The sequence below is a fragment of the Leptonychotes weddellii genome, chromosome 1 (assembly GCF_054177405.1).
Source record: "Leptonychotes weddellii isolate Sample4059 chromosome 1, ASM5417740v2, whole genome shotgun sequence".
Lineage (NCBI taxonomy): Eukaryota > Metazoa > Chordata > Mammalia > Carnivora > Phocidae > Leptonychotes > Leptonychotes weddellii.
This window is the reverse complement of record NC_138369.1, coordinates 99,212,587-99,272,970: the sequence shown is the minus strand read 5'-3', so window position 1 is coordinate 99,272,970 and position 60,384 is coordinate 99,212,587. Positions and strand designations below refer to the sequence as shown.

The following is a 60,384-nucleotide window of genomic DNA, read 5'->3' as shown; positions in this document are numbered from 1 at the left end:
TTGCTGGAGGGGAGGGGGGTGGGAGGGATGGGGTGGCTGGGTGATGGACAATGGGGAGGGTATGTGCTATGGTGAGCGCTGTGAATTGTGTAAGACGGGTGAATCACAGACCTGTACCCCTGAAAAAAATAATACATTATATGTTAATAAAAAAAAAAGGAAAAAAAAAGTTAGTTTTCAGTGGGACCAAACTTAGGTTACTAATTCTCTGGTTAAAGAGGCCAAGGTGGTCTATGGACTCTGAGAAACAAACAGGGTTTTAGAGGGGAGGGGTGAGGGGGGATGGGTTAGGCCGGTGATGGGTATTAAGGAGGGCACGTAATGCATGGAGCACTGGGTGTTATACGAAAACAGTGGATCGTGGATCACCACATCAAAAACTAATGATGTATTGTATGGTGACTAACATAACATAATAAAATTAAAAAAAAAAAAAAAAAGAGGCCAAGGTGGTACAAATCTGCAGGCTTTTACGGGACTACAAAGCAGACCACCAAATATTCTTGGTCTCATGAGGACTCCTTGGGGTAAACAAGTAAGTGGTCACTGGGGTTTACAGACAGGATCGAAATGAAGACAAAGATAATGGCTGTCTCAGGACCTAAAGGTCCTTAGGCCACTGAAGAGAGTGGAAAAGGCCACTGAAGTTAGAGACAATCAAAGATAGGGCCCCATTTCTAGATGTAGTTTCAGGGACAGCAAAGGAGTCTCTTAATTAACATCCCTCCTCCCCCCATACCAAGGAATTACAAAGGGGAATAAACAAGACCAAAAGACCAGAGTTTGGCTGGAAGACACATGACACTTGGGGGACCAGTTATCCCCCTGGCTTTCTCCTGTGTGGGAGCGCTGTTGGCAGCAGCTAAGGATGGTGTGTGTCACCTGGAACCCACGGGTGACGTGGCAGGGGCTGTCGGCCGCCCCAGGGTGATATTTATAGAATCAGGAAGAGTTAGATTCCAGTAACAAATGGGGTAGGGACTGGAAATTAATTCCTGCTGTGATTAGAACCCATGTCTGGGGACGCCTGGGTGGCTCAGTTGGTTAAGCGACTGCCTTCGGCTCAGGTCATGATCCTGGAGTCCCGGGATCGAGTCCCGCATCGGGCTCCCTGCTCGGCGGGGAGTCTGCTTCTCCCTCTGACCCTCCCCCCTCTCATGCTCTCTCTCTATCTCATTCTCTCTCAAATAAATAAATAAAATCTTTAAAAAAAAAAAAAAAAGAACCCATGTCTGTGATTTTCCCCCACAGCTGGTATAGCCCAGGGAAACAAAGGTTACATTCATGAATAAATTAAAAGCAAGAGCTATTTCTTCTTTTTTGGAATTCCTTAATACCGACCATAGTATCTTTTGAAATCTGTAAGAAAAAATAATCTTCCCTAGGGTGGGAACAGGAAAAGCTTTATGTTCAAGTGGCAGTCCCGAGTGACTTGTTCAGAACCCTTGAAGAATGAACTGCTGAAACACTCTGCCATAGCACAAAAGCTGTTTGTCATGAGAATCATATTCTAAACAGAGGCCTTCTTTGGAGCCATAGGACTGAGTTTAGTGTTTGGTAACTCATACATCCCTATGGTTAGGAGTTGAAGATACCCTTTCTGATAATAGTTCTGTCCAAAGGGATGGCTCTGCGTAGGAATGAAGCCGCCTTTCTCTTGTTTCTTATTCGGTCTCTGGGACAAATGTCTTATGTCATAGCTCTGAGCTGCAAGCTGACAAGATCCCTTTAAGGCTTGGCTTCACCCAGCTGGGTTCTCTGAGAGTAGCCACAGGGGATGCTTGGACATACATATCACTGCTGGGTACAGTGAATTTGAAATAAGCAGGGCGCAGGTGGGATACTTGGCTGGGCACTTGTAGTTGGGGAGGAGGATGAAGAAGTCCGATCCTCATCCATCACTGAGCACTTTACACCCGGGGGGCACGGTTCCACACAAAGGCCATATCCCAGAGAATTGATTGGTAGGGATTCTCACAGGGCTGCAGGGAAACATTTTGCTCAGGACCTGTGTGAATTTTATCAGTCAGATCTGTCTATAGCCCTGGGCAGGCCTTGGGACTGCTTGATTTGGAAAGGCGCTTGAAGAGGACACAGAGACCTGGGCTGCAGGAAGGGGTAGTGACTGAGCCCCTGTCGAGGCCATTTTTCTTAGTTGTATTAATATTATTGTTTCCTGTGTAGGAACCATTAGTTACATAATCCCAAAGGATCCATCATCCTCTTCTGGAATGCCCTGGGAACACATCAGGAGGAGAAGATAGGGCTAAATAGCCCTTCACTGTTACACATTCATCCATTCAACTATTCATGCTGTTTTTCAATGAGTATTCATCGAGTGCCTAGTTAAGTGGCAAGCTCTGCGCTGGGTGCCAAGAATGACAGCAGTGAACAAGACAGACGAGGCCTCTGCCCTTGGGGAACGTTTCAATGAGATACATTCTAGATATTAAGTGTTACAAAGGAAATAAGAAAGGTTAATGCAATAGAAAGTGCTTGGAGCTTGGGGAGGGCCACCTTCACTAGGGAAGGTCTCCCTGATCGGAATGGCAGGCTGGAGCTCATGGTGTGAAAGCCTGAGGGATGAGAATTCCAGGCAATGGGACAGTCTCATGCAAAACCGCAGTGGTAGGCCTGTGTTTGACAAACAGGAAGAAGGACAGAGCTCAGAGAGTAAAAGTGGGGTGGGCTGAGATGATGAATCTAGGTAAAGTCAGAGAGGCAGGCAGAGGCAGGGTCCTGGAGGGTCTTGTTCTTCTGATGTCATCCAAGTCAGTCTTTACAAGTTCTCTTCCCTAGAGACCTTGGTTTCATCTAAAGTCCAAGAGAGCAGCAGGGTGGACAAGCTCTGCACCCTCCCCTTATGTCCCCACTTCAAACCAATATGTCTCCCTCCCTTTATCAGATTTGCACATTCAAATTCTGTTTATGATTTAGCCTCTCAAAGATTTCAAAGTTGTGGCAGATGAAAGATGGCCAGAAGTTCTTTCACGTCCCCATCAAGAGGTGGACTTTATTTACCCTGCACTTAATCGAGGCTACTCTCGTGACTGCTTTGTCCCAAGAATGTGGCAGAAGTGAAGAGCCTTTAAGATGACTGGCAGCTTCCACTTCTCCTTTGACAAGTGGGCTCTTGGGGCCTCAGCCGCCGTCGAAGAAGCCCTACCCTGCTGAAGAGACCATGTGGCAGTGAGCCAAGGGACCAGCCAAAGAGTAGGCTGGAGGCACGGACATAAGCATCCAGGTGAGCTGCTCCAGCCAGCCCCCAGCCTGGTGAGCCATCCTAGGGGACGTGAAGACACTGTCTCAGACATTCTGTCTCCAGCAGACATCATGTGGAGCAGAGACCAGTCAATCCCGCTTGTCTTCTTGTGGACCTCAGAGCTGTGTTCAAAATAAAACACTCTTTTCTTCTACATTTCCTGGTGGTTTGTTACACAGCAATAGAAAATTGAAGCAAAGGTTTAAACAGAGTTTGCAAACCACTCCACCAAGCAAAATCAATGGTCTTACAGGGACCTCAGAGAGCTTACATCTCACAGCTAGGGAGGCAGTGGAGTGCAGTGGACAGGACAAGAACTTTGGAGGAAGATGGTCTTGGGATTGGATCGTGACTTAACTTCTTTGCTTTTTCATTCCTTTTTTAAAAAAGATTTATTTATTTTAGAGAGAGGGAGTGAGCAGCGGGGAGAGGAGGAGAGACTCCACACTGAGCGTGGAGCCCAACTCATGGGGCTTGATCTCAAGATCCTGAGATCACAACCGGAGCTGAAACCCAGTCGGACACTTAACCAACTGTGCCACCTGGGCACCCAGCCCCTGCTTCTTCATTTCTAAAACGCAAATAACAATACATGTCTTGGAGACTTAAAATCTCTGTGTTAAGAACTTGGCACATAATAAGAGCTCAAAAATTGTAACTATTGCGTGGTCATTGGGACCCTTCCAATGGGGGCTATAACAGGCTGCTGGCTTGGGAAGTCTACTCAGTGTGGCCAATGCCCTGTCCCAGCCAGAGTCCATGAGAACTCAGTGTACATGGCCGCAGAAGCTGGCGGGGTAACCCAAACTCACCGGCGGACTCCCTTATATGTTAAGGCGTTATGTGGACACAGAATTTCAACACTGATTTGGTACTGAGGACGCTTTTTCCTTTTCAGTTCTCCTTCGATCCTTCTGATAAAGTCAAAACATAATTGCTACTATGGCTTTAACATCTAACACTTGCTAACCTACCTTCCTGCCTCTTTGCTTTCATTTTAGCAGAGAGCTTCATGAAACATCTAACCTTCGGTTCAGAGTATTTGGCGGGCTGCAGTATCTAAGATAACATTGTTTGAGATCATTGTTTAGTTTTCATTGTACTTAGCTTTGGGCCCATTACTAACTTCCTCCCCCCCACACACACACCTTGACATAAAGATTTCCTTGGAGATAAGGAGAAAGACTAAATCCGTTTAAAACAGAGTGAGATAAGAAACGGTGCAAGATGTGGCATGAAGGTCACAGACAGCTGACACAAAGGCCACCGCAGTGAATGTCCCCACACTCTGTGGGCCCTACTTTGGGTTGTCACCGTCAAGAAAAGCTGACAAGCCCATCACGTGGGCGTGCTCTCCCCCTTCGAGCCCCCTGAGGCCCGTGCTTGGCACAGCCCCGCTGAACCCAGAGGACTCAGCCTGGGATGGCAGGAGGGGAATGCCGGCTTCGCAGTTCCTGGTGTGCAGGCGACGGCCTCTTGGTTTCTGAGCCCTGCTGAGAGCCATGCTGGCCCATGAGCCACTGCGGCTGCCCCGGGACTCCCGCCCAGGCGGTTCTGTCGGCTCAGCTCGCTCTGACCTTCCCCGTCTGCAGCTCTCACCTCCCTAATGCGCTCAGCACTTTTCGCTGTTCTGTGATAGTCTCAAAGGGCATGGAGATGAGAGCTTTGCTGAAAATGTGCATCTTCTGCAGAAAAGGGCCGGGGAACACTTAGAGAGGAAAAGGACAAAAAGATCAAAGTGGTTTTGGAACAGAAGAGGGAAAGAGGGACTATAAAATTTGAATGAAGTGCTTGGAGAAAAGAAGCAGGAGAAGGGAGAAGGCTTTGTTCGGTATTTAGAGCTAAGAGGGAAGACAGGACAAGAACAGGGATGGAGACCTTTCAGTTAAGGGCTGCTTAAAAATGAGAAATGTTAATGTCACTCTAATCAAAGCATCAAAATCTACCACCGTGTTGGTCTTGAAGCGAATGTGATTGTAGCATTTTTGTCAGTGACAGTGTTTCTCCATGGCTCCTTTGTCCTCCCAGGTATCTGCTCTCTGGTACCTCCTTAGCCAGGCTCCGGGGCTCACAGGGTCTCAAACAGTACGCTCCTATCTCGCTAGCTCTGATCCACTGGGTGTTTCTTCGACACACTGACCACACATGGAATGTTACTGGGTCATTTATTTACTGTCATTCTCTCCCTGTTAGATGGTAACTCCACAAATGCAGGGACTGTGCCTGTCACTTTGTATCCCCAGTTCTCCTGGCATGGAGGAGGCACCCAATAGATAAGTTTTGGGAGAATAAATTCAACTAGTTAAAGTTTATGAAGCCCCTAATATGTACAAGACAATACTAGGGATCAAAGATGAGTCAGATATGAGTTTTGCCTTTGAGAAACTAATAATAATCACTAGCAGTTCTAGAGGACTTCATCCATGCTAGGCGCCTTATACATACAGTGTTATTTTATCTTTGATTACTAGGGGTGATATTTAATGTAAACATATTTAACAACAGGTATTGTAGACATGGACCTATGTAAGTACCATGAACTAGAACTCAGGGGTATTAAATAACATTGCAAAGGTCTGAGACCCAGGAAATGGCAGAGCCAGAATTTGAATGAAGGTGTGGCTGACTTCAGTGCACATTCTCCTAATCCCACCATAGGGGTTCCTATTGTCCTACTTGTAAATATGTATTGGGCACCTACTGTGTGCACAAAAAAACAAAATGATCTCCACCATCAGAGAGTTATGGGTCTCATGGGAAAGTTGAGGACTTTGGGTCCACACAGCCCCTGGCGTGGCCAGCCAGTCTCTTCTCCCTCCACCAATTTGCCTCTAGCAGGTGGTAGGGGCAAAGTCCGAACAAACAGAAAGAAGGGAGAAGGGCAGAGGGAGCAGGGGAGTGCTGGGCAAACAGGCAGCTCCGAGGATGTTTACAGAAGCCCAGAGAACAAGCAGAGAGAGGCTGGGTCCTTGGACAACTGCTGTGTTCCATACGGCCACCTCCCTGCTCACCTTTGCAGGTGACCTCCGCCCTGAAGTTGCCTGGCCTGGGGTGGCAGCAGGCAGAATTCTCCCTGAAGGTGCTTTCCCAGGCCCAGCAGCAAAATCTGGATTTCATCTCAGATGATGGCTGATACAAACAGTACCACCACACTCCAGGGCAAACTGGGACCTGAGCGGCTGGCTGACTGTTGTTAATATTTAACAACAGGTATTGTGAGACATGGACCCATGTAAGTACCACGAACTAGAACCCAGAGGTATTAAATAACGTTGCAGGGGTCTGGCGTCACATTTGCAAGTTCCTAGTTGCAGGATGGAGGATGGCCTCCTGACCCGTGTCCAACTTTACTGGAGCCGTAGGGGCAGCAGGGACAGCAATGAACTTCCAAGGGGCCCAACCCCTGAGGGTTCAGGTTGGTGTTGTGGCGGCATCTGCTGTTAATTACTATGCTAAAAGTCCTCCCAAGGCACTCCCGCACCTCTGGGCACGTCTGTAACAATCCCTGCGAATCATAGCTGTCAAACCCTTCCAGTATTAGCAGCGTTCGACTTCAGCTTCCATGGGCTTGGCTTATGGCACAGTTTTATCCTGGAGTTGCTTTTGAGAAAGTAATGATAGAATTCAACCTTGCTTCTGTCCCCTCAGTGATGTGGCACAAAACTACTCAGTAGCTTCTAGTTAACACAGGCCTGGAAATTCTAAATACCATCTGGGTAAGTGGGTAGTCAATTTCATATCTTCTGTATATGCTACAAAGAGGAGAATGTTACAAGAAAAGAATGAGATTCAGGACAGTCAGTGAACTGGGCCATGATCACATGGCTACCGAGCGGCGGGACTGGGGTTCTAACCCAGGGAATTCTGATTCCAAAGCTCATTCCACAGTGCCCTGCTGCCCTGACTGACAAGTTGCCCCTATTTATTTATTTTTATATATTGTTTAATAGTTAAGCATTTTTGAAAAGATTATTTGAGAGAGAGAGAGGGAAAGCATGACCTGGGGGAGGGGCAGAGGGAGAGAGAAAATCCCCAAGCCAACTCCCCACTGAGTGCAGAGCCCCATGTGGGGCTGGATCCCAGGACCCTGAGATCATAATGACCTGAGCCAAAATCAAGAGTCAGCCTCCTAACTGACTAAGCCACCCAGGCGCCCCAAGTTGCCCCTATTTAATCTACTACAGGAGATAGTCCATAAAAGGAGAATACTCGGTTATTTTTTTATTTTATTTTTCATTTTTTAGAGAGTTAGAGAGCACAAGCAGGGGGAGGGGCAGAGGGAGAAGGAGAAGCAGACCCCCTGCTGAGCAGGGAGCCCAATGCGATGCAGGGCTTGATTCCATAACCCTGGGATCATGACCTGAGGGGAAGGCAGACGCTTAACTGACTGAGCTACCCAGGGGCCCCAGAACACTCGGTTATTAACCTCAAGGACTAGAGACCCCCAGATGAGATCACTAGGTGAACCAAGGTAAGATAATTAAAAGGCAGTATTAAAAAGCACCGCTGTGAATGAAACAGATTTGAAATACTGCAGGCATTCAGACAAAGGGAGAGATAGAGGCATGAATGTCTGGGAATACCAGGCTTCCCAAAGCTTAGAGAGTTGAAAGAGGCCAAGAAGGATGGATAAACTGTGGAGCAAGAGGAGCAAGGAAAGTTCTACACAAGAGAGAGCACATTTGCAGGGCTTGAAAGGGGAACCAGCCTGGGGCATTCAGGGGTCACAGGGGAAAACAACGAGGCTCTGTGGAGATGAATGGGGTGGAGGTTATGGGACAGGAGGCCATGAAAGGCCTGGCTGAGGAGTTTGGACTAGACCTTGAGGCAGGGCAGAGCCATGGAAAAGGAAGGAATCAGTTGTTTGAAGAAGCAGGTCATTGGAGGAAGGTTTTGGAATGTTGAGTTTTTTTAAAGATGGAATTGGTCTCAGGCAGTTAATGGTCCAGGGATTTGACTCAGGGAAGACAAAGATCTAGAATGTCAATTTAGTAGATATCCCATGTTGCAGTTGGTCCACCTTCTTGACTAGCAGGCCCTATAATAACTTTCCATCTCTAACTTTGAATGAGAACAGTATTCACGTACTGTGTCGATTCTGTGGACTGAAAATCAAGAGGACTGTCCTCTGGCCCTTAGGTCCAAGTCACTTTCTCTGGCCTCAGTTATTTCATCTGCAAAATGACAAAGTTGGACCAGTCTCTGGTAGTCATCTGTGGTGAACATGAGCTCTTAATTTATATCCTACTTTTCATAAAGCCATTCTGTCCCCCACGCCTCCTTTGTTTCTTGGAGATTTTCTTGGGATATGTGAGCAGTTTTCCTTTCTGGGGTCTTTGGTCAGAGGGAACATAAGCCATCTGACCTACTTTTTATGGGACCTGACTGCCTGTTCTTGTGTTTTGGCCAAGGCCTCATGTCTCAAAGAATGCAGTCCTCTTCAATTGCAGTGTGTGAGGACCCTAGTAGACCCAGTGTTCACAAATCACCTCTTGGAATACACACTGAAATATCTGTGGATAAAATGATAGCACATCTGGAAAGTGGGTAAGGTATAGATGAAACCAGATTGGCCAGAACCTGATCATTATTGAAGCCGGGGGATGGTATGTGAGGTTTAATTAAACCATCCTGGCTACCTCTGTAAATCTTTAAAATGTTTCCATTAATGAAAAGTTAAGAAAAGGAAGCACACGTACTTCTTGGTTTCGTGCTGCAGCATCCAGAAAGCCAAACTGTTGAGTATCCACAAAGCAGTATCCCAAAGCGATCCTGAGACGTGGGAAAACAGTGCAGTTGGTACAACAAAATAATTTACTGTGGAGTCTCTCTGAGGACACTGGCCTCAGATGACTTGTTGACAAGAACATGTCCATTTATTGCGAGCTGTTATTTTCCTGCCTTCAGTAAGACTCTGCCTTCCACTTGTCTTTTCCTTCCCATTCCTTTGTTTGTGAGTTAACTTTCTCCCATGGGCAGAGAGAGCTGCTCTTTCAAGAACTGTAAAGAAAGGATGACAGAGCCCTCCAAAGCAGCGGTTTTCCATTTTTTTTTTTTAAACCACAACTCAGAGTAAGAAATATACTTTTTATCATCACATACAAACACAACTGACATGTAAGTTTCACAAGATAACACCCTCTACTCTGTGGGGTACATTCTGATATTTTCTGTTCTGTTCTATTCTGTTCCAATATTTTAAAAGGCTGTTGTGATCCACTAAATTGATTTCAGGATCACTAACGGGTTGCAGCCTGCAGTTAAAAAATTTTTGGTTAATGAAAAGATACATTGGGCAGGAAACTTAACATTTAAAACATCTGGCCTGGGGTTGAAGTCACAGGCAGCTGGATCTCATTTGTGTCTGACAGTGGAAAAGATCTCCACACTTTCTTTAAGTGGGTGGAAGGTCAGATCTACAATGCTAGCCAAAGATTGACTAAAGTATTAAATTTCAGGAGATGTGTTCATTGATGGGCCCATCAACAGGGAATAAGTCGTAGGCTTATGATGGGACTTTGGTTGAACTGGGCTCAGCCAGATGCCATCTTGTAGTTTTAGGGTGGTAAAAATGGGAGTAGCCCCATTATTCCCACTCCACCATGACTGTTGCAATGGCACGAGCCATACCCGTCCCGTGGAACCAGCCAGACCTGAACTGAGATGCCATCAACTCCTAATCACGTGACTTTAGACAGCACACTCACCCTCTCTGAATCTCAGCTTTTTTCTCATCAGGATGGGGATAATAATACTATTGTATTAAATGAGATAAAATGGAGCATCTAACCAGAGTCAGAGATGAGGGCAGACCTTCAACAAATGTTGTTAACCTCTTCTACTAGGACAGGGGCCGTGGAAAGTTTCCCTTGAAGACTGCTCAATCTTGTGCCCTGTGTGATGGATCTGTCACCTCTGCTTTGCCCAGAGGTTTGCTGGAGGGGAAAGAAAGACAGAACACTCATGTAGAAACTGCTATGAAGTGCCAGCTAGCCAAGAGAGAAGCCAGGCTGAGTGACCTAGGCACCATCATTCACTAGCTTTTAGGTGTCCAGTTCTTCAGGGAAACGCTATGTTCTTCTAAAACTCTTGGCTTGTGTTTCTTAAAGATATTTAGTTTCCTGGGCACCAACTCAGACCCACTGAATCATAATCATCCCAACCCAGTGTCTAGTAATTCACCAAGTCCTTTCAAATCCGCTTCTTAAATATCTCCCCAGGCCATCTCATTGTTTCCTCTTGCTGCCCCACCTGTGCACATGTCAACTGGATTCCTGGCTTCCAGTCTTGCTTGCTCCATCTGGTCTCTACTCTGCAGCCAGAGAGATGGTTTTACGATGCAAACGTGATGCAGTGAATGCAGTGCAAAACATCCACTGATTTCTCTATGCTTTTGGAACAAAGTCCAAACTCCTGACATGTCTGTTCCCAAGGCTCATCTTGACCTGGTCAACCTTTGCATCTTCTCTTTTGCTCCCCTGCCCCAGCCTCTGGACCACCGATTCTGGGACAGTGTCTCTCCTGCTATCGATGTTGGCTGATGCCCAGCACATGGCCTGGTGCAAACTAGGCACAGAATGCAAGAGCAGTTGATGAGCGCCAACGAAAACTTTTCCGTAAGATTATGGCAAGTGACCTATTTTCTGGACAAAATATCTTCCACGTCCTCTGGCGAATGGTCTCTTAAAGTCCCTGTTGTATTGTCTGCTGGTTGGTTAGAGAATAAATCAAATGTACTATAATTTCCAACATTTTATATTTTTTTCTTTTTTTTAAAAGATTTTATTTATTTATTTGTCCGAGAGAAAGAGAGAGAGCGAGCGCACAAGCGGGGGCGAAGCAGGCAGAGGGAGAAGCAGGCTCCCGCTTAGCAAGGAGCCTGATGCGGGACTCAATCCCAGGACCCTGGGATCACGACCCGAGCCAAAGGCAGACGCTAAACCGACTGAGCCACCCGGGCATCCCCAACATTTTATATTTTGGTACAGGAATAATTTCAAGGACTTTTTTTTTTGGAGAATAAATACAGTTTGGGTGCTTTTCCTATACTCCTCAAAAGACTCTAAGTGATTGCTGGTAGTTTTCTCATTGTTTCTAAAGCCTGGTCTTGCACAGACACAATGGCTGAAGATTTCCCTTAGTAGGGAGAATGTCCTGCATTACGGTTTTCACTTCCATTTAACCAGATTAAGTATTTAAGTGCTTCGTGCTCTGATTAGAGGTGTTTGTATATGAAGCGCTCCTTGAACAAAAGTTATGGGTAGTCAAACGTAATTTAATTGACTAATGTTCCATATTAAGGCAAAACCACTTCACTTAAGTAATTAGCCTGAAGTGGTTACAGTAGCAGAGTTAACAGATTTACTTTTATTTCATCGACGCCACTGGCATTAGCTAACAACAGAACTCCGGCAACATGCTGTTCCACAGAACATTCGGCTGCAGCAATCGAGGCTTCCAGGCCACGCTAGTACCGTCCAGCTACCTCCCTAAGAAGGCATCAAAGAGTCACTGGATCAAGTTTTCCCCTATGGTTTGTTCAAAAGATTGAATAGTCAAAATGGAGGAGCATCCTGGAGAGAATATGGGCAGTTTCCCTAAACATAGTGGTGCCCACTGGAACAGTCATTCACAGAATTTTCTAAATAGTGATTCCCAAGTCACTACGGATTTAGGATGCCGCGGAGTCATTGGGGTGGCAGCTACACGTGAGAGCAGCAAGCTTAGGGTTCAGGGCAGGCAAAGAAACAGTCAGTTATCAGTGAAACAGGTCACAGGAAACCTGATTTATAATGGCTTAAACAAAAGTTTCCCCCACATAACTAAATCCCCAGAAGCAGAGGGTTCAGTGGGTCAAAGATGGCATGTGGGCGCTCGGAAGCTTTCTCTTTCCAGTCTGCCATCCTGAGTAGGCTGGCTTTCTCCTCGGACTAGTCATTCCGTGGCCACACGCATCAGTATTCCATGTAACAACAAAGGGAGAGGAGGCAGGCAAGCCACTATGTCTCCCTTTGTCAAGAGAACACAAGGCTTTTCCAACCGGGCCACACAGCAGACATCTGCTTGGATCTCATTGACTGGAACTGGGTCACATGCGCCCCCACCCTGGCTCCAGGGAGGCTGCGACAGTGGGGAAGAGGACTTCTGCACTTGCCCTAAACTCAACCCTATCAGAAAAAAATTTCCCCTTTTACTCCCTCCTTTTAGTACACAAATATTTTGTAATACTCCTTTATCCAGAGAGGCAATGAATAGATCACATAACCGGTCTAGATCCATAATTTTAGAAAAATGCCCTAAATGTGACATAAAAATAAGAAATAAGAGGAAAGTAATTTATAAGAAAATGTATGCATTTCAGTGTATAATTGCCTCTGTAGGACTCCATTAGAAGACATAATGTCACAGTCAGACGTTTGCCCCTATTTTTTAAGGAATAGTTGAGAAGAAAAAAGAAAAAAAGATCAGAAGATATTCCATACAAGAAGTACAGGAAGATGAAAGAGCAGAGGTTCAAATGTGCACTAGAATAAAAATCAGTGTAAGTATAAGTAGGAACAAACCAGACTTGTTTCCATAGGATAAAAGCAAGAAAAAAAAAACCCTTAATTGTCCAGGCAAATTACAGGCTGTGGAAATGGAGACGATGAAGACTATGATATACTCTCAAGTGAGCTGAGCCTTATGGCTAAGTGCAGTGTCAAAAATAATTGTTATGACATGGGACAGCGAACTGGGGAAAGACCACAGGAAACCCATCTCCTGTCTTGAAGACTTAATGCATGTCACAATAAACACTTAGCTTTGAGGACCTAAAAACAACACAAAACAAACCAAAACAAACCCTTGGAGGCCTTGTGCTTCAATAAGCAATGAACCAGAAGATGTTCTAGAAAAAAAATCATAATCAAGGAGGCTCTGGAGAAGGTTTTTGGTACTCTTCTGGCAAGAAGATCAAAATAAAGCTGAAAAACAATAGGCAACCCCCAAATGAATAAATGTTATTATTCTCACACCATAGATTTCTTATCATTATGCTAAACCAAATAAAAAAAATTGTAATATGGGATGACAAACATGAAATTATTTTGAAAACTTGTAAGAATGCATTTAACTCGGATTTCCGTGTTTCGTGCACCTCGCCTTATTTAATCATATTCGATTCTGTTAGCAGAGACTCAAACCCCCTCACACATAAGTCCATGTGACAGCTACAATGTTGGGGTGTGGCCCTGTCAACTCACACACAAGCAGTGAGGCCCAGCGGTGATGTCATTGTCTGTAATAGGCAATAGCTCCTGGTAAATTTCAAAACAGCACGAACATAACACAGCCTAGCACAATCTTTCTTCGATTTATGCAATCGCTGTACTTCTGGAAAATTTCAGCATTGGTTAAAGCTATGAAACATGTATTTGTGTTTCCTTGTAAAATGGAGTTCGATCGGGAGGCGCAAACGATAGTTTTCTCACCTACCCGAATTTCCAGGGGGCATGAGGATGTGCAGGGCCAGTCTTCGTGCCACACACCTCTGCCACGTGTTGCAGGGCCTCCTTCAGCACCCCTGTCCCCACTGTCTGGTGCCCCTCAATCACTGTGACATTTACAGCCCCTTCCACCCTTCCCCCCCCAGCCCCACATTTCCAAAGCACCCTCTGGTGTGGTTAACCACCTTCCTGGAGTACTGGCTCAGGTGAATCACTCGTGGCCCACATTGGGTTGGACACAGTGTCTGGGTGAACGAAATCAGGGCTCTGTAGGCAAAGGGCCAGGGGGACAGACACTGGGCAGGAAACTAGCGATGTCCTATCTGCCACAGGGAGTGGAGAGGAAGCTGGAGCAGGTCCCCCCTAAAAGCCCTTCTCGTGGAACAGGAGGAGCTGGGGGGATGCCCCGTCCATGAGGAAGTCGGAGGCGGGACGAGGGGACCTGGGTAAACGGTGAAATCTCAACCCCATCAGGGCCAGAGCCCCGCACCAGCGAGAGGCTGTCCCTGGCCCTCACGCCTAGCTCGGGAGCAGACGGTGTCTCCAAATATGAAGCGGGTCCTGCTGAAGGCGGTGGGGGCTGAGGAAGGGTGAGATGCCCCCCAGGAACCTTTGACCGCACAGCAAACCCAGAGAAGGAAGTTCTGCGCCCGCCAGGGCAGCGTTGCTGCAAATCTGGCCACGGCGGTCAGGCCCCACCTACTTCCCACTTGCAAGCAGACCTCTAATCTGAAAAAGCAGAACTACCGCATCGGTTTCCTTACTCGGTCTGTGGGATTTTCACAAGGGACCCACATGGTTGCTGCTAGAATCTATCTCCTCTCCCAATACTGGACACAAAGAGACAGCCCCTCTCTATGGAGAAAAACCACCAGACATATTCAAAGCTTTTTTTTTTTTTTTTATGACAAGAGGTCCAACCTGAGAAATCAAAGCAAAAATGTACCCTTCTGAAGGTATTATGTCAAGCCCAGGAGTAGGGAACCTTAAAGCATCTCTAATTTGTGTCCTCAGGGAGTTTAAGGGCATACCGCACCCAAGACCCAGGAGCAGGTAGACACGGCAAAAGGGAGCAATGGGTGCAGGAAGACTATTTAAGACACAGTAGCCACATCTGGAAATGCATGGAGTCGGTGGACACGGCGGGTACTAAATTAGGGCAAGAAGACCAAGGAGACATTTTCTCACAGTTGAATAGAGACGAAAATGACACAGAGAAGAGAGAGACCATGATGCACAAATCCAGGAAAGCCAAATATATAGAGACTTTCCACAATGAGAAAACAGAGCAGATGCAGTGATTAAATCTGAGTGGAAAGTTACTGTTCTTTTCTTCATCATAATTTCTGCTTTGCTTTCACTTCCTTCATATGTTCACGGAATGTGCTACTTATAAACCCAGAAAACCATAAGCTACAACACGCGCACAATTCAGAAGAGAAAATCAGTGTAGAGGCCCTGTTTTCTTCCTCTCTCAGTAGAGAAAAGTCTTCTAGGGCTGGAAGGGATCTCGGGCGGACGGCTAGAAATAAGTATGATTATCATTTTCAACCGAAGGTGAGCGTTAGCTGGAAGAGAATATCATCTGCTTGTTTCCTCCAGCTTCCCGTCACATGTGGGGAAGGCCGAGCCAGATCTGCTGCCTGTGGTCTTCCTCGCAAGCAGGCTTAATCCATGTATGATTTCCCTCATCTCATTGATCGGGGTTCCCAGCAAGAGGGGAGCCAACCTTGTCATGTTGAATTCTGGGCTCCCCTTGCAGAACTGCAGCTAGGGTCTGGAGTCTGGGGCCGGGTGCTCGTGTGGCTGATGAGGGAAAGGTGGGAGGTGTGCTGCCAGGATGAGACTGTGACTTTTGTGCAGTAGAAGCTCCAGACCCACCGTCCCGGGGGAGCCCTGGCTTCAGCGGCTAGTCATCAGGTCTTCTGGCCACAAGACTGGGGCTCAGTGCAACTCTCACAGCTGAGAAAACAGCTTGAATCACTTGCTCTGCTAATGGCACGTCAGAGAAGGAAAGAGTGTCTTCCTGTAAGGACTTTCTAGTAGTTCACAATTTTCTTTTAAGTGGATTTAATGGGACATTTAATTTTCTCATGGCTATCAATGAGAACAGCATTACACACTCAAGTACTCCCTAGCACTTCCCAAATGAGCATTTGCTCTATGGAAGCCTGCCCCTTAGAGGACGCGGAGGCATTGAAATTTTTAACTGAATGACATGGACTGTTTTTTTCATACTTGGATATGAATCCAATCAGTAACGATGTCAGTCTTTCTCTTCAGCATAAGCTTTTTAGGCATATCCTAACAGGGTTGAAAACACTGGCATGTTGCAAAGCCTAACAGTCTTTATGGTGCCCTCACCCTTAGTGATAATTACTCTGGGTATAGAGTTCTGCCCATCGACTGATGACTGGATATTCAAAATGTGGCACATACGTAAAATGGAATATTAGTCGGCGGTAAAAAGAAATGAAGTACTTCTATATACTACAATATTGGTTGGAACCTTTGAAAACACGCTACATGAAAGAAGCCAGTAACAAAGGACCACATAGTGTATGATGCCATTTATATGAAATGTCAGAATAGGCAAATCTATAAAGACAGAAAGGAGGCTGCGCAGGGATGAAGGCAGCGTGAGGAGACTGGGGAGTTATGGCTAAGGGTGTGGGTTCTCTTCCCAGGCTAATGAAATGTTCTAAAACTGATTGTGGTGATGGGTGCCTAACCCTGCAAATACATTAAAAGCCATTGAATTGTACCTTTGGAATGTTTGAATTGTGTGGTATATGAATTGTATCTCAATAAAGCTTAAAAAAAAAAAAGACAACCACAGACAGTCCCTCTTTTCTGGGCATGTGCTTATACTTAGGGCCTGGCTTTTATCTCCTCTCTACGGCACTCAGATTCCTGGCTTCATGCTTCTGTCTTTGATGCTTCACCCTTGTTGTCCTGTTTGGAATCTCCTTTTTTTTTTTTTTGTTAAATTGAACCCAGCTTTTCATTTGGCTCTCAGCTCTGCTTGCTCTCTTAATTTTGGCAAATCTGCCGACCTTGGGTGAGAAACCCCACTTCCTTCTCCAGCCCCGCTGAAGAACCTCATCAGCAGGCTGCCCATGATCTTGCATAACAGAGGGGGAATTCAACAGAGATGGACCCGCACCCCTCTTCCTCAGTGGCTTTTCCTTGCACAGCAAAGGGAGCTGGGTTATTTCTCATCACTGCCACTACCTTCTGTGAGCACTGTGCTTTCTAAAGTAGCATCCCACTCGCCATTGTTCTTTCCCATTCACAGTTGTACTCACTACCATTCAGCAGTCCTGTGAAGTGGCTACAGTATCAACATCCCTGTTGTACAGAGGAGATTGAGCCCCAAGAGGTGAACTGCCTCGCTCCAAGTCACATATTGGATCACTCAACTTGGATCTGCTGATTCTAGCTCCAGTCTTCTTTCCATTGATTCAGACTCCCCAACCTGAAATCCCACTCCAGGATGAAACCTCGCACTCCAAATCAATTGGTTTCTTTGGTCTCTGCCCTTCCATTGTGTTTGCTGAGCAACTACTATGTGTTAGATGCTAAGTGCTAGAGATATACTTGAGAAAAAGACAAGGCCCCACCCCACAGACTATCAGACAAGGTGAACCTGCCTACCTCCTTATCTTTGCTCAAATAGTATCTCCACTGTGCCCAGGGCTCCTAGCCTCCATCCCCCACTAATGCCCACACCATCCATCTGGTATGACTTCCTTGTCCTCTCCACCAGGTCAATGACTACCTAACCTTGAAGACACCCCCCCAGGATAACACACTTTCCTGATAATACATAACCTCTCGGGAGCTTTCTCTGCTTTCCTTTGGTGTTACATGTAGGTTTTAAATAGAGGCAACCATGACCTGAGTGTCCCTCCCCACAGAGAGGAAAATAAATTATCCTCTGAGCCCAAAGGGGCTCCGAGCAGAGGTGTACAAGTCACCTTAAAGATACAGAGTGGCTCCCAGGTAGCCCAACTGCTGAAAACTTGATCAAATGCGCTAAATTATCTGAAGAAAGAGAGCATCAGTAAGAGGCAGTTGGTTAGCTATAGGAACTAGAGAAAGGATAATCCCCGAAACAGATGTTACTGGTGCCTATTCAAACACCATTCTGGAAAAGGAGTGCCCAGCCAGTGTGTGGTACAGGAATAACTGTGCAGACATGGTCTAATGGGCCACCCAAATTTGCTGGGACCAAGCCCTTGACTCATGCGCCTCCTGCCCTAGCTCTGAGGCCATGCTGCCAGAGATCCACCAGCAAACCTGGCCTCCCCGGCCTCTGAAGAAGAAGGGACTACTTGAGATGGCACGAACATCTGGCCCACCTAACAGTTCTAGTTCTCAGTGGAAATTAACAAATGAGCACGTGGCTTTGTCCATCAGCCTCCCGTGGCCATGAGTCTGTCTTCGGGCAAATCTGGGACCCTCCCAAGGCTGAGTATCTGACCCACCAAGGCCTAGCGCAAGTCCCCGGACCACTGTAAATAGCCAGGGAAAATGGCCAAGTGCAGCTGAGTGAGTGACAAACCCACTTTCTTCAAACCCCTCAACCTAACAACAAATGCTGGTTCGTTGACCCATTCCCCTGGGAAGAAGGCTTGGAGAAAAAAATCAAGCTTTGCCCTTGCTCTCCAAAGGCCGAAGCACCTCTGTGATTTTAGTTGCTAACGATGTTGCCATTGTTTCAGTAAAACCAAAGGATTGAGGCTATGACACTTGACAGGGCGAACCTGGGAAAGACAATCATTTGAACAAACCTGCATTACCAGATATATTTAGTCACAACCATATTTGGTGGGCAATGTCTGTACTTGTCATTATTTGATGTGATTTTCTTTTTTTTAAATTTTTTTTCTTAAGATTTTATTTATTTATTTGAGAGAGAGAGAATGAGAGAGAGAGCATGAGAGGGGGGAGGGCCAGAGGCAGAAGCAGACTCCCTGCTGAGCAGGGAGCCCGATGCAGGACTCCATCCGGGGACTCCAGGATCATGACTTGAGCCGAAGGCAGTCGCTTAACCAACTGAGCCACCCAGGTGCCCCTTGATGTGATTTTCAAAAACTTACCTCCCTGCATCCATTTTAAAGCTCCAACTTCTAGAACTTCAACAAGAGGCCACCTGCAGAGATGGACTATCCCAGCAGAAGTCCCTGTTTTGCTGCCAGAGGGCTTACTTACACAGGGGTAGGATAAAGTTGTTTTGTTTTTAAATGGGGGCTTTTATGCTCCTTTAGCTACATTTTATTACTTATTTGACCTTGTATGCTTTGTACACGTTCATTTAAACTGTGAAACCTCGATTATTCGAAGGAAAAATACCTATTTCAGTCCACGGTCACCTTGAACAATAAATTGGCCTTTTGATGACAGCTCTGTGCAGATGCAGAAAAGCATACTGTTGTGGCTGAGAGCTAATGATAAATAATGAGTTACTTACATTAAGGTCTCTTCCAATTAAAGAAAGAAGAATCACATTTGGTAACACAATCATACAAGGGGTATCTATGTTTTCAGGCACAGACAAAATTGGAAAGAACTGTGATGATTAAAGGAAACCTGAGAATTTTCTATACTTTATCCTGTGTTCTAGGAGGAAAACAATAGTATCAGGTTGAAGTAAATTAGCTTAATTCCGTTGTCTGGAATGTGTTCACTGGTAGACTCTTTCTTCCATTTGTTGACTAATTGAATATAGATCCCATTAAAAGGCATTGGATTCATTTTTCTTTTGAATGAAAGGAGCTCAATTTCCTATCAGAGCTGGCCTGCTGAGAATATCTAAAACACAGCTCAACGTGCTCGAAATCTGCCTTTGAAACCCCAAGGAATGCCAAGTCTCATGTGACAGATGAGGACGTACATCCACACACACCCACACACACAATAAGTTACATTCAAAAATATTTATATTATGAAATAAATTAGTTGTTAGGTCCTTACAATTATCTTATTGTGAATTAGAAACCCTCTGAACAGAAAGTCTAATTTCAGAGCTTCCTTTTTCCTTCCTAACAAGTGTCTTATGTTTATGAAGAACATGCTAAGGTTAATAAACAGCTTAAGGGATGATTGTTAGATTTCAAACAGCTGAAGATTTTGGCAAAAAAAAGTAAAAAGCAGATTGTAACAAACAAGCTGAAAAGTTAGGATTTTCATTGGGAGTATATTATCCTAGTATAAACATTGGTAAACTTGAATTTTAATCTGAAATCAAACCTTCAGGGATTACACTATCACTTGCCACTCCATGCCATTTAATCTTTTCTTTTTATATAATATTTATGTCTTAGTAAAAGAAAAGCATTGATATAGTTCCTCTATTCTCCCATGAAGGCTAAATGTATGTCTTTTTTTTTTAAACATCTGTCACAAAAAGGCCTGAGTCAGACACACAATTATTGAAGGCTCTTTCCCATGTAAAGTCCTCCTGGCTCCCCTTCAATCAAACAAATTAAAGAGTTTCTACTCCACACTGCTTCCTGGGCTCTCATGTGGTCCCACAGTCCTATTCTTTGCTTTGCTTCTGGCTGAGTCATCCAAATCAGCATACTTGGGATGAAGAATGTCTTGGTGTCATATACAGCAACTCGGTAGAGTCATGGAATTCAGCTAGGCAGGATAATACATGAGTCTGAAATGTTTCCCCCACTGTCCTGGCTCTCATCTATGGGGGAAGCCAGGCCTTTTCACCTGAGGGTTGATTGACAACTTCTGGTCCCAATCCAAAGTACTCTTCTATGCCCATGTCCCATACCTCAGTCTTGAACTCTTGCGTCTTCAGAGTTTTCCCAGCCAGAACCTTCACTTCTATCAGTTCCTGGCCTTCTGAGTTTTGTTTCTCTGAAGTCTTTGCTACCCTTTATCTCAACCTTCACAAATAAGATCTTGGGAAGAAGAAAGAATCCCCTTTGGGCTCAGAGGACTGGCTGTTGTATCCTTCCTTCCTCTCTCCTCCCCAGAAAATTTCTGGAGGATGAGAGGGTTTGGTGGGTGGGTAGAAATTCTGAAAAAGTGAAGATATTATGAAAGCTAGAGAGGCTTTTTTGGTGAACCCTTTGGAGTCTTCTTGGCAAAGGACCAAGAGAGTTGGTTATTGCATGGGGAGTTTTGGGGTGGTATCTCTGATTGGTGGCTCAGATGTGAAGGAGGCAAGAAGAGGCTCCTTAGGTCCTGGGCTCCAGGAATAAAGAGAGCCTCCTGGTTTTCTTCTTAATGGTCTCGCCCACTTCCTGAGCCTAAAGGATGGGCAAGGACCCTCGGAAAAGCCAGGCCCCGGATCTTCCTACAGGTTTTATTTTTCAGGATCCTGCACTACATGTAGTGCTGGACAGAAAGAAATCCTAAGCCGTGTAAGGGCAGAAAAAGTTTTCCCTGACCCTCTTGGGGGTTCCTGGCTGGGTCTGAAAATTAAACCGACACAGGCAGATTAACAGGAGAAAAGCATACACATTTATTTAATATAAGTTTTATGGGATACAGGAGCCTTCATAAGGAAATGAAGATTCAAAGAAACCGTTAGACCTGAGTATTTTTATGCTAGGTTTGATGAGCGAACAATCATATAAAAATATAATAAGCTAGGAGTATGAGGTAATCGTAATGAACATGAGGAAACTTAGCAAGGCCTGTTTGTGAGGATTCTTCTCAGTGCTTCCTTGTCTTTGGAGATAGGGATGCTCCTTTTTTCCCACCTCTCGTGTGAGGGTTTTATGATATGTTTCAGGGAAGAAGGGCAACAGGGGTAAGGTGTGGGGGGAGGAGGGGTGGGGTGTCAGAGTGGTCTTCCTGCTTCTGCCATTTTCTCAAACCCCTTCAGCTTAAAATATTTAATAGGCCAAGGTGCTATATTTTGGGGTAGCGTGTTCTGAACCCCAGCAGCAGTAATGGCTTACGTTGCCCAGCAGTCTGCAGAATTATCCATTCTGTTATCAATTATCAATCTTAAAGCCAGCCCCAGCTGCCTACAGCCTCCCTCAACCCCCTGAGCTCCTGAGGGGAGTTTATTTTGGACTTTTCAGTTCCATTCAATATGGGTATTAATTACTACCATTCCCACAGGGGCTGTCGGAAAACACTGTCAGCAGACCCCAAGTTCTCTGTGGCCATGGCCGTGGGAGGCTGCAGGGTGGGTGGGGCTCATCACTTCCTTCTAGCTGTTCTCGTTGGGCCATGGCCACTCGACACTCACCTAGGAGGAAACTCTTCTGATTTTCCACCTACAAAAAGCTTGACCTCATGTTTATGGGGCCCCTTCTACACCCCTAAAGTGGTCAGGGCACACATATGAGTCATCTGGGGGCACTGAGCCATGACAGCTCTTCAGCCACTTTTCTCCTCGCTGAGCAGGCGAATTAATTTTACGTTAAGCTTAATAGCATTTGTGCTTCAGTTCCTTCAGATGAATGCGTAACTGCTGAGGCACCAGAGGTACCATAGACACCGAATTCCAACGCGCAAACTTCCAAAGGATTGAGCAGAAAAGTGGTTATAGACTCTTGAACTCTTCACCCACATCAAGGATATATAAAGGACTGAAGGGAGTAGGGACAAGAGAGATACGGGGAAGTGGATTTTTGCAAAAACTATTACGGGTTCACTGGGAGTCTGATCCTAGCCAATGGGCAAGGAATGCTCTCCTCTCAAACCCAGTGCAAGGGGGCCCAGGAGAGCCAGATGGGGGTCTCAACAGTTGGGTTACAGTGATCTGGGCTCAGCTCTGGCCTGGGAAGTGAACCTCAGTGTTGAAGAGTGGGATGGCCAACAGCTCTGGTGGTAAGCAAAGGAGGGGTGTTAGGTTGGGACCAGATATCACTTGCAGACTTTGTCAGGTTAAGAGGGCATATTTCCTGTGCACCAAATGTAGGTCATAACACAAGAGAGAGCTGGCTTAGGTTTATCTTAGGTTCTATGCCAGAGATTCATGCAAGGGCCAACAGAGCTGATAGGAGGTAAAGGTCTGGCTGGATTCCTAGGGGCTGGAATCCTAGGTCAGGTACCAGTGGAATAAAATGGAACTCACCTAGGGCTACATAACTGCAAATTTGATAATCTATGGTTTCTTTGGAGGGGGGAGCAGAGCTCTCCAAAGAACCCACAAAATATCTATAAGAAAGATCATCTACTTTAAAAATCAGTCAGACTCAGAAAGCTTGGGGCCCACAGATGACAGAACCAGTCAATTCGGAACTTTCCTGTGAGCCTCAGACCCTGGAGACATCAGAAACCGCAGCAGGTGAAGTGGATGAGCAGAAATCGGCAGAGTAGGAGCAAGAGAGAAAACAGCCTCTTCCCCAAACTGAGTCTTCCTGTTGGCAGCTGGCCCTGGGCACCATATACCCAAGGGGAACAGCTCAACCATAAGCCACAGTTGGAGTTTTGAATTTTAATTTGGGCCTAGATGTAGTAAATACTGAACCTGAGACGGGATTTGTGACTTAAGAAGTGGACAGAGAAGTCATAGGACCTGCCTGACTTTTTATACAAGGGCGAGGGGAGAACTAGTGCCACTAGATAACCTTAGAGCAACGGTGATAAGGAAAATGAAGTTGCTATATGACAACATTCCAGAAGTAACATATGTTTGTGGCTTGTTGCATGTCATCAGCACCCACTTATTGAGTCACACCTAGTGCCGGGGATGCAAAGGTGAACTAACCAGTGTTCCTGACCCCGAGGAACTTTGTCTTGTCAGAGAAGTGGGCATTGCCTCTGTAATGACATTCAGAGACTCGAGTCGCTTACAACCGCCTCCACTAAGTGGTCTCTCAGACCGGGAACTCACAGAGCCTCACTCTCCCCAAAGTTCTAGGGTACACCCTAACTCAGGGAGGGGCCGCTGTGGGACGCACCGCTAGTCAGCATCACCTGCTGCGGTGGGTAACCTCACTACTTGCTGTCCCAGTGGGAGGTCACTGCCAACATGACTCCTCCCAGGTGAGGTGGAGGGATGCCTGTCACCACCCAGGCAGAGTTATTCACGTGAATGTCAGGTCTGAAAGCTGAGCAGTATCGCTATCTGGACATTGAGTTAGCTGCATGTACGGCCCTGAGAGGCAGGAATTAAAAAGAAAGATGCGTGCAAAGCCTTATAATAAAGAGGAAAGGACGGAAGAAGAGGGTGTAGTTAAGAAGATTGATCAGAAGAAAGGTGGGACACAGGCCATTGTGTCTCTGGGGCAGGGTTTTTAGAGACAAGAGTTGCAGCAGCTCAGCTGAGCTTGAGAGAGCTGAGCGGCCAGGTGGGGGAGTAGCCCACTAAAGTAAAATGAAAAGTAAATAGTCAAGGCTTTTGTCACTGACTGCCATAGTATAAGCAAGAGTATAATCCATAGAAAGCGCCAGCTCCCTAGTGATCCGTTTTCCCCATGGAACAGCGTATGAGTCTAGGGACAGGTAGATCAGTGCAGATGTGGAGTGTTGGAAGGGTCATCTCACTGCTGAGGGAGCCCCAGACAAAAGGTCTGAGCAGTTTTGTGGACCCAAGGGCCTGGGGTAAGGAGGGAAGAGTTAGGAGTGGAGAAGATCTGAGTACTGAGTCAGAGTGGAGAAAAGTATCTTTACAGTTCTCCAGTTCTTTGATAAGGAGACTTCCTAATGGAGGCGCAGGTATGCGTAAGAGCAAGGCTGGCCAGGGAGGGCCAGGGAAAGCCTTTATAGTTGCCTATGTGGGACCTGAAAAATCACACAGAGAATTTGGCCTGGAGCTGGACTCTGTCAGAGTATCCAGACAATGTCACTTCAACAAATGTTCATGGCAAAACGGCCATGGCTTCTACACAAAGAGTAAGAGACATGCTCCCGAAGGAGGAGAATTTAAACCTGAAATGCTTTCTTCTGGGGTGTCACTGGGATAATCAGTCCCTTCTTGGGTCTGGCTTTATTCAGGAAGTTGTGGGCCATCCCCAGTGTGGGGACTCAGGCAGCCAGGAAAGCCTCAGTGGAAACACGTGCCTCCCTACCCTTGACCGGTTCCCCCCCTTCCCGAGGGGCCAAAGCACTAGCGATGCCCAGAGCTCTAGAGTTGGGTTTACAGTGGGAATGCTTAACCCCAGGTGGTGCCTTAATTATAGTTAGCAAACATGAGGGTCGTTTTAACTGAATGGTCGACTCTGTGGATTTCCATGTTAGGGAGTAAGGTGGTTAAAAATGGCCCTGGAGTCAGAATGTCTGTATTTTAATCCATTAAGCTCTGCTAATAACTAGCAATGTAGCTTGGGTTCATCACACAAATTCTTCAAGCCCTAGTTTTCTCTTCTATGTAACAGACATCTCAACAGTAATGGCCTTATGTAAGTTGTTGTAGTAAATGAAATGAGGTAATGCATGTGAAGTGCTTAGCTATAATATGTGCCCAGTGGCAGTTGCAGATATGGGTTTATTCGGTTATCTTGGGGAGACGGGCAGCAGAGAGGGAACGGTTAGAGAGTGTGGGTGATGGGCATCTTCATGGATATTACTCCTGAATCTAGAAGCTCAGTTCCCAGAGACAGAAGGACCTTTCCACCATACACAAAGGGTATTGGAGAAACTTCAGGTTCCTGTCCAAATCCCTTTCAAAAGAGTGTCCTGCCCTAAGGCACTCAGGTAGAAGAACTATTTTAAATTTGAAAGGGATTGTCTTTTTTGCTTATGAATGAAGCCAGGTCCGAGAGTGCCTCATTCCAGGTGGTTTCCAGGAAGTAAACCAACTCAGTTTGGACACACCGCATTTGTTCCTATTGATAGTAGCCAAAGCTTAAATGGTTGAAGACTTGCTTAGGAGATGTCGTCCAAGAAGAAAAAGGTTTTCTTCTGCTTTTTGCAATAGTAATGCTATTCTTCACTTGGCCCATAATATTTTAAAAAATCAACTTTATTGATTTAATATAGGTGTAATTTACATACAAGAAACTGCACCTATTCAAAATGCACAGTTCAATGGAGCTAGAGGGGATTCTGCCAAGTGAAGTAGGTCAGAGAAAGACAAAGACCATACCACTTTCTCGTGAAATCTAAAAAGGAAAACAAATGAATAAACAAACAAACAAAAACCCAAATGATCCATAAATACAAAGAACAAACTGATGGTTGCCAGAGGGGAGGGAGATGGTGGGGGGATAGACAAAATGCATGAAGGGGAGAGAGAGAGATACAGGCTTCCAGCTACTTAATGAATAAGTCATGAGGATAAAAGGTACAGCATAGGGAATACAGTCAATGGTTTGTAACAGTGTCGTAGAGAATTGTCGAATCACTATGTTGTATACCTGAAACTAAGGTAACCTTGTGTGTCAGTTCTACTTCAATTAAAAAATAAACAGTGCACAGTCCAATGAGTTTTGACAGATTTGACACGCCTATAAGACTATTGCCAGAATTAAGATACAAGAATATTTCCTCACCTCCAAAGGTTTCCCTGTGCCCCTTTGCAGTCTGTCCTCTCTTCATTCCTGTGTCCAGGCAACCACTGCTTTACTGTCACTGGAGATAAGTTTGCATTGTTTAGAATTTTATATATGTGGAATTATACAGCATATACTCTTTTGTGTCTGGCTTCTTTCATTCCACATGATGATTTTGAGATCATCCTTGTAACATGTATCAGTAGCTCGTCCCTTTTTTGCCGATCCCTTGTATGAATATATCATATTTTGTTTATCCATTCACCTGTTGGGAGACATTTGGGTTCTTGACAATTTGTGGTTATTATGAATAAAACTGCTAAGAACATTTGTGTATAAATCTTTGTGCAGGCATTTGTTTTCATAAATATCTAGGAGTTGAATGACTGGGTTATAAGGTAAGAGAATGTTTCTTAAGAAACTGCTAAACTATTCCAAAACAGCTGTGCCATTTTTCATCTCCACCAGAAAGGAAAACCAGAGTCCCAGTTGTTCTACATTTTTGCCAACACTTTGGATTGTCAGTCTTTTTCATTTTAGTCATTCTAGTATATCTCAGTGTGATTTTGATTTGCATTGCCCTGATGACTAATGATGTTGAACATTTTTTCCATGTGCTTCAGCCTTTGGTATATCTTCTTTTGTGAAATGTTTGCTTGTCCATAATATTTTAAGTTAAAAATTATGCTTTGAACAGTAATGTCAAAGTATCACTGGCCACACAAAATGACAACTGAGAAATCCCTTCTCTAAATCACCAGCATGCCTTTCCTGTTTATGCTGCTTTTAGAGCCTCAACTTTAGAGTGCTGCTAATACTATTTCACTATTTCATGTTCCATATATTTTGCTGGATACTACTCATGGTCCTTTTCATATGTCTACATTGAATTCGCCTGCCTATTAATGAAATAATGTTCTGCTTTATGAATTTCACAGATGGATTGCATATCTATTCTCTTCAAATTGGGAATTTGTACAAAATGGAAGCTTTACAACCTGTGTTGCAATGAATCTGTTTAAAGTTCAGAAATTCTATAACCAGATTTTATTTTATTTTTATCTTTAAGGAGGATGATTATAGATGGGATGGAAGGAATTGAGAAAGGCAGGAAATGATTAGAGAAACATTTCCTCAGCTTGAAATTGTAATTTTATGCTCAGAGGGCCTCCTGTTAGTTCTTGGCACTGCTTTTGCTAGAGATTTGGGTGCGATTACTCACCACCATGCTCTAGAGGAAAACTCAACAGTCAAGGGTCAAGAGTAGCCAAGAAATGGGACACCGCACATTCAGCCAGACTGCTCTTTGGTGAGCAAAAGCCAACCTGAGTCCCTGAAGAGTCTGGGGTAGGGGGCAGGAAAACTGAGGGACTATTAAGGAAACACAGTCATCAAGATGGAAGAAATTGAGGGGCTTACCAAGAAGAGTTACTAAGGGAGAAAAGTTCGAGCCAAAAAAACAGTAGGAACTTGACAAATGTGGCTGAAGGGGGGCAGAATTGTTCTGCTAATGATGATGTGTAGCCAACCAAGTGTTGGCAAGATTATGCCTTCCACACAGTTCCAGATTAACATTACAGATGGGAGAGGAGTGTTTATCACAATTTTGTGTGAATAGATACAGGGCTGAGAAAATTAAGCCTGAGAAAATTAAGCAGAGGAAAAGGTAAAAGGAGTATCAGGAGAGGAGGAAAAGAACTTTCCAAACTTGTTTGGCTCTGGATTAGCCTTCCAAGGGTGCAGTGGTGATGAGTCTGGAATTCAATAGTTATACACCTTCTCTTTGGGCTGCTGGTGAGTGCTTGACTTATGGCAATCGCCTTGGGCTGCTGGTGATTCAGCGGAGCTGGTGGGCCTCTAGGGTGTTAGCCAGCCCAGCATCCAGAATTTGCTTCAGCAAACCAAACCTCCTCCAAAATATGCGGTCTGTGGGATTGTTAATTGTGTCTCCTCACCTCCACACTGAGAGGTGTACATGCATGTGCCCCTACTTCTAGATCAGTTAGACTCCTGGTCACATTGAGTGCTTGCTACTTGCCAGGAACTATTCTTTTTTTTGTTTATTTTCAGTTAAGGTGTAATTGACAAACAACATTATATTCGTTTCAGGTGTACAACATAATTCAATATTTGTATATATTCAATATTTGTATATATTGAGAAATGATCACCACAATAAGTCTAGTTAACACCCATCACCACACATAGTTAACAGATTTTTTTTCTTGTAATGAGAATTTTTAAGATTTTTTCTCTTAGCAACTTTCAAATACACAATATAGTATTATTAACTATAGTCACCATGCTGTACATTACATCCCCATGACTTATTTATGTTATAACTGGAAGTTTGTAATTTTTGACTCCCTTCACCCCATTTTGCCCACCTCCCACCTCTAGCAACCATCAGTCTGTTCCCCATAACTGTCAGCTTGGTGTCTTTGTTGTTGTTGTAAATTCCACATAAAAGTAAGATCATATAGTATTTGTCTTTCTCTGTCTAACTTATTTCACTTAGCGTAACACCCTCAAGGTCCATCCACTTTTGTTGAAAATGGCAAGATTTCATTCTTTTTTTTTTTATGGCTGAGTAGTACTCCAGTCTGTGTATATATCACACGCATATATATATCACATCTTTTCTATCCATTCATCCATCAGTGGACACTTAAGTTGCTTCCATATCTTGGCTATTATAAATAATACTGCAGTGTACATGGGGGTGCAGATATCTTTTTTTTTTTTAAAGATTTTATTTATTTATTTGACAGAGAGAGAGCAGGACAGCAGAAGCACGGGGAGTGGCAGAGGGAGAGGGAGAAGCAGGCCCCCCGCCGAGCAGGGAGCCCGACACGGGGCTCGATCCCAGGACCCTGAGACCATGACCCGAGCTGAAGGCAGACGCCCAATGACCGAGCCACCCAGGTTTTTGAGTTAGTGTTGCCTTTTTTTTTTTTTTAAGTAGGCTCTATGGCCCACATGGGGCTTGAACTCATGACCCCAAGATCAAGAGTTGCATCCTCTACCAAGAGCCGGGTACCCCTGAGTTAGCATTTTTGTTTTCTTCACCAGGAACTATTCTTAGGGCATTGCATATATTAACTCATTTAATCCTCAGAACAACTCCACAAGGCAGGTACATTTTACAGATGAGCGAACTGAGGGAAAGAGAGCTAAATGACTTGCTCAGGATCATGTAGTTAGGAAGAGGTGAAGCCAGATTTGAACTTGGGCAGTCCGGTTCACGTTGGCTGCAGGAAAGACAGGGAGAAAGGTTATTTCAGCTTTTCCAGCTTCTAAAGTAGAGACAGGCAGGAAAAGAAGGGGGTGGAAGATGTTGAATGAGTCACCTACCATGTCTGCCAAATCTGGTCAGTTTTTTTTTTTTCCCCTCTGTTATTAACTGTCTCTTCCTGCCTGTCATGGCTTCGCACATGCTTCAAACACTCCTCCAGTGTCAGACTCATTGTTTCACACACCCACATCTTTCAGAAGACTTGCAATTTCATTTTGAAATTGATTGCATTGTAGCCTTCATAGTCACCGATGTCATCTGAAAATGGCAGATACGTTGACAATCCCTGACCGCCGAGGAGAGACTGACCATAGTCTTTGATTGATAACTGGTATGGATACTAGTGTGCTCGGGGAGGGATGTTTGAAGAAGGGGTGATCTCAACAGATGGGCATCTCAAGAGCGTATTTTCTATACCATAAGATACTTGCTTTCTTACATAACCTGGTATCCCAGATTCTTTAATAACGAGTACGAAGATTGATGTAGGAAAGACGTTAGGGTTAGAAGCCAATGGCCAAGAAAGAATTCTTGAGAAGTCTTTGGTGAAAAAAGGTAGTGGTTCATTATATACTTTCAAGTTGGGGCAGGGGTTAGGGATAGCGTAAGTCTCTAAGGAATTTAGAAGCAAGGTTTCCAGGACCTTAAGGGGGCTAGCTATTGTTGGGAAATGGTCATTTATTACGGGCTAATAAAACCTGAGTCATGAGACCCTTCAGATGTATATTGGTGAGCCATATGCTTGGGGGATGATTGCCAACACATATCTTTGAGGGGGGAGGTTTAGAGATAAATGAAATATCTAAAGGAATTTTTATATGTTAAAGTAGACTTACAGGATCCTGAGGGTCAGGCTAAGATTGCCTTTTGCCCTTAGCAAAGTATTAACATCGAAGCAGTTGAGTCCCTAGAGGAAAGTCACTCTGCCTGTTTCAAGGACTTGTCAGTGGGCTGTAGGTAGTAAGGAAATTTAATAATTTTTCTTCTGCTTTTGTTTCCCACATCAGGATCCAAGAACTTGAATACAGCACCAAAGTAACCTAATCCTTTCTTTCCTCCCCAGTCCCATGTCTGCCTTAAGGAGGATATTCAGGGGCACCTGGGTGGCCCAGTCGTTAAGCGTCTGCCTTCAGCTCAGGTCAGGATCCCAGGGTCCTGGGATTGAGCCCAGCGTCAGTCTCCCTGCTCGGCGGGGAGAAGCCCAGCTTCTCCCTCTCCCACTCCCCCTGCTTGTGTTCCCTCTCTCGCTGTGTCTCTCTCTGTCAAATAAATAAATACAATCTTAAAAAAAAAAAGGGTATTCAAAGAATGTTGGGAATATTTAACAATGACGACAAGAAAACCCTGTAGGTTTGAGGCCCACTGGGCTCGCAGGCTCATCCATTCCTCAGGCCTCCAGGCTTCCCTTCTGTCCATGGCTGGCTGTGATGTCTGTCCTTAGACACAGCTCTCCTTAACCCACTGCCACTGTGGCACAGAAGCTGACCAATGTTGCCGCCCCCCTGCCGACTGACCTGGGCACAAATCCTCCACCTGTTGATGCTGGTGTCTTCCCAGCTGCTGGAGCTGCTCCCAGGGTGAAGAAGGTCTTCTTTCATGATGTTTCACAATTCATTTTTTTAGTCCTGGCATAGTGACATCAACCCTCCATCTCCTGCGACTCTCTCAAGATGATGAGACAATTTGTCTCTGGGTAGATTTGGAAGAATTTTGGGTGGGACCAGACAGCATCTAACCCTCTATTAAAAGATAATTAAAATCATCACACACACACACACAGTTCACTCTTGAACAACATTGGTTTAAACTGCATGGGTCCACTTATACACGGATTTTTTCAATAAATACAGTAGAGTACTGTACTATAAATGTATTTTCTCTTCCTTATGATTTTTCTCTACTCACTTTATTGTAAGAATAATGTAGATATATAACATACAAAATATGTGTTAATCAACTGTTATCATAAGGCTTCTGGTCAACAGTAAAGTTTTGGGGGGAGTCAAAAGTTACGTGTGAATTTTTTTTTTAAGATTTTATTTATTTATTTGAGAGAGAGAGAATGAGAGAGAGAGAAAGCACATGAGAGGGGGGAGGGTCAGAGGGAGAAGCAGACTCCCTGACAAGCAGGGAGCCTGATGCGGGACTCGATCCAGGGACTCCAAGATCATGACCTGAGCCGAAGGCAGTCGCTTAACCAACTGAGCCACCCAGGCGCCCCACGTGTGGATTTTTGACTGTGGGTGTCAGTGCCCCTAACCCCGGTGTTGTTCAAGGATCAATTGCATGTATATGCTAAAGGTTTAATTTTGCTCATTAATCAATGAAGGAACCAGGCAGGCATTATAACTCTAAGAACGGATGTGTTTATAGATCAGAAATAGTGACATTAATACGTAAACGGAAGCAAACTGGTTTTTCCACAGGGGCTAGGGAAATCAATTCGACCTCTCTCAGGACAAAATTTGCATGTTCATGAGAACATTTTGCATTGCTATCAACTACTTACAACTGAAAAGGTTGTAAAATAACTCAAAGCCATGGAGAGATTAGAACCAGAAAATCGGAGGCTGTCTTTCCGTCCGCGCCGGGTTTCCCAGGAAGCACGATGCTCTTCTATGGCCCTCGTCTCTCTCCCTTAATGGCCAGCTGATACCGTGCACGGTCCACAGCGGGACTGCCTTAATGCCAGGTTCCCGGGATTAACCGGAGCTCCCACATTGGTTTTTTCCCGTTTCTCCCAGGGCCACTGGTTTTCCTCAGTAAACGGCGCTCCTGGAGTCGTGCCAGAGTCCTAATATGGGGCGTGGAGCTCAGGTCTCCCCAGGAACGCTCGCCCAAAATTGGATGCTTCATTCGTATTGCTGTATTGGGGGAGGGTGTGGCTTGAGGATTGGTGGGGAGAAGCTACGGGAAAGACTGGATAGGATCACGTTGTGAAGCATCTTCTGTGCCACACTACAGATTTTGGTCTGGACCCCAAAGGCAATGGAGAACAGCCACAGTCTTTTGAATAGATCAGTGCAGTGATCAGGGCTGGGTTTTGATGAGATAACTGGAGGTGGCATGTCTTAGCTTATGGAATTGTCTTGAGTGAATGGAAATGACTTTTAGAGAATTTTCTGCCCATCACAAAGACACACCTTCCACTATTCTCTTCAAACTATCTCTAGATTTGTCCTGCTCTCCCGTCCTGCCTCCTTAGAGCTTCCCTTTCTCCAACAGCCCCTAAGCTAGGAGAACACTCAACCACTGTCCAACACTGTGACTCAGTCTGAAATGCTTAATAGGATTCGTGCTCTGTGCAAAGATTCTATACAGTTTTAGGAACCAGGGTGTCAAAGGCAAATAAATCTGAACAAATAAGGTAAGGAAACTGACTTTAGTCAGACTGTTGCAATAGAAAGAGCCTTCTAGATGTCAAGATCAATGTCACTGCAGGTTTCCCCTAAGACTTTTTATAGGGAGGAGTACGCAAATTATAGGTGAGGTGATCTTACAGGGGGAGTTGCTTCTATCTTCAGGGGAAGCCCCAGTCAGTCAGCCGATCAAAAAAAAAATTTATATTTGTGTCTAGTTAGTGGGGTTTTTTTGGGGTTGGTGGTGTAGGGGCCAAGGGCAGGCTGCCTTAAGATAGCCCACTATGGCATGCAGATTATGCTGAACTGAACACAATCAAGACTCAAAAGACTCAGGAAGAAACTTTTTGCTCCCCCACAATTACTTTGAAGAATTTAGATAGAGGCCCTGCTCCAGGAAGAGAACTGTCACCACAGATAACTACACTAGCACATGAACTAGGTAAGAGAGACAGGCAGGAACATAGCAAGGCCTGTGGGATCAAACTCCTAAGTCCCATGGCTTCTGAGTGGCCCGGCAGATGCTTGTTGACCAGACATTTACTCTTTTTCATTGTCCTTCGAATTGCATTCCTTCCCTTTGAAGTCCCAGACCCCTGCCCCCTTCTCCTTAGTTCAGAATGACATATATTTGCCTGAGTGTCTTTGGAATTTCCATGTCTGTATGGATTCTCCATACATGCAGAATTTTCTTGTTAATCTGTCTCATGTCAATTTGATTCTTAGTCCAGCTAGAAGGATCTTGAAGGCAGAGGTAATTCTTCTTTCCCCAGTGGGGAGGGGTCAATTCATCCGGTCATTTTTGAGACTATTAAAGAGACAACAGGCCCCAAATGGAGTCACCTGTGTAAAAACACATCACCAAACATCATACCCAACCGAACTACAGTTGCAGCCTTTTCCAGGAATATAATCTTAACCAGTCGGTCTGGAATTTCCTGGTCAGCACTAGGGAGGAAATCTGCCTGATAGACCCTTACCATCCCCCAAAGGAAGGTGGCCTTGCCTGAAACAATCCATTCCTTGCTAGTAACATCCTTGACCTGACCCCTTCTGCCTATGAAAATCTCCCAATTTATATAGTTCTTTGGAGCAATTTTCTATTTGTTACATGGGAGGCTGCCCAGTTCATGAATCTTTGAATAAAGCCAAACAGATCTTCAAATTCACTCAGTTGAATTTTGTTTTTTAACTAGATAAAGAACAGGAATTTGAAGGGTCTGTGTCTGGCTCTCTCATGGGTAAACAAGGGAGTGTTTGCATGTCTTAAGGGGAAGGGTAATTCTTTACAGGAGCCCTTTCTAGTAACACAGAAGGGTGGAGGATTTCAGGAAACAAAAGGTTGGGAGGATTAATCTTCCCTGTTTTCCAGAAGAACAGGGATCTGGTAAAGTTCAGTGTTGTCAGTGATTATGGACTTATAAATAAATCAAAGCTCCAACCTTAGTGTAAAGAAATGATACATTATGTCCAGGAGGAAGTTGGAGTGCAGATACCCTGACTCCCAATATTCCAACTCACTCTTTTACAAAGGTTAAGAAATCCAAAGCCTCTCTGTACCACACAAGTCTCATTAACAAATAGGTAGGGGTAGGCACAGATGTAACCTGGAGATCATATACCCCATCAAAAGGGGGGAATGCTCCTGAGCTCCGTGTGTGTAGGAATGAGGGCCCAATATTGAAAGACCTTGTTTTCTTAATTTCAACAAGGGGTTCTGATTATCTGCTTGCTTACATTTCTACAAATAAATTTATTTATACAAAGTATCTAAAAACCTGATGGAAAACCAATTTGTTTTTAACTGAAGTATAGTTGACATACAGTATTATATTAGTTTCAGGTGTACAACATAGTGATTTGACATTTATACACATTAGAAAATGCTCACCACGGTGAGTGTTGTTACCATTTGTCATACAAAGTTATTACAGCATTATTGACTCTATTCCCTCTGCTGTAATTTTTATCCCTGTGACTTATTTATTTTATAACTGCAAGTTTGTACCTCAGTCCCCTTCACCTATTCACCCGTCTTGCCACCTCCCTTTCCTCTGTCAAACCATCCATTTTTTTCTTTGTATTTATGAGTCTGTTTCTGTTTAACTTTGCTTGTTTTGTGTTTTGGATTCCACATATGAGTGAAATCATATGGTATTTGTCTTTCTCTGTCTGACTTATTTCATTTAGCATTATACCCTCTAGCTCCATCCATGTTGTCAGAAATGGCAAGATTTTCAAATAACTTCTCCTAATTTAAGAGTTGAAGCTATCATAAATTTCAGGAAAACACATCAGGAAAATGACAGGCCATCAGTTTGCAACCTCTCATGTAGAAGTTGCCCAGTTGCAAACTCACCTGATCTTACTTTACTCCTTGCGACCGCCCATAAAGGAGGACAGAGCAGCAATGATTCCAAGTTCTGCAGAGGCAGTGACTGATGGCTTAGGGTTCCCCAGCTGGTAAGTAGCCTTGCTCAGGTGGAAGCCAGCTCTCCATGACTGTGCCGGCTCTTGCTGGGGACCACACACCCTCCCTTGCAGTCCAATCCCAAGTCTCCTCTTCTATTAATAGAGAAATGGGAGGAGGGTAGATGTTGTATGAGATAGCCATCATTTTCTCTTTCAATTCTAATATTCTGGGCACCTTCTCTATTTGTAATTCCATCGAGGAATTCAGCAAGTTTGTAAGTTACATCCTAGCTTACTCATTTTAGAAAATAAATTTTTCGTTATTCACTCTCAAGCTGGTCATCTGTTTTTTCAGAAGCTGCTGTCTCCCCATGTGCAGAATCCAAAATGGCAATCAGAGTCGTAAGAGAGACGAAGGTGAAGAACAGACCAAAAAAGGAATAACTATCTTACTGGTCAGCTGGCCAAGGGGCAAGACAAAAATCAGGTACAAATAACAATGGCTTTTAACTCATTGAGTTAACTTTTCTCTTATCATCAAGATAAAACTCAGATTGAAGATGTCCAGAGATAGGATAAGTTTTAGTTTCCAGAAAGTCCCCTTCCGCATCACACGGGTAACAGTTTCCCACTAGTTATCCTATTTATCTGGCTCTTAAAAATATCAGTTGCAATTAGAGATCCTCAGAAAGCCTCAGAAAAGATGACCCTTTAAAAAGTACATTTCATCAAGTGGGAGCTTCTTTTTTTTTTTTTTTTAAGATTGTATTTATTTATTTGACAGAGAGAGACACAGCGAGAGAGGGAACACAAGCAGGGGGAGTGGGAGAGGGAGAAGCAGGCTTCCCGCGGAGCAGGGAGCCCGATGCGGGGCTCGATCCCAGGACCCCGGGATCATGACCTGAGCCGAAGGCAGACGCTTAATGACTGAGCTACCCAGGCGCCCCTAAGATTTTATTTTTAAGTAATCCCTACACCCAACATGGGGCTCAAACTTACCATACTGAGAGCAAGAGTCACATGCTCCACTGTCCAATCCAGCTGGGTGCCCTAAGTGGGAGCTTCTGGTCTTCTCTTGTATCCTTGTATTCTCTAGGTCCCTGTCAAAACTTTCAGAGCTAACTGATGTAACAAGATAACGACACTAGCTCAAATGATTTCTGTTTCCTCTTTACCTTGCTTTGCAAGGAGAATTTTATTTTTCCATACTGCGTGAGCAAAGTTTGAGAATCTGGGAAGATAGCCAAGAAATGTCACCCTCTGAAAAACAAAAACTGTGGGAATAAGAAGAATGACATAACTGACTCCTGTGGAAATAACACATTTAAATGATGATGGGTTAGTGGGATGCATTTGACCAGAGCAATGTTTCTCAAAGTGAATTGTAAAAAGAAACCTACAAGAAAGAGTTTCATGGCCACATAATTTCTGCAAGTACTGGATTAAATAATGTTGAAACACATTCATTATTGTAGGGTTTCTCAGAACCTTTAATGTATTGATATACATTGTGAACTTCGAAGAGAAGCAATAGTATGTAGTATTTTCCAAATGTGTTTTACTATGGAATCTTTTTTTTTAAGATTGTATTTATTTATTTGAGAGAGAGAGAGAGAGCACGAGCAGGGGGAGGAGCAGATTCCCCGCTGAGCAGGGAGCCTAAAGCTAGATCCCAGGACCTGAGGATCATGACCTGAGCCGAAGGAGACGTTTAACCGACTGAGCTACCCAGGTGTCCCATGGAATCATTTTTTGTAGACAAATCTACTTTGGCAAGCTCCATACTGGAGTATTTTCTTAATTTCAACAAGGGATTCTGATTTTCTGCTTGTATATATTTTTATAAATAAGTTTATTTATACAAATAAATATTTATACAAGTAAGTCTATACACAAGGTGATTTATACAAATGAATTATAACATGTCTCAGTGTGTGCTGCACTCACAGTTTGAGAAGGAGAGCGGAAAAAGAGAATTGGATAGGAGGGAGAATTTGTGCCAGGCCCTCTAGGTGTTTCTCTATAATGGGTGGGTACTAGTTTGTGAGGGCTGCCATCACAAAGTACCACAGACGGGGTGGCTTACATAACAGAAATTAATTTTTTCCTAGTTCTGGAAGCTAGAAGTCTAAGATCAAGGTATCAGCAGGGTTGGCTTCTTCTTCCTTGGCTTGCAGATGGCCTCCTTGTCCCTGTGTCCTCATGTGGTCTTCCCTCTGTGCTTATTTGTATACTAATCCCCTCCTTTTATAAGGACACCAGTCATATTGGAAGGCAGCCCACCCTAATGACTTCCTTTTATATTACTGACCTCTTTACAGGCCTCACTTCCAAATATAGTCACACTCTGAGGTACTGAGGGTTAAGACTTCAACACATGAGTTTTGAGAGGACACAGTTCAGCTCATAACAGTGGACTAGCAACATAAATTCCCAAGAGCTGGCTACATATTCCCTAGAGACCATAACATTCTTTGCACCCCATCCCAGTCCTTCTTGAGCAGACTTTTGAACCTGAGATGAGCATCAGAGGATGTTCCAACTGGGAGGAACCAGCCTCACAGCCAGACACAGCCCCTTTGACCATTATATTTCCTAGGAAACTTAATACATTAGCTTGCTGGTTGGTGAGCTAATCTCCTGAAGTTTGGTTAAGATGACTCAGTTTCTCTGGACCTGATCACACCTAACTGGATGGATAAAATGTGTTTTTTAAACTAACAAAGCGGGGGCCAGATATTGCCCCTGCTGTGCCTCTATCAGGAGAGCCAAGAAAAAGGAATGAGCTCTGACTGAGGGTCAACTATGCAGCAGGGACTGACTATGTATAATAATAGCTCACGTGTCCTAAACTGCATTGGGCACTTTCCATCGGCATCATCTCATCTTTTGCTTACAGTGTTTCTTTGAGATAAAGGTACTATGATCACCTCTAGATTAAAGATGGGGAAATTGAATTCTACCTCTGAAACTAATAATATAGTAAATGTTAGTTAAATTGAATTGAAATAAAATTTTTTTTAAAAGATGAGGAAATTGAATTCTAAAGAAGGTACTTATCAGTCATACAAACAGAAAATAATGTGAAGCTTCCAATGCTCTTAGCTACAATCCCACATATAGTTCATTGATCTCACTTGATTTTGGAGGAGCAAAAATGGTTCCTCTATCCTCTTATGTTCTGGAACTTGGGCCTGTGATTTAAACTGACAAAAGACAGACAAGAGAAAAGCAGACAGATTTTATTAATATGGTTATATGCATGGGGACTTCACAGGAAGGATGTGAAAACCCAAAGAAGTCGTTAGCATTGGGGGCTTATATATTATTTTACAAAGAATGATAAATTGTGGAGAAGTGATTAGATAAAGGAAAAGGTGTTGGGGCTCTGAAGGACAGTCAAGTGTGGGAAGTTGACTAGGAACTGTGTGGTAGACAAGGGTTGTTAAGTAAGATTTGCTGTGCTGACTTCAACTCCAGGCGCCCTCTGCAGTGATTAAGCTGTTTCTCTTCCTGGTATGGGAGAGAGGAATAGCTTTACAAATGGAAGTTTATGTCACGTCTGCGAAGGGGAATTTATGCCCTGCTTTTAGGTAGAGAGGGGGAGGGCAGAGAGCTCTTCCTATGTCTGCTGTTTCTCAGTTGCCTTTAGCTTAAAATAATAAAAATAATCCTTATGCCAAAGTGGCTTATTTCGGGATGAAGTATCTGGATCCCCTTCAGTTTCTACAATCGTTAGAGACAAGGAAGGAAAATGAAGGCAAGAGTCGTCCAGGGTGATGAGGTTAAGAAGCTGAAACTAGACTGTAAGCTGATCTTTCTGACTTCAGAAGCACCAGTATATGTACTATATAAATAGAATTTTGTAAATAAACATTTTGTTTCAGAACTGTTTTAGATTTACAAAAAAAATCACAAAGATAGCATAGAGTTCTCATATACTCTGCACCCAGGTTCCCCTGTTACGAACGACTCACATTAATTAGTGCGGTACATTTGTTACAAATAACAAATCAATACTGCTATATTATTATTAACAAACCAAAGTCCATTCAGATTTCCTTAGTGTTTATCTAATGTCTTTTTCCTGTCCCATGATCCCATCCAGGATGCCACATTGCGGTTAGTCGTGACTCCTTAGACTCCTCTTGTCTGTATCAGTGTCTCGGACTTTCCTTGTTTTTGACGGCCTTGACAGTTCCGAGGAGTGGCGGTCAAGTACTTTGTAGATACTTGGGATTTATCTCATCTTTTTCTCATGATTAGACTGGGGTTACACGTTTTCGGAAAAGACCACAGAGACAGAGTGTCATTTTCATCACATCATATCAACAGTAAGCCCTATCCACAGGACTTATCACTGTTGATGTATGTCAGGTTTCTCCACTGCAAATAAAGAGAATTTTTTAACTGCCTTTTCCTCCTGGATATTACTTCATTCTCACATTTCTGTACAGCAGCAGTCTCCAGTCCTGTGCTTTTACAATAACTCCATTGTGTTGATGTACCCTGTAGTTACTGCTTGTTATTCTATTTACGTGAGGGATTCGTTTTTGCTTTTGTCCTTTGTGAGCGAGTTTTTGCGCTTGTGTGTGCAGTGCGTGCCCACGTGTGCGTGCGTGCGTGCGTGTGTGTGTGAATGAGTAAGTGGCTTGCTGGTGGTTTGTTAATTCATCTAAGGACTCTGCTGACCAAAATCTAAGAGTTCTTTTTTTTTTTTTAAAGATTTTATTTATTTATTTGAGAGAGCGAATGAGAGACAGAGAGCATGAGAAGGAGGAGGGTCAGAGGGAGAAGCAGACTCCCCGCTGAGCAGGGAGCCCGATGCGGGACTCGATCCCGGGACTCCAGGATCATGACCTGAGCCGAAGGCAGTCGCCCAACCAACTGAGCCACCCAGGCGCCCAATCTAAGAGTTCTAAGAGGGCTCCAGACCAGTGTTGGAGCAGTAGTAACAAGCAGAGGGGACTTAGCAAGTGACCACGCTGGGGCACCGAGGGGAGGTGGGAAGATTAGAAAAAACTTCCTGTGGGCCTCAGTTTTCTCAATGATGAAATAAGGTGGAGGAGATAGATTCTGTGAATTCCAAGGTCACTTCTCACTCGAAACCACGGATCTGCGGTCGGAGGGCAGGAAAATAAGGTGGGTTCTCTCTTCCTGTAACAACTTAATTTCTTTAGTAGTTCATTACAAGCTAAAGCATTAAAAAGAATCCTGATTCCTAATCCCTGGAGGTATTTCTTTGGCTGGAGTCTCTGGTTTAATGAAGATGTAAACATTCTTGTGGGAACAGATCCCAACTCATTGCTTCGCCCACACTTGCTTCCACGGAGAAGCTCTGTCCCATTCCTTCTCAGCGTCTGCTGTGTTTTCTAGGTCTTTCTTGCTCCTTTGTATACAGCTGCGGTGAGAGAGACTTAAAAGGTTTATTGTTCATCCTCCAGGAGCATTTTTCTAAATCGAGGTGGGAACATACCCAGTACATAATCCCCTTTCTGGCCAAAGCTGTCCCCATTTCTGCATTTATTTTAAGGTAAAAGTCAAAGTCTGAAAGTTTTCATTCTTGCATTGTGAACCTGAGAAAAATCACAGTTCATTTTTTTGTGTCCTTGGTCATCTGCCAGAAAATAAAACCTTGTGGAATTTATGCCTTTTGTTTTTTAACATTTCTTTAATTAAATCCTATATGCTAACTCAGTCACACTAAATACTGTATGCTGTTGCAATATTTCCTTTTTCGACAAAATACCTTAACACTCTTCTATACGACAATTAATTTTTGTATGTTAGCAACTTATCCATTTTAACAGGCACCGAATATGCTACATTTTGACTTCTGGTAGAAAAGGAAACGTCTAGGAAAATGTCATCATACCCCAGTTTGTCTTGCACGCATTTCCTCTCCTGAGTGGAGAATTAAGGTTAAGTGGAGAATTAAGGTTATTCTTCTATCAATTTTGCCTTGTTTTTCTGTAGCCCCATTAAAGAAAAAAAACCTTTCATTTTGTGTGGTCAATTCCTCTGGGTTCACTTACATCAGCTTTGGCTGGGTTGATGTTTAAAACATTTCAGAGGGGTAAATAATTTATTTGAAAGCTAGTGGAGAAAGGCACTTAGAAAAATTAAACCAAGGGAGTGAATTTGAAAGAAAAGATGTTACTGGGAACCAAATAGCTTAAAGGCGAGGGAGGGAATCTCCATTTCAAAAGCAAAAGTAAATGTCATTTAAGTGTTACCTTTATCCATATCTTTTCATGAATCTTGTTTGAATGTATCAATACAGATGTGAATATGTCTGAACAAGTAAATATGTCTTTAAAATGTTGGCTTATAGAAATTCTTCGAAGCTTTGATACTGTCTTGTGACATGTTCATATCATATGACCATTGTGACTAGATTCACTAGCTCTTTAAATCATTAAATACCTTTCATGTTCAATTTGTACAAGTTCTCTGGGATTTTGCAAACCTATCCTGGACTTTTTCTAATTTATTTTTATTCTAGAGTCCCTATATCTTACTCTACTATAATCCTGTCTAGAACTGATTCTGTTATATTTAACAAATTTTCAACTTTGTAGCAACTTTCATGGGGGGCGGGGGGGTCTGTCCTTAAAGTTTTTCAAGAAACATTCTTGTTGATTTGCCAGAAAAAGCCTGAGGTCCTGATTGAATGATTTGTCCCAATGCACTCAAAAGGAGGAGCTAAAGTAAAAACCAGGTGGCTTGCTGGATTTTTAGTGAGCAATGGACCTTCACTGGGCATCCACCAAGCCATCTGTAGGCATGGCTGGAACTGGAAGGGATCTCAAGCCCTACCTTTGCCCTTGGGAACTTATGGTTTAGTATGTTCTGCTTCTCATTTTAGTGTCATGGCTTTTGCATATATTATTTACTTGAAAATAGTCCCAAAGACCAAAACAATTGAAAGGCAACTGAGTTTACTGTATTTTATAACTTGGAAGTCTGAAAAGGTAAAAGATACAGCCAAAATTTGTTCAGTGCAAGGTTTTGGCTAGAAACTAGCCAAACTATGGGGTGGGAGAATTGGTCTGTGGATGTCCTTTTTTCTCTGCACCTCCCAAATGTAGTGCCCTCCTATAAACCCTCTCCTTCCTCTGACCAACTATGGCCCAATCTGTCCTGCATCCTCATATTCGTAAGATATCAGTGATTGATAGGGAACTGCTTAATTTGCTCCCCCTCAACCCACCCAACCCAAGGTGGCAGATTCTAAACATGATAGAACTCCCTGGGGAGCCTTTTAAAAATGAAGATTTTTGATGCCACCTTGTATGTTACGAATAAGATCTCCCTGGGATGGGCCTGGAAGTCTATAGTTTGAAAAGCTTCTCAGGTGATTCTGATGCACAGCCTTGTTTGAGGACCAATTCGCAAGGGGTATTGCATTTGCATGTCAGAGGGATAGAACTCAAAGGGATCTACCAACTGTTCTGGGAGAAGCAGAGAATGGAGGTATTTGTGGGACCTGTAGCAAGAACAAATTTCCATGTATATGTGATTGTGAATCATATGTATATATGATTGCAAATTAAACTGATTTTTAAAAAGATTTTATTTATTTATTTGAGAGAGAGAGGGAGAGTGCGCGAGCATGAGCAGGGGGAGAGGCAGAGGGAGAGAGAAAGGGTGAAGCAGACTCCCCGCTGAGCAGGGAGCCCCATGCAGGGCTCCCTCTCAGGCCCCTGGGATCATGACCTGAGCCGAAGGCAGACGCTTAACTGACTGAGCCACCCAGGCGCCCCTAAAATAAACTGTTTTTATACTATTTATTATTATAAACACATCTACATGCTAAAAAAAAAAAGGTCAAAACATACATTTGGATATAAAATGAAAAGTAACTTCCCCACGATGCTTGCAGGAACTTGTCTATTCTCATTCCTAACTATAGTCTATGGAGATCCGAAAAAATACAGATGTCTGGCCCCTTCCCCAGAGCTACTGAATCACAATGCCTAGGAATCTGAGCAGCTGTATTTTTAAAATTCTATAGCAGATCCTGATGTGCAGCTAGATTTGAAATCCAGTGGTTCATCGGCTCCTTTATCACTTATTTAGAAGGTTATCAGGTATTTGGTTTTGCTGGGAGTCTTTATTTTTATCCTAAGATCCCTCATCTTGGGCTCTAGGGAGAATTCACACAAATCTGGTCAAGAACCTACTTGCCCCACAACTGTTTTTGTGTAACCCTGGATCTTTTTGGCTGTAGAGGAAGCATCATGCAGGAAACATTTGTGAAAATGTGATTGTGAAATCATGGTAAGAGTAGCAACATTAACATAAATCAGAAGAAAAGAAAAAAAATTACCCATAAAACCTCCATCCACTGCCATATATCAAACTACTTTCATTTTTGCTCATGACTTTGTAAGCATGGACATATAAACAATGGAAAAGTTGATGGGCTCTCCCATGTATGTTTGCATCTCTCTGAGGTCAGACCAAAGTCATGAAAGAGTTGGTATTTCCAGATGCTCAAGCAATTACCCCAAATTATTTGGCTTGGAACTTTCTAAAGAGATTTTCCCATCCTTTACCAGAAGCTAAATGGTACAGTGTTTTATTCTCAACCCAGCTACTTAATATCCGTCGAGAATGTATTTTAAAGTTCTTTCAAAGCATGTTTTCCAAAAATTTCAAAGCTATCTTTTTTCTTTCTTTTATTAGAAGCTGATGAGCATCTAAAAGGTGATAGCATATGGGAGGCTTTGTCTTACAGTGTACAGCTCTGAGGTTGGATTTTTTAGACATTTCTTTTCAAATCTAAATATTTCCTCAACGGATCTGCCTATAGGTCTAAGAGAGGAAGGTGACAATAAATATCTTAAAATCCAGAATTTAATTTTTTCTTTATTGTTTGAAAAACTTGATTACCCCCACAGTTGGAGTTTGTGCAGTGTATTTGGGCTTTTCTATCCTTAGGTACATGGCTAAGCAATTTTATCAAACCCGCAAGGCTTTTGAGTAATGTGAGCCTCTGTGATTCCCTCAGGCTCTTTTTGACGCCATCAATATTTCATTGTTTACCATTTGCTTCATGGTTTGGCATTTTTCCTATCCTCCTCCCAACCCAGTAAAACTGTAGTTTGAGCTGCAGCTTCAGGGAATGAGGCCAGTGAGGCTGGCTGGGGCCTTCTGAAACAGAGGCACAGCAACAGGCGTCTAAACCTAGTTTAAAATGAGCCCTTTGGACTCTGTGGCCCATGGAAGAGCGCTTTGGGAGCTGGAGTTGAAATACGGGAGACCACGCGTTTTATGCAAAGAATCTTCTTTGATTTACTTGGAACTTCAGTGTTTCTGACATAAAACTGTGACCCTTAGAAAATCGAACTGCATGGAAATCTGTTTAAGGATTTATAAGAATGCTCTCGACACAGACTCTAAAAACAGTAAGTGAGTTTAATTGGAAACTGGTTTTATAAATTTACAGGGTACATTTCTTTGACTACTAGCCCAATAAAAAGTGGGATTTTCATTCTGAAGTTGCCTTGGGCATCCAATAAAAATGTCTTTAATTATCCCTGACTTGGATGGCTTTTGTCCCTGTGTGCTGCACAATAGGCCTTTATAGGCTACCTTTCATGCCAGTAATAGGAAAACTCTATTGTCGGGCGCCTGGGTGGCTCAGTTGGTTAAGCGACTGCCTTCCGCTCAGTCATGATCCTGGAGTCCTGGGATCGAGTCCCACATCGGGCTCCCGGCTCAGCGGGGAGTCTGCTTCTCCCTCTGACCCTCCCCCCTCTCATGTGCTCTCTCTCTCTCATTCTCTTTCTCAAATAAATAAAATCTTTAAAAAAAAAAACAAAACTCTATTGTCATCCTCTGAATATGGCTCCTCAGTAAGAGCAAATTCATTTTGTCCTTTGACACCGAGACGGGTACCTATCTCCCCTAAGACCCTTTTCTGTCCTGGGGGTCAATGCGGCTGAATCTACCATGCACGCTGTTGTGATTGTGTACTGATGGCCTGGGTGCAGTTGGGATACATGTTTTGTCCTCAGGAATACTCCCCTGCTGGGGCGAGATGAGTGGTAGTCCCACATAGTGTAGTATAGTCTGAATGTGCCATCAGGCCTACCATAGCCTCCTTCATCTTGGGGTGAGGCCGTTTCCAGGGGAACTCAGCTCCACCATGTGATGCCCACTGCTTTATTCCCCAGAAAGTCATCGTCTTTTCCTATTCTGCTTCATACCTTGCCATCCACCAAAACAAGGGTAGTAGGTATTTGTTCTCAGTACTCTGTGGCATATGGAGTATACCACTGCTATATTTTGATCCTTGTGACTCGAGACCTTCATAGGCATCTGATCCTCGCGGTTTACACAGTAATCGGTTGGCCAGAAGCTGTATACTACACAATTCGGTGGCCCAGTAGGAAGTATTTCCTGGAAATTCCTAACTTAATGATATCGTTGGTAGTAGATGTAACCTGGAAAATAAGAGCCAAAAGCTGTGGGAACATGACTAGAGTTCTATTTGGTTCTTAATAATTGGTTCAGTTCATTAGATCAGGTGACTAAAATGTCACCCAGAGCAATGCTAGTCAGATCTGCAGATTTCCACTTGTCCTTGTCAGACTCCCAAAGCAGAGATGGTCTTGGCAAACATATGGCTTTACCCTTTCAGGCACCTGATATAACTGTGCTAGGAGACAATATTCTTCTGTTGCTTTGAGCCTCACTAATGGCATCAGGGCAATATTGGATTTCTCCTGTTGCATAAACCCATTTATTCATTCCTTTACCCCCAGCTACTGTTTCTCCTCTCCATGTGTCATTTATTTTTACCCAAACTTTTCCACCATTTGAAGGGATGTGAGGTTCAGCCCCTGTGCTGATCCAGAGTGCTTCTCCCTCAATCCACTCCTCTTCCTACAGAGTAGGGCTACACAGGTGCAGAATGAGTAGGCATTGTAGAGCTTTGAGCAACACAGCTGCACTCATGGTCAACCTGAATTTTGCCAGATGCAGTGAAGGTACAATGCAGCCCATAGGCCCTTAGGAATTCTGACATACAGATTTAAAGGTATAGTTAGAGTTTCTTGGTCGGGATCATCTCGACTTCCTCCTGCTTTTGGTACCTACAGTTGCAGTCCTGGTCCCAGAATGATCACCACCAGTTAGGAAAAAAGAAAGTGGAGGTGATGTGGGAACAATTATATAGTCATCCTCGCACCCTCCCCACCCCCTATCCCCCAAATCCTCCAGAGAAGCAGAGCAATCTAATGAGTGGGGAGCCAAGGAGGGCTTGAATGTGAACACACTCTCAGGAAGGGGTGTGCATCAGCTGTTCATGCCGTTATCTCCCCAAATTTAGGCAGTAAATGTTCAATTGTCCCTGCCAGCTCTCTATCAAACCACTACTCTGAGAATGGTAAGCAGCATGCTATATCCATTTGTGTGAGAGCTCTTTGCCCACTCTTGGACACTATGGGCTGTAAAGTGCATTCCTTGGTCTGAAGAAATGTAACTCAGGTTCCGAATTATATCTTCCGCTCTGGTCCTTTTATAGTGTTTTGAGCATTTGCATTACCACTAGGTATGCAAAGCCCAGTCCAAATGAAGTGTCTGTTCCATCAGGACCAATTTATAGGCTCCCAGCACTATTGGCCCTGACCCAATGTAGTCGGCTTGCCAGCTGTGCGCACGAGTCTTCTCCCCGGGGATCTGCCCCGCCCCCCCAGCTGCCTGTAGTTTCTGTCTTCCCAGCTGGCAGAAAGGACAGCGCTGGTTGGCATTTTGTGCCGCTGGGGGTGCAAGAGGAACATGCTGATGACCAGCCCATCTCTGTGCTGCTGCAGCTCCCCTCTCCTTGGACCCAGTTGAACACCTCAGGTGAATGAACCAAGATAACCAATTGCTGATTCCAATCACCTTCCAGTCTGGGAAAGAAGTTCTTCTACTGGGCATTGACACATCCTATTTAATGCACCCCTTAAATTCCCATAGGACTATGTCCCATATTGACCGCCACCTAATAATCTGATTTTTCATTGTCCATCTGCCTGACTGTATGGCCAAGCCCATGAGCCAGACACACTCTGACCTCGGGGTTCTCATTGTTGTTCAATTCCTCCATCAATGCAAGGAAAATAGATGTAATCCAGCCCACTGTGCTGATTGGTTCTCGCCTTCTTCAGTTATAGTTTTTCACCAGCTCGTCACAGTCCGCAGCCTTCCAAATAGGATGCTGCTTGTACTGTAAACTGCCATCCATAAACCACATAGCTTTTTGTTGGTCAGTCAAGAGTCATTCATATGACACCACCGATGTGTCAATAGGATCTGGCAGCTCCCCCAATGATCCCAAAGTTGGCTCTGTAGAAATGAGGCTACCCACTCCTGAATATAATGTGGCACGAGCCAAGCTACTCATGCTGTTTGACAAAGTCCAAGTATGGGGGACGATCCTGAAAACAGGAGACTCTACAGCTGGCTCCTGCTATTCTCTTTCATTTTGTTTATGGCAATCTTTATAATTGTGGGAATATTTCCACGAAGAATTAGTTTCTATAGAACAAAATAACAAGACGGTCACGCTCTGTCTAGCACCTTTCTCTTTGCGTACTGTTTTTTAGTTTTAGCGAAAGGCAATAAGCAGAAATCAATAAAGGTCATGTTAATCATTACAAAGGAAAAATGAAAGAAGGCTATGGCTGTAATCCAGAAAATGATCTAAGATTTGGAAAAACAAAAATATCCTAACATATAAACAAAGTTCCTCTGAGCCTGTCAGGAGGAGATGCTTGCAACCTGATCCTGTGTCTGTGTCTCCTCATTCGCCGACGCCGTCCTCTCTCCTACGAGAGACCCACCCCGGCTGGAGCTGGACTCCGGCAATAATGAGAACCTCCTTTCATTCCTCCAGGAGCGTGTTCCTGAGTAGACCCATTTCCATTTTATTATGAAGCTCTTCATGGTACTGATTTCCTTATTGGAATGTTTCTGTGACATCACCCAAGATATTAATGCATATTTCAGGTTTCAAGATGATTTTGGGTCCTTCACTCACAGACACAGTTTCAGTTAATGCCCAGTAATAGCAAGCCAATATTCATCTCTCATATGATATGTACCATACTGCTGCATCTGGAGATTTTCTGGCCTCAAATCCCAGCAGTCACCCCCAGCAAAGTATTCAGGGGCTATTGCCATAAGCTCTAGTCTGTGTTAAGTGTGAGTTTGCAGATACTTCCAAGATCATATCTCAGTGTGAATCATGAGGGCCCAATATTGATCGGGCTATCACTTTTTGCTACTGTGAAGTCTCCCATTCAAATACGGCCTTCTTTCAGGTAGTTTTATGATGGAAGCAAGCAATGCTCCCAGACGTGGAATCCATGCCCTCCACAACCAAGCACCACCGCAGGCCTTAGTTCCAGGGGTGGGCAACGATGACTGTTGGTTTTTAGTTGTCTGTAGCATGTCAAAGTTGGGCTCCTGCCCACGTTACTCCTAATAATTTTACTTTTTGGATGGGCTCTGGGATCTTCACTGGATTTGTCAACCAGTCTCTGTTCGTCATGTGCGTCACCCTTTCATTTAAGTAGTCTTGGCTCGTTCCTCAGGGTCTGATACTATCATGATATCATCAATGTAGTATATTATCAAACCAAATTATGGGAGGAAGCTGGTGAATTTGAATAACCCTGTGGCAACACAGTCATTGTAAACTGGTATCCTTCTCATACGAAAGCAAACTGTGGTTGGCTCTTTTCTGAGACTGTGATCAAGAAAAGAGCATTTGCAAGATCTAGCACCAAGTACCAGTATCTTTGGCTTATATTTTTTGCAGTGTTGGAACCATACCAGGGACTGCTAATGCTGTAGGTGATATAGTACTTTATTCAAGCCTTGATAATCTGCTGTTTGTCTCTATCAGCCATTTCTCTTTCTCATGGGCCACACAAGGCTAACCTACAGAGATGTCATTAAAGTGGACATCTCTTGTCTACTAGGCATCCAAGAGTTGTGTCATATTAACCACCTGTGTGGGCACCAGCAAATCTATAGGTTCGCATTTAGCATGTCCAATTAATAATAGCCAAAGGTACAATTACATGCCTTTGCTTTTACAATACAAGATGTAGGAAGTGTTTCCCGATCAGACATAATATCCATCCCCATAATACATCCAGATAAAAGGGATACAACTATCTCACATAGTCTGTTCAGACAATCCAATTTTCATCCAAACTTTCTACCATTGCATCCCCCTATGCTCCCAAGCTAACTGTGGCCCCCTTGAGGACCTCACCAATAGGTTTTGAAATTACACATTGGGCTCCTGCATTAAGGAGTCCCAGAAAAAGTTTTGTCCACCCCCTGGCCATTTTGGCCACACATGTGCATATGGCCTTGGGTCCCCAAGCTAGGGATCAGGCCAAGACACTCTGGTACTTTTATCAATCTTCATCCTGATTAATTTGCCTGGCTATTGCCACCAGTGATACGATGTCATGTTTTTCATTGTTATCTTTGCCTTCCAGCTTTTGAATTTCCTCCAAACCAGGGTAAGTAGAGTGGATTTGTTTAGAGCCCTTCAGTGTTGGGGCACCAGCAGTAGCTGCTATCAGTCCACTCAATCTCCCATAGTGGAATATTAAGATCAGTGTTTTTTTTAACATCATCAGTGTCCTCCATATTCATTCCATTTCCTAATAACTATTTAAAGACTATCCTGCTGGGACTCGTTCCTTGACTATCCTCCTTTTCCCCCATTCTTTGGTGAATGGGCCTAATTTTCTTAGACTACAGGTAAGCTGAGAAAACAATTCTGATATGGTTTCTTGGACTGTTGCTTGCCTTTGCAGTAGTATGTTTATATGGGGTATCTATGCAAAAGGGGCTCCCTTAATCACAGCGTTTGCTATGACCTGGGTAAGGGGTATATTAAGAGGATGAACATCCTGATCATCATAAAGCCAAATCAGCATGGATTGCCAATGCAGCCTATGAGCTGCCTCATCTGGGCAGTTCCATTCAGCATTTAAGGATTGGGACCACCAATGTACCTTCTCAGGGTAAACAAAGTTTACAGTGGCTTTTATCCAGTCTACCGGGCTAGCTGTCCCTTCTGGAACAGCCTGCTGTGTGTTTGGAGTGTGTACTGCCATGTCTGATTGTTCAATAGTAAGTGGTGGGTCCCGCATCAACCAAACATGCTCTTGTACTCTGCTGTATTCAAAATCAAGAAGACTGTTCCTCAGTTAATCACTCGCACAATCTATTTTAGTAAAAGTTCTTCAGGAAGCTGATGATATCGATCTACAAAATGAGACAGCTCCTTCACACCATGTCCTCTGGTTTAGTAGTTTCTTGGTTTTGCATACCCTCCACACCCTCTTCCCTGCACCATTTGGACTGCTTTCTTGGTGTCCAGAGGTTGCAGAGGTGTTATCTGTTGTCTGAGCATAATTTGTCCCTTTGGTCATGACCATGAGGCTATCAACCCTAGCTCTGACCAGCCAAATTCGAGTATGGCCCAGCATCAGGATTTGCCACAATGCTCCCCTTTACTTTCACTTTAATTATTACAGGTAAAAACAGCCAAGGGATTGTATATTAAACTTCTTTCCCATCATTTTGCATTTTTTTCTGTACCTAGTGAAGCCAGCTCTTTGGGAATTTGGTCTGTCATTTATTTTTCTTTTCTTTTTTTTTTTTTAAAGATTTTATTTATTTATTTGGCAGAGACACAGTGAGAGAGGGAACACAAGCAGGGGGAGTAGGAGAGGGAGAAGCAGGCTCACCGCCGAGCAGGGAGCCCGATGCGGGGCTCGATCCCAGGACCCTGGGATCATGACCTGAGCCGAAGGCAGACGCTTAATGACTGAGCCACCCAGGCGCCCCTGGTCTATCATTTCTAAATTCCATTGGTAACCTTTACGTCCAGTAACCGATGGCATGTAGCTGCTGTCTCCTTTCCATTCTGAGAGATGAGACAACTCAAGTGCGGAGAGGTTAGGTGGCTTGCCTAAGGTCACAAGCAAACGAATGACAGAGCCAGTATTTGAAACCAGGCTTATCTGATGTCAAGACCTTGCCCTTAACCTTTAGCCAAACTCCCTCCTATGAGCAGATTCTAAACCTTGGAAGCCAGAAGCTTCTCCTATTCCATTGGGCATTTCTTATATTATTCCATAGGGATTCCCTCTTCCCAACCATTCCCTTCTTCTCCTCCTTTTGTGATGGGCAGTCCATTCAATCTTTGTCTGGGCTCTCTTTGGGCCTCTTCTGTTCCCACCCCAGGGCCTCTGCTGGGCAGGAAGTGGCAGTTCAAATAGATCAGTGTTTTTTAAACTTGGCTGCAAGTTGGAATTACTTTGGGAAACTTTAAAAAATGCTAATGCCCAGGGACGCCTGGGTGGCTCAGTCGTTTGGATCATGATCCCAGGGTCCTGGGATCGAGTGCCCTGTTGAGCTCCCGGCTCTGCCGGGAGTCTGCTTCCCCCTCTGCCCCTCCCCCCACTTGTGCTCTCAATCTCTCTCTTGCTCTCAATCTCTCTCTAAAAGAAAAGAAAAGAAAATTGCTAATGCCCAGTTCCACCCTAAAAGGTCTGATGTAATTGGTTGATTTCGGTCTTAGTTTATTCAGGCTGCTAAACAGAATGCCATAGACTGGGTGGCTTATAAAGAACAGAAATTTATTTCTTATCATTCCGGAGGCTGGGAAGTCCAAGATCAAGGCACCAGCAGATTCAGTGTGTGGTGAGATTTATAGACCTTCCTGATTTATAGATGGCTGTGTTTTTGCTGTGTCCTCACGTGGTAGGAAAGGGTGAAGGAGCTCTCTGGGACCTCTTTTAGTGAGGGCACTAATCCCATTTAAGAGGGCTCCACCCTCATGACTTAGTCACCTCCCAAAGACCCCACTTCCAAATACCATCACATTGGGGGCTAGGCTTCAGCATAGGAATTTTCGGGGCATACGAACATTCATTCTCTAGCAGCTGTTTGTGGGTTGAATGGTTGCTCCCAAAAAGGTGTGTTTACTTCCCAGAACCTGTGAATGTCAGCTCTTTTGGAAAAGGGTCTTTGCAGATGTAATTAAGCCAAGGATATTAAGAGGAAATCATCCTGGATTATCCCAGTTGGCCCTAAATCCATTGACAAGTGTCCTTAGAGAGACACCAGGGAAGAGACAGATGGAGAAGAGGAGGAGGCCGCTCGAAGATGGAGTGGAGATTGCAACCAGGTGGACACAAGCCAGGGAACACCTCAAGCCACCAGAGGCTGGAAGAGACAAGGAAGAATTCTCCCCTAGAGCTTTCAGAAGAAGCGCAGCCCTGCTCATACCTTGATTTCAAACTTCCAGCCTCTAGAACGGTGAGAGAATAAATTTCAGTTGCATAAGCCACCATGCTTGTGGTAATTTGTTTGCCAGTCAGGGGGAACTGACACAGTTGGGGTGTGCCTGGGCATCGAGTCTTTTTGAGAATTCCCCAGGTGATTCTAACGTGCAGCCAGGGCTGGAAACCACTGGAATAGGGCATTTCGAGAGTGTCTCCCCTGGCATTTTCCCTCAGCTCAGGGCTTAAATGTTTTCTGCAATATCATGATGTCTTCTTAATTACATTTGTGTTATTTTTTAGTGGAGTAAATATTTGATGCACTGTGGGAACAGCGAGGTATATAAAATCTATAGTAAGGAAATCCAAAGTTTTACACACAGGTATTTTGGTATCTGTATCTTAAACGCACACCCTGATGCCAGAATTTTTTTCTTGAAGGCTGTTTGGGCTATATCTGCAGTGTTGTTTGCTGCTGCTTTGTTGGGTTTCTGAGTTATCCTGCCCCCTTCTTCTGCCTTCCTGTCTTCCTCCTGCTGCTTGTCTCTGGGCAGTTTACTTTACTCTAGGGCTCCTCAGCACCTCTGGAAACCTGGCCCAAGGAAGGAGAAGGACCATGCCAGGTGCTCTGTCTGCAGGGCTGAGGAAATGTTGTGTGGAGCGAGGAGGAAATGGTCACTGTGAGGTTTCTGGGATTTTGCCCCTTCTCCACATCCCTCCACAGGGAGATACTGTTTCTGATGTACAGACACCTTTCCATAGAAACCTTGAGAAAGAAGATGTTGGGGAATGACAGGGATACTTGTATTCAAGTACAGAGACTTTGTTACTCTTTTAAAGGCATGGGGAATAATTGAACTGACAGTTTGAGAGCTTCCGGGGGTTGGGATTCAACACAAGTTTAACAGTCTCTGAAGCCTGTGATTTCGCCACCATATCCTGCCTCTTCAAAAAAATATATGGCTACCTAAAAATATATATACCGATACTGATGTGTGTGTGTGTGTGTTAATACATTCCACAATGTGGATGACACTTACAAACATGATGTAAACTGAAAGAAGACACAAAAAAATACATAACGGGGCGCCTGGGTGGCTCAGTTGGTTAAGCGACTGCCTTTGGCTCAGGTCATGATCCTGGAGTCCCGGGATCGAGTCCCGCGTCGGGCTCCCTGCTCAGCAGGGAGTCTGCTTCTCCCTCTGACCCTCCCCCCTCTCATGTGCTCTCTCTCAAATAAATAAATAAAATCTTAAAAAAATACTAAAAAAAAAAATACATAACGTATGATTCTATTTATATAAAATGTCCAGGGGTGCCTGGATGGCTCAGTTGGTTAGGCGTCTGCTTTCAGCTCAGGTTATGATCCCAGGATCCTGGGATCGGGTACCATGTCGGGCTCTCTGCTCAGTGGGGAGTCTGCTCCTCCCTCTCCTTCTGCCTCTTCCCTTGCTTGTGCTCTCTCGCGCTCACTGTCTCTCTCAAATAAATAAGTAAAATCTAAAAAAAAACTTGAAAAATGTCCGGAAAAGGCAAACCTGTAAAGATAGAAAGTAGATTAGTGGTTGCCTAGAGTTGGACGTGGGAATGGGTATTAACTGTGATTGGGCAAGAGGGATCTTTTTGGGGTGATGGAAATGTTCTAATGGGTGAAAATGTGATGGTTGCACAACCTGGCAAGTTTACTACAACTCATGGAATTGTACACTTACAATTGTTTTACAGTATGTAAATGATACCTCCATAAACTTATTTAAATATTTATATGTCATATCTAATTTAACCCTGTTACTCTCAGAGTGCATGTTAAATTTTGTAATCTATAGTGCACTTGTGGCAGAGCCTCATTTTCTCTGAAGGGTCTGGGCATCATGCTCCAGCCTAATCCTGTGACGTCGAGAGGGCAACACCTGCTAGAGGAATCCCAAGCCCAGGGAGTTTTTCTCACTAGGTCTTCAGGATAGTCTAGGACCTTTCTCCTGCCAGAGAGTTTGGAAAAGTGACACTGGTTTTCTCTTCTTTCAGTATCCTATCAGGATATGTACAACAGTTTTATTATAGTAATAATATAGAAGATTTTCCACAAGAAAATCATTAAAACCATACTACTTCTGTAGACTCTAAGTAGGGTCTTGGCTTTACTTTCTGTATCAGTCAGGATGGACTGGGTTATGCTGCAGTAACAAAAGTCATCCAAATTCCAGTGGCTTAAAAGAATAATAGTTTATTCCACACACTGCATGACTTTGAGGGTTGGTGGGGGGGCTTTGCTCCATGTCATCCCTACTCAGGGACTCAGGTTGACAAAGTCTCCACCATCTAAGACATTGCCAGTGTCATGGTATGAGGAAGAAGATATGGAGAAATACACATACTGGTTCTTAAATGTTTCTACCCAGAAGTCCCAAACATTTTTTCCACTCATGTTTTATTGGACAAAGCAAGTCTCATGACATCACCTAACTTCAAAAGAACAGAGAGGTGTACACCTCCTTCCTGTTGGGAAATAGAGGGGAAGGGAAAGTGGGTGAGCAATAATTATGCTTGTCACACCCACTTCCACCAGAAGAGGCATCCCAGTGGTAAGGACTCAAGAGCTGCCCTCTATTGGGTGAGGGTGACCATCTGTCCCCTTTTGCCTGAGGGGTTTCTTCAGGATAGGCACTTTTAGTGCTAAAACTGGGAGAGTTTCAAGCCAGTTGAGATGGATGGTCACCCTCGTTGAGTTTTGCCTTGAGTTGCACATCATGGGTATGAAGGATGGAAAATCTCTTTGCCCATGAATACCACTTTCAAAAAATCTGAAAGTTATAGTCCAGGCCCTAGAGTAACCCAGCAAACCCTTTTGAGCTTTTTTTTTTTTTAAGATTATTTATTTGAGAGACAGAGAGAGAGGGAGGGAGGGAAAGTACAGAGGGAGAATGAGAGAGAGAAGCAGACTCCCTGCTGAGCAGAGAGCCAGATGTGGGGCTCCATCCCAGGACCCTGAGATCATGACTTAAGCCAAAAATGCAGACGCTTAACTGACTGAGCCACCCAGGTACCCCATCCTTTTGGGCCTTTTAATTAAAAATTGAGGTTACTATAAAGACTGCTCTAAAAGTTCTCACTGGTCCCCAGCTCTAAGAGGGAATTGGAGTACTTGTCTCCTTGGGCAGGGTCTGGAAACTTCGCTTGCTCATTCAAAAGCCATCACCAAGTTAGTCTATCCCATCCTGAGAGGGTTACCTACAACTGATGAAGCTTGAGCCTCAGAGCTGCTCACTTACATGGGCCCTTAATGTGTTTGCATGGTTGATGTGTGTGTGTGTGTTTTAAGATTTTATTTATTTATTTGACAGAGAGAGACATAGCTAGAGAAGGAACACAAGCAGGGGGAGTGGGAGAGGGAGAAGTAGGCTTCCTGCCGAGCAGGGAGCCCGATGTGGGGCTTGATCCCAGGACCCTGGGACCATGACCTGAGCCGAAGGCAGATGCTTAATGACTGAGCCACCCAGGCACCCCGGGTCAATGTGTTTATATAAAATTTCCAAAGTAAAATATGTTTGTATTCCTTTTCTGAAAGAGAACTTCCCAAATTATATGCTTTTTAGGCCCCACAAAACCTGGATTAATTCCAGATTGCATCAGAACATGTCCACTATGCTCCCATGCCTCAGACGGAAAAAGGGCATGACTTTCCTCAGGAAAACCTTCCTTATCTTCCTGTGTAGCTTTTTCCCCTATTGTATATTTTCAGAGCACCATGTACCTCCTGTTCATAATGCTGGAGTTGCAATTTTAACATTGACTTGGGCAATTATGTGATTAAAGTGTCTCTCCCTTAAGAGGTTGCCCACTCCAGGAAGGCAGGGCCCATCTCTACTTTCACTTGTCAGTGTATCTCCAGTACCTACCAGGGTGCTTGGTACGTGGTCAGAGCTCAGTAAATGTTGCATAAAATAATGTCAGAACACAGTGTATACTGCATGCATAAAAATTTATCTTAGTTAAGTTCATTTTGAAGAATTCGTTGTATGCTTACAAATATCTGGAGACAACCTGAAGTTTTGTCAAACTGAGGCTGAGTGTCATTGTTCTAGGCTACTATCTAGATATTGTATCTAGATAATGCAGGTTAACACACATCCAACTCTTCTACCATTTCTACCTGGGGTCGCCATTTCTATCTGGGGAAATTAAACCTCAGTTGTCCAAGAATCTGAAACTATCTAATCTTAATATTCCATTTAGCTACCAGAATTCCTTGAAATAGCAATAGGAGAAAGCTCAGCAATAATATAATACCCAGCAAAATAATCCTTGTTATATGCTCACACTCTAATCCAAGTTTTGTAGCCATCATACAGTTCTCTTCATAGTAGCTCCAATCTAGTGCTTCAATCATGCAATTCTTTTCAGTATTAGCAGTAGTTAATGTTTATTAGGCACTCACTTTGTGCCGGGCACTGAACTAGTTACTTTACACGCACTAGCTAAATCCTAACAATATGCTTATGATCCTACTATTCTCATTGTACAAAGAACAAAACTGAAGCTCAGAGAGGACAAGTTACTTGTCCAAGGTCACAGTCACAGAGCAGTGAAGTTCAAGGAAGAGAAGACTCCTGGTTGTCCTAATAATCATTCTTCCTTTCTTTCTTAGTAAAATCTCTCAATTTTAGGCAAATAAATGAATGTGAATAAAATTATTTTAGTTTAGAGGGGATGGTGATAACATTTATTATCATATATTTGCACAGAGGGACTTCATAATAGTAAAAAAAGTGTAATAATCTTTCCTCCACTATGTTAGCTGAAAACTTATTTCCTTGGGCAGGTTTTGCCAAAGACATTTGACCTTGAGACTTCACCCAATTAAAAACCCTGTTGAAAAGTCTTTCACTTGATATAACATCAATGACAAAGAAAGAACTGGAGTTAGTGGAATTCATAACAGATGATGAAGGAACCATATGGTGTGACCTACTGTTAAAAGAGATAAAAGGAAACTATTGTGTCTTTCTAGAAAAAAAAATAGAAAAGCCTCATTATTTACGAACTCAAAATAAACATTGATTTTGAGAACAGAAGACCTGAATTCTGGTCTAATCATTGTCCTGGGCCTTTCTCTAGCTGCCTTTTTACCTCCTAGAATTGGACATGGGAACTTATAGAAGAATTTATAAAGTATGAGGACAAAGAACAAATAATTGAATTGGCGGCCATTTTAGTTCTTCAAAAATAGTTCAGAAGAAACGTTTAATGTCTTCTCAGTCACTTTCTGCAGATGACTGTAAACAATGAAACAATTTTAGTTTAGTCACTTCTTCCATCTGGGTTCCTGTGGTATTTTTTTATTGTTCATTAATATTCACACCAGCACTGATATTAATTATTAACTTTTCCTGGCAATAGTTTTACCATACCACAAGGAGAGAAAGGGGATTGTTGATTCTGGGACCCACAGAATCATGGTGGGTGATTCAGTCCACCAGGAAGTGTATTTGTGGAACAATACGGAGTGACAAGAAATACCTTTCACTGGAATAACACATTACACTTTCAATTTACTTTCACATGAATTAACTGATTTAACTGTGGTTCCGGGTTACAGTACCTGAAGCTCGAAGATTCGTGGTCTCAGCACTTGCAGACAGGTCACTTTGTGCCTCTCTTTTCCGACCTATAAAGTGGAGATTATACTCCCTTCCTTATCTATTACCCAGAGTTGTTCTGTGGCTCAAAGGAAAACATGCTTTGCAAACTATAAAGCTCTGTGTAAATAGAAGCCATCATACTAAAATAATATGAAAGATGAGGGAATAGAGGCTGGATTTGCTAAAGGTGACTGGGTAGATAATGGCAGAGCTGGACTCCACCATTCCTCCAAAAAGAAATACGTAGGAAGTGGAGATCTGCCATTTTTTATGGCCACCCAGCAGCTGAACCTCCTTGCCTATATTTTGAAGACTCCCTCCCCTTCGGAGGCACACCCCTCCTGTCATTACTTAAACTGAAAATGCCATTCCCTTTCCTGGCCTCCCCCAAGCTGGAGGGGCAGCTGTCACGTGGGCCCCAGCAACCTTCTGCATCTGCCTTATGCCTCGGCTTGGAAGCTAGAGAGATGAAAAAGGGACTGGACCCACACGGGCTCCAAAAGTGAATGAAGTCTGCTGCCCAGTAGTGGCTGTCCAGGCTCCTGTCCTCGCTGAGCCCCTCTGTGGAATGATTGGGGTGTTGTTCCAGACAGCAATATCCCAAATCTGCTCTCTGGCCCTCTTGGAGAGTCTATGAACTACCCAATATCTTTATATCAGTGCTTCTCATAACTGCAGTGCTTACAAATCACCAGGAGGTTATGTTAAAATGTTGATTGGGACTCAGTAGGTCTGGGTGGGCCTGGGATTCTGCATTTCTAACAAGTTTCCAGGTGATGCTGATGCTGCTGGCCTGTGGACCTCACTTTGTGTAGCAAGGCCTTTACTAAATTTGTTTTCAGCTCAAACTAACATCCTGACCTGTACTTATGGATTCTGTCATCACAAATGGAAAGACAGGGTTTATACATAAAATGATAGTAAATCGCACTAAAAGGAAAATTTCCAGTTTTTCTGGAATTATAATTATCCTATTTCCTCCTAAAAAAAACCCAGATGATTTTTAATTTTAAAAATTAAGGCGAGTTATGGGCGCCTGGGTGGCTCAGTTGGTTAAGCGACTGCCTTCGGCTCAGGTCATGATCCTGGAGTCCCGGGATCGAATCCCGCATCGGGCTCCCTGCTCCGCGGGGAGTCTGCTTCTCCCTCTCCCACTCCCCATTTGTGTTCCCTCTCTCGCTGTGTCTTTCTCTGTCAAATAAATAAATAAAATCTTAAAAAAAAAAAAAAAAGATAAAAATAATCTTCCTTTTAAAAAAAAAAAAAAAAATTAAGGCGAGTTAAAATTGTGTTGAGCAATATTTTATTGTTCTGTAGCAGCCCTAGAGTTCATCGGAGACATGATGATGTGTCTGTCATAAAGCTAGATCTGGAAATCACTCTTTGAGTAGTTATATCTATAGGTGCACGATTAGAATGGGGATGTCAGGGGTTGTAGGAGGGAAGAATGATAACTTCCTAGCTGAAGTTACTTTCCTCAAATTCCTCCTCACATACTTTCTGTCTCAAAGTAAATGAAGCAAAGAGATAAAGTCTAGCCAGATAAAGGCAGAAACAGAATAGTCCTCCCCAAAATATAATAACATCGGTTGACAACAGAAGCCTAAAGACCAGTGTGTGAGTCAGCTTGGGCTGCCATAACAAAATGTCACAGCCCTGGCAGCTTAAACAACAGACATTTATTTCTCACAGTTCTGGAGGCTGGGCAAGTCCAAGGTGCTAGTAGATTTGGTTTTTGGTGAGAGTTCTCTTCCTGGCTTGCAGGTCGCCGCCTTTTTGGTATTTCCTCACAAGATGAAAAGGGAGCTCTGGTGTCCTGTCTTTCTCTTTTTAAGAAGACACTTACCTCATTATTGGGGGGGGCAGGGGTCTTCACCATCATGACCTTATGTACACCTAATTACCTCCTAAAGGCCTCACATTCAGTACCACCACAGCAGGGGGTAGGGTTTCAACATCTAAATTATGTGGGCAGGGGACACAAACATTCAGTCCATTACAACTAGATAAAGATTCTTCTAGATAAATGATTTAACTTCAGTGCTGGAAATCTGTTAGTTCTGGGCAAAGGGCCATGTTGTCAGTTGTGGTGTGTTTCACTGGAAGGAAGGTGTACTGTGGTGAGCTCTGACTGACAGTGGAGCCAGGGGGCAACACTCCTCCATGGAAGCTGGAGGACTGCTTGTTTTGTCATTT

The 60,384-nt window shown here is 43.8% G+C and overlaps 2 long non-coding RNA genes across 3 annotated transcripts; both read right to left on the bottom strand.

The window, feature by feature from the left end:
* Positions 1–7,184: 7,184 nt before the first annotated feature.
* On the bottom strand, positions 7,185–28,681 carry LOC145723093 (uncharacterized). Its single transcript, XR_014147925.1, has 4 exons — positions 26,169–28,681; positions 10,053–10,197; positions 8,962–9,034; positions 7,185–8,436 (listed from the first exon to the last, which is right to left on the bottom strand). It is a non-coding gene; the product is annotated as an uncharacterized LOC145723093 (long non-coding RNA).
* A 220-nt stretch (positions 28,682–28,901) lies between these two features.
* LOC115943920 (uncharacterized) lies at positions 28,902–36,384 on the bottom strand. Of its 2 annotated transcripts, none has more exons than XR_014147924.1 (5): positions 36,234–36,384; positions 35,182–35,387; positions 31,973–33,665; positions 30,978–31,202; positions 28,902–29,419 (listed from the first exon to the last, which is right to left on the bottom strand). It is a non-coding gene; the product is annotated as an uncharacterized LOC115943920 (long non-coding RNA). The 2 variants fall into 2 exon arrangements; XR_004078488.2 differs by having other exon boundaries at positions 31,973–33,630.
* Between the last annotated feature and the right edge of the window lie 24,000 nt (positions 36,385–60,384).